This window comes from Apodemus sylvaticus, chromosome 6 (assembly GCF_947179515.1).
Source record: "Apodemus sylvaticus chromosome 6, mApoSyl1.1, whole genome shotgun sequence".
NCBI lineage: Eukaryota > Metazoa > Chordata > Mammalia > Rodentia > Muridae > Apodemus > Apodemus sylvaticus.
In genome coordinates this window covers 45,606,752-45,667,699 of record NC_067477.1, presented here as the reverse complement: position 1 = coordinate 45,667,699, position 60,948 = coordinate 45,606,752, and the positions used below count along the sequence as shown (strand labels likewise).

General features: G+C 47.4%; 3 protein-coding genes across 3 annotated transcripts; 1 reads left to right on the top strand and 2 right to left on the bottom strand.

Moving 5' to 3' along the window:
* The first annotated feature begins 880 nt into the window (after positions 1-880).
* On the top strand, positions 881-18,141 carry Churc1 (churchill domain containing 1). The gene is made up of 4 exons (XM_052185612.1): positions 881-994; positions 8,570-8,705; positions 11,715-11,785; positions 17,969-18,141. The coding sequence occupies exons 1-4, from the start codon at positions 956-958 to the stop codon at positions 18,059-18,061; spliced, it is 339 nt and encodes a 112-aa protein (XP_052041572.1). The 5' UTR covers positions 881-955; the 3' UTR covers positions 18,062-18,141.
* Positions 18,142-27,894: 9,753 nt separating this feature from the next.
* Gpx2 (glutathione peroxidase 2) lies at positions 27,895-30,952 on the bottom strand. The gene is made up of 2 exons (XM_052185611.1): positions 30,731-30,952; positions 27,895-28,245 (listed from the first exon to the last, which is right to left on the bottom strand). The coding sequence occupies exons 1-2, from the start codon at positions 30,950-30,952 to the stop codon at positions 27,895-27,897; spliced, it is 573 nt and encodes a 190-aa protein (XP_052041571.1).
* A 2,695-nt stretch (positions 30,953-33,647) lies between these two features.
* Rab15 (RAB15, member RAS oncogene family) lies at positions 33,648-57,024 on the bottom strand. The gene is made up of 7 exons (XM_052185610.1): positions 56,695-57,024; positions 39,924-39,984; positions 39,076-39,136; positions 38,586-38,663; positions 37,579-37,668; positions 36,227-36,292; positions 33,648-36,116 (listed from the first exon to the last, which is right to left on the bottom strand). Exons 1-7 carry the CDS (start codon positions 56,816-56,818, stop codon positions 35,958-35,960), a joined length of 639 nt encoding a protein of 212 aa, XP_052041570.1. The 5' UTR covers positions 56,819-57,024; the 3' UTR covers positions 33,648-35,957.
* Between the last annotated feature and the right edge of the window lie 3,924 nt (positions 57,025-60,948).

Genomic DNA, 60,948 nt, shown 5'->3' with positions numbered 1-60,948 from the left:
ATGTCTTCCCATGCTGTGGACTGTTCTGCTAATTGTTTCCTTTGCTGAATAGAAACCTTTTCATGATGTCTAGTCTGTTGATACTTACGGTTAGTTTCTGTTAGTGTTAGTCGGTGCGCTATTAAAAAAGTTCTTGTCCAAAGCAATGTCTTTTTTAAATTTACTTTTATTTTGTGCACATTGCCTGCATGTGCGTTTGTGTGAGGGTGTCAGATCTTGGAGTTACAGACAGTTGTGAGCTGCCATGTGAGTTCTGGCAAGTGAAATCGGGTCCTCTGGAAGAACATTTAGAGCTCCTAATGGTTGAGCCATCTCTCCAGCCCCTTCAACCCAATATCTTGACAACTATCCCCTATGTTTTCTTCTGGAAGTTTCAGTGTTTCTTGTTTTAGATAATGGGTTTTGATCCATTTTGAATTGATTTTTGTATAAGGCGAACGATAAGAATCTAATTTGAATAATTTAGTAGGTTCTCGACAGCACTCTGAGCCTCTCGTCCCAAACACCAGCTTACTTCTTCTCTGAAGTCTGATGTCTTATCTGTTATTATAGCACAAGATGGTATTTAAACTGTCTTTTCAGGTTTTTTTGAATCTGGTGTAAATGGATGCAAGAAAAACAATTCCATTTTTTTTGCTGTACGCCTTTTTTATCAGAATTCAAGAAGGCCCCTTCTTGAACTGTAAGTTCTCCCAGGCTCAAAGCCACTTCCTCTTTTCGACACAACTTTGAATCCTCGGATCTTTTCACTATCTGAAGATTTTTGAGTCCAGTCCTTGGCCCACCCTCGTTGCCGGGAGACCGCGGTGCGTCCCGCCTAACAACCGTTGTTATGGGCGGAGACGTCTAGCCAGCTGTGGAGTCCTTAGAACGCTTGCGGCAATCGAAATCTCAACTCTCGCGAGGTTTCGTCTTCCGGGAGTCGCTGGGGACGTTCTCGGTAAACTGCGTGACGATGTGTGGGGACTGTGTGGAGAAGGAGTATCCCAATAGGGTGAGCAAGTGGGCGCGGAGAGCCTCCCGCAGGCTCGGCGTTCGACCGATATTCCTAGACAGGCCCGGGCCCACTCTGCAGCCCTGTCACCCCAGTGACCCCGCTTACAGCCGCGGGTCTCCTCCCTGGTGGCTGACGTCAGCGGTCCTTCCGGTTCGTGTGTTGCTGGTGACAACGGGGAACCCTCTGGATTACCTACCCGCCTTAGTTGACAGCAGCCCCTCAGGGGTTCTGCTGCATTCCCGGCTTCATCCTCCATCTCGATTTGATGACATTCTTTTACCTAATTCTGTCGCTGGATGAACGTCTGAGGTCATTTTAGAATCCACGTTTTTGAGACAGGTGTTCTGTGCTGGCTTCAGACTCCCTGTGTAGCTGAGGAGGAATTCTTTAAGTTTCGATCCTCCTTCCACATTCCTCCTGAACGCTGGCTTTACAAGCGTGCGCCACTGGGCTCAATTTATAAAATGTTAGGGATAGAGCCGAGAGCTTGGTGCGTGGTAGGCCAGCTTTCCACCAGCTGAGCTCCACCCCCAGCCTCTTGTTCTAACCCAGGTTTGAGGATGGTAGATCTGGTACCCAAGAGGATACTGTCACTTGCCCAAGTATGAGAGCCAAGACTAGACTTTGATCTCCCTCTCCGTCCCGTCCGGTTCTCTTTCCCTTCCCTTCTTGGTACTGAGGATTGAACCCAGGCTGTGTACCTGCCAGGCAAACACTCTAGCAACAGAACTACCTCCGGCCCTTATCTTAAGTCTTTGCGCCTCTCAGGCCTAGGAGGGCTTGAGGCTTGACTCTTACTGTTCTTTTAGGAACTTGTTACTGTGCACTGATGTGTGTAGACAGATTGCTTTGCTGTCTGTGAAGGCGTGACTACCAAGGCTGTGGGCTGCTTATGAACTTGCAGTTTGGGGGAGTATGACTGACAGACTGCTATTTAAACTTAGTGCAAGGGAAGATTGATCCGGAAATGGGGCTGCGGTGTTTTCCATCCAGGTAAGGTGGTTTTGGATGATGATTTAGAGGAGGAAGAAACTGAAGGAAAATAGCAAGATGAAGGATCCTAGTGTTGGTTGGAAGGTAAAACATCTTCATGGTTCCCTCTCCTAATATTTTGTGAGTGATAGGGTGTGTGTGTGGGGGGGTGCCACATGCCTTTAATCCCAGCACTCGGGAGACAGAGGCAGGCAGCTCTCCAAGTTCAAGGCCAACTTCGTCTATAGAGCTAGTTTGAGGACTGCCAGGGCTACACTGAGAAACCCTGTCTTGAAAAACAACAAAAACCTCACAGAAATAAAGCTTATTTTGTGAGTGATATGTAAGTCTTTTGAGATTGTTAGGTTAGATGAATTTTCATTATGGTACAACTACTTTGGCTTATAAAATAATTGCCATTCATTATCAAATTTAAATGTCCCCTGGAGTGACACAGAAGTGCTTATTCTAGAAAAATGCACGTGCATATCTCCTGGCAGTGTGTATAAGAATGTAAGTTCAGTATTTGTGGGGCTAGAGAGATGGCTCAGAGGCTAAGAGCACTGACTGTTCTTCTGAAGGTCCTGAGTTCAAATCCCAGTAACCACATGGTGCCTCACAACCATAGTGGGCCAGAGCAGAACTCGCGTCCAAGGGAATGTTCTAAGGCAGGGTTGTGAGTGTGAGTTAGCATAGAGCAGGAGCTCTGAGTGGGAGGGGATTGCCTCCCAGGGGGTGTGTTGGATCCAGAGACACTTGATTGTCACAGTGAAGGCGTTCCTTGACATGGAATGGGTAGAGACCAAGTATCATGCTACAAAACACAGGACAGCCATCAAAACAAAGGACTGTATGCCCAATATCAGTAGGGCAGAGGTTAAGGAACCCAGAATTACAGCAGTGGGGGCACTAGAATCAGATACAGCAGTCTAACTTTAGTCTGACAATGTTGGTAAAAGAACACATAGCCCGGCAGTGGCGGTGCATGCCTGTAATCCCCGCACTCTGGGAGGCAGAGGCAGGTGGATTTCTGAGTTTGAGGCCAGCTTGGTCTACAGAGTGAGTTCCAGGGCAACCAGGGCTATACAGAGAAACCGTGTCTTGAAAAAACCAAATCCAAAAAACAAAACAAACAAACAAACAAAAGAACACATGAAGTGCAGCTTTAAGTCAAGCAAACTAAAATACAGTAAGACTTTCCTGGTTGGTGAAACAAGTTACTCTAAAGGCATTGTATTGATGGCTGCTAAACAGTATGATCAAGAGTGGTCATGTAAGGGGCCAGAGAGATTGCTCAGTGATTAGTGCTATTGCAAAGGACCTAGGTTCAGTTCCTAGCACCCACGTGGCAGCCAGCAACTGCCTATAACTCCAGTTCCAAGGGATCCAACTCCTCTGGCCTCCATAGGACCAGGCAGGCATTGATATACATGAGCTAACTATAAATCTTTCGACAACAAAAAGTGGGGGAGAAGCCTCTGGAATGTAAGAAGTGCTTTTTTTTTTACTTACCTGGTATTTCTGCTGTTATTTTGCATGTCTCTGCTTTTGTTATTTTTCTATATTGTGTTTTAGTTCATGCTTTTTTTTTTTTTATCTAGAAAGGGGTTTTATGAGTCTTAATGATGTCCATTGCACACTGGGAACCATGAGGGAAAAGTTAATAACCTCCGGTGGAGGTTATTAACAGAGTAGTTCGGGGCTAGAGAGGTGGCTCAGAAGTCTAGAGCATTTAGTGCTGCAGCACAGAATCCAAGCTCCGTTCCCACCGCTCTCCCAGGCGGCTCACAGCAGCCTCAGCTCTGCTCAGGAGACCCGGCTCTCTCCTCTGGGCTCCGCAGGCGCTGCACCCATCACTCATACAGACACAAAGACACAACACATTTTATCTTTAAAAAAGAGAGGCAGTCTGTTCATTCTTTTCTTCCCCCGCCCACAGAAGTAGCAAGAGAACTTTATTCCTTGATAAACTGATTAAAGGGAGATGCACGGGGCTGGCAAGATGGCCGCCGGGCAGGTCAAGGCACTTGCCCGCCGATCTGCGTTCCATCCCTAGGGCTCACACAGTGGAGGGAGGAACTAAGTCCTGCAAAGTGTCCTCTGACCTCCACATGTAAGTGTGCATCCTCAAAGAGCTGGAATAAGCAGAGAGATAGACTGTCGGCGCTGAAGAGAAAGGACAGAGAAGTGACTGGAAAGGCCGCAGCGTGCCATTCTGGAGCCTTCCCCCAGCTTCCATTCTGTTTTCAATAATTACAGGGCTGTCCTGAGAAAGAATTAAGTGCTTCTTTGGAATTGGAGAAGATATTCAGAAATAACTAGTGGGTAGACATTAAGAAAGTTCCCAATGCAACTTGAGACACAGAATGGAGAACTCTAAAGGAGAATTCAGTACAGTCTTGTTTATTAGAATAGAAGTGGGCATTTAGAATCCCTTGGTTAATTAAATTCAGAACTCTTTTTCCAGAACCAGGGATTCTTCTTTCAATTAACTGGGAATCATTAAAGCTATGGCATATATTTTTAAAGATTTATTTTGTTATTTTAAATTACAATTGTATGTTGTATTCACCATGGCATTTTTTAAAGAATAGAAGCCATCATCCACTAATTAAAAAAAAAAAAGAATGAAAGAAAGAAAGAAACAGAAACTTGGTGGGTGATGGCACATGCTTTATCCCAGAACTCAAGGCAGAGGTGGGTGGATCTCTTGAGTTCCAGGACAGCCAGGGCTACACTGAGAAACCCTGTCTTGGAGAAGGAGAAAAAAGCAAACAAAAAGGCAGGTTTCTCTACATGGCCCTGGCTGGCTTGGAACTGTCTGTACACCAGGCTGGTTTTGTTAGGAAGCTCTTCAGTAAACAAAAAGGGATATTTAGTTACTTGTCTTTCGGTAGATGTTTTTCACAGACTACAATGCACAGAACTAGGTTCCGTTATAACCTCTGACCTCTACATGTAGTGTAAGTGTTCACCCCCAAAATAAAGAAGCTAGGGCAGGTTCTAGCCTTCTGGCCTATACTACACTGAGAATTTGAATCATGCATGCATTTTCTTGAAAAGAGACCACCAATTTCCTGTACCCGATTTTTAAACGTGATTGTTACTTTGTGTGTGGGCGAGGGATGCACTTGCTGTGGTGAGCGTGTGGTAGTGTGGTAGTCAGGGCAGTTTTCAGGAGCCCCTCATCTTCCAGCTTGGCTTTCAGGGATGGAATTCAAGTCACAACCACTTTTACCTGGTGAGCATCTCACTACCCCCAACCAACTGTTTAAAAACTCAGTTGTGAAGCATTTTCTTTTTCCAGAAAAGCATTTTGAAAACCAATTGCACCTAAAACTATATTATATTTTCTAAGAATATAACAAAATATTTTCAACACAGTGTGAATGAAACTTGAGTTTCATATATTTCTCTTCAGCATTAGACTCTGTAGTGACACAATGGTATCATAAAAATGAACTGCTAATTGAATCAGAGGCAAAAATCTGTAATTAGTTATGTACTAATAACAATTGCATTTTATATACTTCATTTAAAACTTAGCTTCCCAAGTTCATGTACTCAAAAATGTCTTAATAGAATTAAATGGAATTTCAATGATTTCTGGGTTGAATATATAATCACTGAAACAGTTGTGTATGAGTAGGGTTTCTTAAAGGACACTATAGTTTAAAGATTTATGGTTGAAAATACCTATATAAAAAAGAACAATCTGGAACCAGCAGTCTAACATTCCAGTGGAAGACAAGAGCACACTAACCTTCAAGCCGGGAGAGGGGAGGAGGGAGGGAGGAGGAGGGAGGAGGAGGGAGGAAAGGAGAGGGCCTCAGGTATCTCAGCCAGCCTTGAACTCGCTGTGTAGCCAAGGATGACTCTATGTCTGCTCCTTATCTGAGTGCTGGAATCACAGCACAGACCGCATACCCCATTTCATGGTACTGGCTGTTGAACTCTGGGCCTTGTGTAAGTGCTCCCCGGTCAAGCTGAACCGCTGGCCTCCTCACCCCTGTTTTTAATGTAAACATCCCTGAAAGAACATACACAGTAGCAGACATAAACCTTATCGCTACATTGGCATGTGTAATCTGAAGTAATAATGTTTTATGTTGTAGTCCTTGTAGTTTCAGGTTTTTTTCAGACTTGTAAGTTTTTTGTTTGTTTGGTTTTGGTTTTTGAAGGCAGGATTTTTCTGTGCAGTCCTGACTGTCCTGTAACTATGTAGACCAGACTGGCCTCAGACTCAGAGATCTGCCTCTCTGCCTCTCAAGTGCTGGGATTAAAGGCATGCACCACCATGCCTGGCCCTCAGATTTATAAGATTTTATACTATACTATCAAACTAATAATCTTTACTGTCTAATTTTCATAGTTTTAGCCATTTCTTCTTGAATATATACCTTTACAAGTCTTTAGCAGAATTTTATGTAAATCACATTTTCTAAGTGTCCTTAACAGCCCAGGCCAGCCTGGGCTATATAGTGAGACTCTATGTAAAACAGAGTGGGACTAATAGACTTGATTGGACACTTCATAAACATATGAAATAGAATTTCAATAATTTCTGGGTTGGATATATACTCACTGAAACAGTTGCGTATATGGCTCCAGGAAGACTATTAATCATTGGAAGAAAGCAAACTAAAACGAGATAAGATTTCCATTTACATCACTAGAAAAGTATAAAAAAAAAGAAAAAAGAAAAAAAGAATATGTTCAATAACTAGGGTTGGAAAGATGTGGAGTGACTGGGAACAACACATTGCTGGCAGGGTGAAATGGAGAACCCCTTGTGTGGTGGCGGGGATGGGGTGTGTGATTGGGGGACCTGGAGAGATGGCTCAGGGGGAAAGGAGCATTTACTGCTTTTGTTTAATTCCCAGCAGCTGTATGTCAGGCAGCTCATAACTCCTGTAAGCCAGCTCCAAGGGAATCCAAGATCTCTGGCCTCCATGGACACCTGCATCCACTTTTTCCTTCAAAGGATCTTAAGTCAAGGTGTCTATGACATCATCGCTCCAAACTATATAGTCGTGTCTTTGTTCCTGCTCTAGAACTGTTCTCTCCCTTAGCACACAGCGGTAAGACACCCTCAGAAGGGAGAGATTAACTGTGGTGCCGGAACCAGGAGGGCTCCACTGTGGTGTTCAAGGCGGCTCTTCCTGAGCTATGTGTAGAAAAGCACATTTGGCTCGCCATCCCTCTAGTATGGCATTGGGTACACAGGTGCTTTGGAGAAATGATTTTTATATCACATTAACATTAAAATTGCTCACTTGGGCAGGAGAGATGGCTCAGTGGATAAAGGAGCTTGCTGTTCAAGCCTGATGACCTGAGTTCAATGCTCAGAACTAACAGAAAGGTGGGAGGACTCCACAGAGTTGTCCTCTTACCTACACATGACCTGTGGCACATGCACACTGCCCCACCCCCATAATAAAACACATATTTCTTAAAAATAAAAATATTCAGTTGCTTGCAGTTAGTTGGATTGGATAATCTGTAAAATAGTTTCACGTTAATAGAGTCTTTAGCAGAGATTTCTCTTTAAGCCAGGAATGTTTAGTTTCTCCATTCCAAAGCAAAAGGCTCGGTTCCTTGGCCATAACTGTTGGTCTGATCAGTTGAACCCATTACCCTTCTCTGCCTCAGTCACACACACACTCTTTGGTTTTTTGGATTTGGTTTTTTCGAGACCAGGTTTCTCTGTGTAGCCCTGGCTGTCCTGGAACTCACTCTGTAGACCAGGTTGGCCTTGAAATCAGAAATCTGCCTGCCTCTGCCTCCCAGAGTGCTGGGATTACAGGCGTGCGCCACCACCGCCTGGCAAACACACACACTCTTAAAGGCTGATGTCTGTGGACGGATTCTGGTTTGTGGTATTAACAAAGGCATGAGAAGAAGCCCTTTCAACAGTGTGTACACTTACCTTTAGTAGTGACTTATTGGTTTCTGTTTTGATTGACTTAATTCTAGTTTCTTTTTTAAAGATTTATTTATTGTTTATATGTTAAGTACACTGTACTGTAGCTGTCTTCAGATACACCAGAAGAGGGTGCCAGATCTCATATGGATGGTTGTAAACCACCATGTGGTTGCTGGGGTTTGAACTCAGGACCTTCAGAACTGCAGTCAGTGCTCTTAACCACCGAACCATCCCTCCAGCCCTTAATTCTAGTTTTTTTGGCGTATCATTTAAAAATACTAATACAAATTTCCGATTTACTTTTTGTATGGAATAATGTTTTTCCCTGTTGTTTGTAAGTATTTGGACTTAGTTCTCTTACATTTGTTTGCTCTGTGATACAGGGATCGCAGCTAAGGCTTCACAGGTCCTGAGCAAATGCTCTACCACTGAGCCACATCCCCAGCCCCACGCCACTCTGGCAAACACACTTGTCGTCCTTGGAAATTCATGGACTTAACATATGCATCAAGTATCCTTATAAGTAGTGATTCTGTAGGAAAGCTAGTTACTTAAAAAAGTACTTTGAGCAGGTGTGTTCTGGCTGTGTCTTTGACCTGTAGAGACTTTGAATCATTTGGTCAGCTTCACCAAAGGTTCCAAAGTGTAAGAGAATTCCTGTTCTCATCCTCTAGGGGAACACCTGTCTGGAGAATGGGTCATTCTTACTGAACTTCGCAGGCTGCGCCGTGTGCAGTAAGAGAGACTTTATGCTGATCACCAACAGATCCCTGAAAGAGGAAGATGGAGAAGAAATAGTTACCTATGACCGTAAGTAGAGTTTGTTTTGAAATTCAGATCTCTTAGCAGGCATCAGCTTTCAGAAGTTGGTGTGCTGTGTGGGTGTTCCGAGGGCACGTTCAGTGTTGTGTTACAATGCATAGTTACTGCTAAGTCACTGAGAGGAAAATACAGTTAGGACCTCCTTTACCCAGCATCTCCACGCTGTGATAACATGGTCTTCCTGCTTCTGCCTCTTCAGCACTGAGATTATAGATGTGTGCCACCATGCCCAGCCAGTTGTAAAGATCTCATTTGTAGCTCAGGTTAGTCCAGAATTCATTCTATAGCCCAAGCTTCCTGGAACTCATTCTATAGCCTCAGCTTCCCAAGTGCTAGAATTAAAGACCTGAGCCACTACTACTAGCCAGGGATTTTTTTTGTTTTGTTTTTTGTTTTTGTTTGTTTTTTATTTTTTTTATTTTTTTCGAGACAGGGTTTCTCTGTGTGACCCTGGCTGTCCTGGAACTCACTCTGTAGACCGGGCTGGCCTCAAACTCAGAAATCCGCCTGCCTCTGCCTCCCAAGTACTGGGATTACAGGCGTGCGCCACCACCGCCTGGCAGATTCATGGGTTTTTAATGGAATGGGGTCCATCCAGTAGGCGTAAAGGTCAGGTCAGCCTGGTGTAGTGTTTCACTTCTCTGACCCAGCACTCAGGTGGTAGAAGGAGGAGGATCAGAGGGCCAAAGGCAAGCAGGGCTGAAGAGAGGGGGACAGTGTCACAGGGTAGAAGGAGGAGGATCAGAGGGCCAAAGGCAAGCAGGGCTGAAGAGAGGGGGACAGTGTCACAGGGTAGCGCTGTTTTCCCTGGTGCTGAATGACCTGGCGTGCTTTGGTATTTCCAGCTTTGCTTCTGTGTTTTCACCTGCTCTGGCCTCCTGTCCCACTGTCCGTCTGTTGCTTCCTTCCCTTGCTCTTATCACTGGACGTTCCCATCCTCAACCCTAGGAAAAACATGCAGAGAAAGCACTCTGAGAACAGCACGGAGAAGTTCTTGTGAATGTGCATGGTATATGTACATGTCATAGGTACATGTTATATGTACTAACATGGTATGTGTACATGTCATATGTATTAACATGTTATGTGTATGTCACATGTACATGTTATGTGGACATGATAGCACCCAGACATTCTTGAGTCTCTTTTGTTTTTCTTCTGGTTCTTGGTATGTTCTGAATATGAATAAAGAACAAGTGTGCTGATAATATTTTTAAGACAAGTATGAAAAGCATCAAGCTCTTAGAATAGGCTCAGACAGTTAAAAATACTCCAAAAGGTGTTTTTGCCTCCCTTTTTAAGCCTGTGTCCCCTTTAAGATATATTTTTTTCAAGGTAGCAGGGTATAGTGAGTAAGAATCACATTCTTAGGTTAAAAATTCTGGCCCGAAACCTCCTATCTCTGTAGTTATCTGTTTACTTAACCACAGTGTGCCTTTATTTCCTGACAAAGTGGAAATAATATTATATCTCAGTGAATTTGAGATTACAGGAATAGCTAAAAAAAAATGTTCTTAAAGAGTATCTGTCCAGATCTCTCCAGGGACAGAAAGATCTGGACAGGATCGCTGGACAGGTGGCAGCTGCCAACAAGAAGCATTAGAACAAAGGATGCTGGGTTAATAAAATGTCTCAGTCATTTAAAAAAAAAAGAGTATCAGTATCTGGCACACAATAGCCACAGTTTATCAATTATTACATGGTTTTTGTTTTCAGTAGATCATTTTTTGTTACCTCAAATTCACTTTCATGACCACATTTGGTTTTCTTTTCTTTTTTTAAGATTTATTCATTATTATATGTGAGTACACTGTAGCTGTCTTCAGACACACCAGAAGAGGGTGTCATCTCATTACAGATGGTTGTGAGCCACCATGTGGTTGCTGGGATTTGAACTCAGGATCTTCGAAAGAGCAGTCAGTGCTTTTAACCGCTGAGCCATCTCTCCAGCCCCCACAGTTGGTTTTCTTCATCCCTGGTTATAACTGTACACTTACTGTCGTTCCTGAGAATAACAGCTTCTGCGTTGCTAGATGGGTTCACACTTTTAAAAACACACAGTCCTTGAGCCGGGCGGTGGTGACGCATGCCTTTAATCCCAGCACTTGGGAGGCAGAGGCAGGTGGATTTCTGAGTTCGAGGCCAGCCTGGTCTACAGAGTGAGTTCCAGGACAGTCAGGGCTGCACAGAGAAACCCTGTCTTGAAAAACCAAAAAAAGAAAGAAAGAAAGAAAGAAAGAAAGAAAGGAAGGAAGGAAGGAAGGAAGGAAGGAAGGAAGGAAGGAAGGAAGGAAGGAAAGAAAGAAAGACCACACAGTCCTAGACTTGGTGGCACAGGCCTTTTATCCTAGCTGCTTGGTGACAAGCACCTTTACTCAGTCTTGCCACCTTGGTCCCAGCTACTCAGAAGAGTGACGGGTCAAGGCCTGCTTGGGCTGCAGAGTGAGTTCAAAGTCAGCCTGGGCAGCTTAGTGAGACCCTGACTTGGGAATGACAAGAAGGTGGGGAGTGTAGGTCAGAGGTAGCGTGCCTGCTCTGCATTGGTCCCTGGTACCGCTCAAGTAAACAAGTCAGTAAACAGCACCTGAGTCCCCGCTTGCTGCTGTCTGTAGGGACCTTTCAGTGGGGATTTTGTTTTTGAGACAGAGTTTCTTTGTGTAGCCCTGGTTGTCCTGAGACTTACTCTGTAGACCAGGCTGGCCTTGAACTCAGAAATCTGCCTGCCTCTACCTCCCAAGTGCTGGGATTAAAGGCATGCGCCACCACTGCCCGGCTCAGTGGGGATTAATATGTGCACAGTGAACCCTTGAGTTCAGATCCTAATTATGTAAAGTTGTGATAGAGTCTGGATTTCTTGAGGTCAGTATTCTAATGGGTCTCCTGCTGTGTTAAATGCAACAGAGTTAAAATTCCTCTAAAAGTACTATTGCTGAGAATAGAAATTTCATTGTTTTAACAAACTTCTCCAGACTTCATTAAGTGTCTTTGTTTTGGCAGATCTGTGTAAGAATTGTCATCATGTGGTAGCCAGACACGAGTATACATTCAGCATCATGGACGAATTTCAGGTACATATGTGCATGGGTTTTGTTGAGGAAAGACGAAGACTAAAACTACTCTAAAGCATCTATACATAATTTTTGTAATGAAGTGTTAGCAGTTATTACTGGAGCCCACCCCTGTCTTTACCTGTGCATGCTGGGAAACTTTAAAGGTGGGTGGATCTGTGCATCTTCACAGGAGTCACAAATCAAAATGTGTGCTTTACAGTGACATTCCAGCCCTGTGCCTGTCATTTTATTTAATTAATCCATTGTGGGTTCTTAAGAGAAAAAAAGATGTGTGTGTGTGTGTGTGTGTGTGTGTGTGTATGTGTACAATGTGAGGTGTCCCCATAGAACAGATGGTTGTGAGTCACCTTGTGGGTGGCAGGATCTGAACCTGGGTCTTTGTAAGAGCAGCAAATGTTCCTCACTGCTGAGCCATCTCTCTAGTCTGCCATTACAAGTTTTTATGAGATTACTGTTGTGGAACCTTTTCTCCAAATGCTGTGGGAATTACACAGTTGGCTTACTTCAAGTGTTGGCTACTGGGTAGTACCAGCAGTAGCAGCACACACCTCTGAGCTGGAGGCCAGCCTGGTCTACAGAGTGAATTGGTGTGTTGTCCAATCCTCTTGGAGGGTATGAGTCTCGCAAGGAGGCTGTCTTTGTTTGCTCTTGTTGCTGTGCGGATTTGAGCAACTCTTTGGTTTCAAGTATAGTAAGTTGTTTTTTTTAATTTGTTAAGCCATCTAAATTTCAAGATGGCTATGTCAAGATTTGAGGATAAAAGCAGAACCACCAGAGAACGAGGGATTTGTTATATTTTCTTGTAGTCAGGAGAGCATGTGAAGAACTCTGGCCCCTGGTGTAGGCCCACAGTTGCTGAACATTCACAGGTCTGATGGTCAGGAAGAAAAACCGGACAGCAGTGGGCCTGGCTCTGGACACACTGGGGCCAAGGCTTCTCTCAGGACTTGTTTTCAAGCTTTCAGACTGGCCCTGTGTGAACTTCCTGTTAGGAATATCTGTTAGGACTTTCACCGTCAAGGGAAAGTTTATGAAGTCATTCAAATTTGGATAGTATTTACTTAGGAAGATAAAAGTTAATCAGTTGCAGTAAAACGATAAAATAACATAATACCTCCATGTGATATTTTTAAGTCTTTACTTAATTTTCTTTTTCTTTTTGGATTGGTTTTACTTTCGTGTGTGTGTGAGGGGGGGTGTTTTGCCTGCATGTATGTGTATGTACCATATGTGTGCAGTGCCCACAGAGGCCCCAAGAAGGTGTCAGGGAGTTACAGTTGCGAGCTGTCAGTGGGTGCTGGGAATTGGACCCAGGTCCTCTGGAAGAGCAGCCAGTGCTCTTAATCACTGAGCCACCTCTCCAGCCCCTAAGTTTTACTTATTTTATTATGTGTATGATTATTTTGCCTGCAGTATATTGTCTACCACATTTGTGCCTGGTACCCACGAAGGCCAGAAGAGGGCACTAGCCCCCCTGGCTCCATAAGGAATTGGAGCCACACGTGGCATGAACCGGCTGGTGTGGGTGCTGGACACTGAACCTAGGTCTCCCACAAGAGCAGCAGGGACAGCCAGTGAGAGCCTTTAACTGCTGAGCCGTCTCTAGTCCCACACTCATCATGTAAGTGGGAAAAAGGAACATAGTCACATGTGCCAGGGTGTGATCTAAACACTTTGACCATAACTCTTTAATGTCTGAATTTTAGAGGAAAACCATGGCTCAGGGAATAGTAGTGGCCAAAGAAAGTGACCATTTCATGGCTTAAAACCCTAGCTCTGTTCTTATGAGAGGAAGTGAGTGCTTGCAGCCTTCTTCCTGAGTGCACACGAGGTCTTTAGAACCCCTGACTGGATATTGAGATGGCCTGCCTATGTCCTGAGACAGCTGTACAAAGCACTTCTGTGAGACCAAAGTCCAGTCATTTTCTGTGACTGAGTGCAGTCACCTCCCAACGGCCCCCAAAATTGCTCTGGGTAAAAACAAGAAAAGGCAAAAGGAAGGTGGCTGTAGTCATAGTGACTAGGTCATTACCACTCCTCCTGGAAACGGAAGCTCTTAGGCTGTGCTCTGCCTGCAATCTTATTTTACCAACATCTGCACCTGCTCAACACACATCCGGTGTTCACCTGGTAGATGGTTTACAGTGTTCTTTAGGCTTCCTCGTGGGCCTTTCCTAGCATCCCTGCTACAGCAGAGTGATCCTTACCCCAGGGCTGGCGCTGGCCCAGCCTCTCTCCCTCCCCAGATTTCCCAGACAGACCCCATATGAAGTAGTGTTTCAACAGCAGCCTGGGGCTGGAGAGATGGCTCAGTGGTTAAGAGCACCGACTGTTCTTCCAGAGGTCCTGACTTCAAATCCTAGCATCCACATGGTGGCTCACAACCATCTGCTCCCTCCTGCCCCCTGCAGGAGGTTCCCCTTCCCTTCCTGAGAGCTGCTCTCCATCATTTCCTGGACGATCACTGGTACTGCCTCCAGCATCATTTCTAAATTGAAAATGTTATATTAAATTTATATTATATGTATTACGCAGTACCTTCTTTTGGCCTCTGCAGGCCCAGTCCTTACATATTCCCAACCAGAGCACACACACAAATACACATAATTTTTTAAAATGTTTTAAAATTATATTAAACATAGTTCTTTTTTTTTTAATAGGGCTAGGCCTTTTTTTTTTTTACTATTTGAAGATATTATTTATTTATAGATTTATTTATCATATGTAAGTACACTGTAGCTGTCTTCAGACACCAGAAGAAGGTGTCAGATCTCTTTATGGATGGTTGTGAGCCAACATATGGGTGCTTGGATTTGAACTCATGACCTTTGGAAGAGCAGTCAGTGCTTTTACCCGCTGAGCCATCTCTCCAGCCCCACATACTTAGTTCTTATTTGTTAAAAATAATTTAAACTTGTTCACTCAGCTTCTTCTGTGACCCATTATGGAAGCAACTTTTTACTTCTTTTTGCTTTTTCACCTGTATAGTTTTGTTTTGTTTTTCCTTTTATGAGAGTGTCTCATTGTGCAGCACTGGGAACCCTGCCTTATCCCAAGTGCTGAGAGAGTGGCCTGCTCCACAAGCTTGGTTTTGAATCTTTCCTTAGCCAGCCCTTCTTTCCCTGTTTCTCTGAACTCCCTGTAAAATGCCTTCATTTCCATTGATTAAAACTGCCCTGTCATAGGCTGTCTGCAGCCTGTCCCAGTCCTGTGCTTCCCCCTCTCCAGCTCGCTCAGTATCTTTTCCAGATCTGGGTTTAACCATCATCTTGTTAAGCATCTCTACTCTTGAAGTCCATACTGCTTGACTGTCTTTTCCCCTTTCTTTTAAAATAATCTCTGCTTGCTTCTTTGCTTTGTTTCTCTCATTCTCTTTTCTGTGTCTTGAGGGAAGACCACAGGGGCGCCAGAGAGTAAAGTAAGAGAACAGCAAAATATGCCACACAGGGTAGTAAACCTCTTGTGACAAAAGCCTTTCTGTGCTCGGTGTCGCCTCGGGGTGTTGGGGATGGGAGATAGTCTTCTGTCCCTCAGGAGGCCAGGAAAGAGGACAGGATCGAAAGAAGTAGGGTAGAGAGCAGGGCCTCTGAGTGAGCAGAAGATACAGGCGCACAGTGGGCAGATTCTGCCAGATCCAGCCTTCCTCCAGACCCTGACCCGTAGCATTTTGAGTCTCCTATGAGTACCTGGAGCCCGTGGGTCTCCCCACCTAGACAGCTTGGCAAAAGGTCCTCATCTCAGCACAGTCCTGTCCCTGGCATCTCAGCCTAGAATCTAGGCATCCTTTCCCACAGAAACACTCTAACATGTGGTTAGAGTCCACAGTCTTTGTATAGTGCAAATTTAAAAGACTTGGGCATTTTCCTGGGAATCTGACTGCCACATATATAATATTACTCCCATGGGAAACTGCTTTTGAATTCAAATCATTGACTTACAATGAAATTTGCATTTGAGGCTGCCTATAAATCAAAGGGTACAACGATGACCATTTTCACTAATTTAATATATTACCAGGTTGTATCATACATTGTATCAGCTTTTCCCCATATTATGTGTGTTGGTCTGGTAAAGGTCATGGTGTGTTCTTTCCTTGTTCATGACTGGCCACTGTGCAGAACATCTCGAAGCTTGGAAGCATTGACTAGAGACTTGGCAGACATTAGGCTAGGTGACAGTTCAGTCCCCTCCCTTTTTTAATTGAGCAAACATTTTTATTTTGTTGCTGTTTAGATTTTGTTTTGCGCCGTAGTGGGGATTAAACCTTAGTCTTGATGCTTTCAAGGCAAGCACACTTGCAACTGAACTGCGTTCTCACTCAGAACTCAGCCATGTGTGCAGCTTCACATGGTCTTCCCTTCTTCCTTCCCTCCCTCCCCACCCCAGCCCCCTCTCTCGACACAGGGCCTTGCTCTGTAGTCCAGGCTGACCTCAGCCTTATGATTCTCCTGCCTCAGCCTAGTATGTGATTGGAAATATTCTCCGTCATACTCTGTTACCTCATCTTCATTTCCAGTAAGAGACTGCATCCCAACAGTGATGTCTAGTGGGTTCAAGCAGTAACAGTGTTTGACAACAGTAAATGCCTTGTGGTGTAGATTATTGTTGTATTTTATGCTCCTGCGTGGTATCTATACTGTAAGCGTTAGCCTGCAGGTATTTCTGCTGGGCGCATAGAGGAGACTGTAAATCAGGAGTGCAGGGAGGTAGCCCAGTGGAAGATTGCCTGCCTAGTGTGTACAAAGTTCAGACTTAACCTCCAGCACTGAAAGCCAATCAGCTGGGCGATTGATTAATTCAAGAACAGTCTTTAAGAAGCATGCTGTCTGCTGTCTGCAGTCTGCTGCCTGTCTAGACTTGTCAGTTGAAATAGAAAGGAACTTGTCTCCTTTAGAGTCTTTTTGCCCTGTCTCTGTAGAGCTTGGCAGCCTTCTCTAGTGACTGTCCAGACCCAAGAGACTGATTGACTGATTCACTTCCAGACAGCTAGCAATAGCAACATCAAGTGTGCAGGGAGGCACCAGTACATTCAACAAAGATACTTGTTTTTGTAAACAAAATAAAAATATTTTAAATAAAAAAGTTTAAAGGAAATACATCTATGATAACTGTCAGAACAGGACTTTGCCCTAAGGAATTGTGCTTAAAATAAATTCCCTTCTGTTGGCAGTCTAGACACTTGTTACATACCAGATCCATGAAACTTCTTAGACCCTTAAATAGATGAAGTCTCATGCAATTAACTGTTCAAGTATGAGGCATGCATGCTAGTGAATTTAATGCACTTTTGTTTATTTCCTAGGGCTGATAAAGATAGTTTTTCAGTTTGAGAATTCTGTTTCTTTTTTCTCCTCCTGTTGCATAAATATGCTGGAAAGGAAAGGTCCTAAGAACAAGATTTTGTTCTTAGAAATACACGTCCAATCTGCTTTGTTATTTAACTTATTTTCTGTGTGTGTGTGTGTGTGTGTGTACACAATATATACATGTTTGCGTTGGGCCGTGTAGCGTTCAGAAGACCACTCTCAGAAGTAGATTCTCCCACCATGTAGGTTCCTGGGATCAGCTCAGGTTACCAAGCTTGCACAGCAAGGTCCCTTCACTCACTAAGCCACCTCACAGCCTTTATTCTGTTTTGGTTTGGTTTGGTGTTTGGTGGTGGTGGTGTGGTTTTGGTTTTGTTTTATTTTCTATTTCTTTGAAGCAAGGCCTCCTGGAGCCCAGACTGTCTTTGAACTCTTAATCCTCCTGCCTCCATCCCCCAAGTGCTGGGATACAGTTGTGTGCCATCATGCCCAGTTTGTACAGTGCTAGAGATTAAAATCAGGGCTTTGTGCATGCTAGGCAGGTACTTTACCAATTGAGCCACATGCAGTCCCAGCCCAGACATCTTCGCTAGTTTTAAAGAAGCACTAAGCTAAATATGTATACTTTCTTAAGCCAAGAATTAGCCATATCCTTCAGTGTGTAAGCCATTCTTGTATATGGGGTGAGAGTTTACATAAACAAAGGGCTCCAGGAGTATAGAGCACACCTAAAGCATTGCTGATAGGCTTTGAAGAATCTAATGTACAGGAGGATTATCAGTGGCAGTTTGAAGGGAAGCTTTACTGAGCAGTGGTTTATAGAACATCTTTCTCTCTGTCCCTTGAAGTAATTTTGCACTTTGTCTTGTTCTAGGAATATACCATGCTGTGTCTGTTGTGTGGCAAAGCTGAAGATACTATCAGTATTCTCCCTGATGATCCCCGACAAATGGCTCTGTTATTCTAAGCCTCCTGTGGTTCTGTTGTAACTATGTTGGGTTGGTTTAAAATATAGCAATAAACGTAATGGTTTATCTAATAATGAAAGTTGTTTGTATGTTTTATGTTTCTTCCCTATTTGGATGAAAAAGTAACTTGGGGTACTGTTGTTTCCTGGAGTTGAGTTGCTCTGCTAGAGTCCCCTGTATGCGTTAACACAGCCGGAGTGAGACGTCTTTGCTAGTGGTTATTTGACTAGAACACAACTAGAACCAAAGCACTTCTGCACTCAGATCTTAGTTTCCTGTCAAAGGAACCCAGGACTCCTTGAAAAGTAAATGACAGAATGGGGCAGAAATGCCACACAGTGAACTTAGAGCATTTTGTAGAGGGAAGTATTGATTCCCTAATTGTTCTTGATTGTGTTGATAAAAAAGGTGGAAGCCAATTGTTGGACAAAAGGGAAAAGATGGGACTTCCAGGTCCCAGGAGGCGGAGGAAGGGACATGCACGGAGAGAGGAAGAGGTTTTTTGGTGGACTTTGGAACAAGAGGATGCAACAGCCATGTAAGATCTTGGGGCTTGGAAATGGCCGCCTCTGTCACCTGCAGATGGCTGGAATAAGCTAGCTGATAGGATTAGGGCAGGAAATTCTTTGCCCAGCCATAGAGTTATCTGGCTAGTTTTAAAATTATAAAACTGTCTAGTATTTTCTATCTGAGGAGCTAAGGCAGAAGGAGAAAGAGGGTGTCCAGGTGGTTGGTGGCTGCTTGGCAAAGCTAGCCAGGAGGGGCTAGGGGGAGTGATGGAAGCGCCCAGGAAAGATAGCCAGCTGGCCCTTGGCGGAGCTGAGTGAGAGCTGAGTGAGAGCTGAGTGAGAGCTGAGTGAGACCTCCACGGCTGATCTTGGAGCCTAGCCAGGAGCGCAGGCGGAGCTCCTGGGAAGGTGGGAGCGTGATTTTTTAAAAATTACACGTGTGCCACAAAACCCAACACACACACACACACACACACACACACACACACACACACACGAACAAAAGCCACAGTGATGAAGGCTGTTGTTCTCAACCTTCCCAATGCTGTGACCCTTTAATACGGTTCCTCATGTTGTGGTAACCCCCTCCCAACCGTAAAATTATTTTCAATATTACTTTCTACTCTAATTTTGCTAGTTAAAAATTTTAATGCAAATATCTGATAGGCAGGTTATCTGATATATGACCCCTGTGAAAGGGTTGTGCACCCCAAAGGGATCTAGAACCCCAGATTGAGAGCCACTGGACTAGGGGTGGTCAGATGAGCTCCTAGTGGACACAGCTTTAATCATTTGAAAATGAGGAAGTTTCTATTTTGGATTATAGCCCAGAGTGTGCAGGTGATAGCCGTGATGGGGTAACTGGATGGATGGATGGATGGATGGATGGATGGATGGATGGATGGACGGACAGACAAATAAGGAAGAGAAGAAGGCAGGAGCAGGGGTAGGAAGGGATTTCTGATGGTCCTACTTTGTCAGTGTGGGTTGTATACGTAGTGACTTCCCTCCAAAAAGTAGCATGGAAAGAGAGGGCTAGGAGTGGCTTTATGGCAGAGAAACCTAACAAGCCCTGGCTCAGTCAGGCGATGTCAGGCGTCCTTGATGTGATGCAGTGTGAAGATCTCTATGCTTTTCTTCCCGGTGAACCATAATCTGTCTAATCATAAGATCAAATTGAGTTCAGCAGACTACCTGCCAGTGTCTCTCAAAACTACCAAGGTCTTCCAAAATAAGGGAGATCTGAGAGCCCATTAAGAAGCCTGGGAGGGAGGCGGGTGACCGAAGGCGCTGTGGCCTACATGGAAGTCTGTCCCAGAAGGGCACAGGGTGGAAGACAGAAATTCAAGTAAAGGATGCGGCATACGTGAGTAGAGCTCTTCCATTTCCTCCAGAGGGATCTTAGAATGTGCTGTGTGCGTAACTGAGAGGCTGAGCGCTGGCCTGGAGGTCATAACCCTGGCATTTAGGTCGCGCTGTCCCTGGCAGTCAGACAGCCACTGAACAGAGCATACTCTGGAGTTCAGGATCCTGTTTCTGTAAAACCAGGATTCTGTAAAACAGAACGTGATAGTGTACTCCTTTTGCAGTTCTGTTAGGAGATCCAAATGAATTCATGAATATGAAATACTTTGGAAAGCCTATAAAGTTCTAGATACAATGGTGTGCCTTTAGTTTTTAGTCTAGCACCCAAACTTAAAGGGAACAGGTATTAGAAATAAAGCTATTTCCTCCTTCTATCTAAGAGTTCCCTACCAAGGCGTGCAGAAAGTGAGCAGTTGTGTAGTGTGGATGCCTGGGAACCCTTTTTATGTTGTAGCAGTTTGAGTGCCGCTCTGCACCACAGCCATTGAGAGCACTTACACTGCCGAGGAAGTGCTACTGCAGTTCCAGCTTTGAGTCAGGAAGAACTTAAAGTCGGCAGCTCAGAGTCCCTCAGCTAGCACAGGGACCCCTCCCAGCAGGGGCTGGGTGATTGCGAGCTATAAAGCTCAAGCAAGGTTAGGAAGAGGTTGGTGCAGGGTGTAGTGATGGGCCCGCCACAGAACCCAGGCATGTCAGACGAGGACTTATTATTCAGGTTGAGTCAGGTGGTTAATTCCTGGAAAATGCTTTCCATTTTGCTATAAATGTATATCTGACCCGTTGAGGAAAACAATTGGTAAAAATGGACCCAAAGGGCAGAGAACTGCTTTATTTCTGCAAATAGCAGCAGTGAGTGATTACCGCTCAAAGGTCTCTTTTGTAGTCTGAAGGTGGTTCAGGCCTAGTCATCTGAAGCTGACGAGTGTGATTCTGTCTGCCCCAGACACTTCATCTGTCACAGAGTATTACAGAAGTATCCGTCTATTCTGGATAGAGATTACAACATTTCAAAACACAAGATCCTTTCTATTTCACTATTATCCAACCAACCTGGTGCTGTACTTTGTGATATGCTATTGTGTTGGGGACTCTTCTGGGACTCTAATGGAATAAAGATGTCTTAAATCCAGTCCTGCTGATTTCTCCTTTTTCTGTTCAAATGAAGGAAATCCAGACAAACTCATTAGTCTTTACTAATGAAAGGAGGTCTCTGTGGATATTCCAATGTCTGCTGTCCTGACATCTTTCTCTTTACTTAACTGTGCTGACCAATCGGGAGTCTACCTGATGGTCTTCTGTTTTTACATGTGCTTTGTTGGCAGTTAGTTGTATTGTTTTCCATGTTTTTATTTACTTTTTGAAAGTTTCATATGCTGTATTGACAAATGCTTATCCCTCCTCCAACTCCTCCCATATCCTCTTCCAACTCCTGATACTCCCGACTTCATGTTCTTTCTCTCTCTAAAACAAACAAACAAAGAAACAGGAAAACCCAAGCCCAAACAACCAGCAGCAGCTACAACAGCCCCGTGGAGTCTGAGGTATTGACAGCTACTGGGCATGGGCCTGCCCTAGCATGGGGTTAGTATCCCCAGTGTTATGCCATTGAAGACTGGTTTTCCCTCTCCCAGCAGCTACCAGTTGAAATAGCCTCTTGGCTAGGGATGGGACATTGTGCCAAGCTCCCCTTCTGTGATGGAATTCTGTCTGACTTGAGCTGTGTGGTTTTTATATGTGCATGCATGTGTGCATGTGTGCGTGTTTTAAGACAGGATCTCATTATGCAGCCCTGGCTGCTGGTGTGGAATTTACTAGATAAACCAGTCTTGCTTCACAGTCACAGATATCCTCCAACCTGTGCCTCCTTCCTAGTGCTGATATTAAAAGTGAGCATCACCATGTCTGCCAACATTATTGATTTGTTACTTTTGGTTTTTTTAGGACAGGGTTTCTCTGTATAGCCTTGGCCATCCTGGAACTGGCTCTGTAGTCCAGGCTGGCCTTGAACTCAGATATCTGTCTGCCTCTGCCTCCCAAATGCTGGGATAAAAGGTAAGTGCCATCATACACAACCTTAAAAACTTATTTTTATGTTTGTATTTGTGTGTGTTTGCCTCATGTATGTTAGTACATGACCAGAAGAACATGGCAGATCCCATGGATCTAGAGTCACAGCATCTGTGACGCACCTGCCCAGTGTGCTGACTGGGAACCAAACGTGAGTACTCTGGAAGAGCAACAAGTGCTCTTGGGCAATCTCCCAGTCTCCATAAATGTATATATTATACATATTTATATATTATATATTAATTATATCATAATTTGTTATATAAAATATAAATTATAAAATACATAAATGTATTCGTAAAATCATATACTTACATTTGTAATTAAAATACAATTATATCATTTTCCCTTTTTGATCTCTTATATTTGCCTCTCCCCTTGCTTCCAAATTCATGTCGTTTTTCCCTTGTCATTACACATACATACATACATACATACACACACACATATGTGTGTATGTGTGTATTATTATATTCCTAATAGAAATAAAACCTGCTCAGTATGTATAGTGTTACCTGTATGTATACGATTTCAGGGCTGACCACTTGGTACCGGATAACCAATCTGGGCTCTCTTCTCTAACTAGGGAAGATGATCTCTCCCACTCAGCATTCCTTAGTTGCCTGTAGCTCTTTGCCTGTGGTTGAGGCCTCTCCTCCTTCCATGTTAGCATGTCCATTAGTAGTGCCCTTGTTTTGGTCTTGTTTTAGACAACCTTGACAACTGTATTGATAAGAGTTTATGGGTGTTTCCTCATTGACATTTCTAGGACACAGAAATCTAAGCAACCTTCCTGTTCCTCTGGCTTTTTTAAAGATTGGTTTTATATATGTGAGTACACTGTAGCTGTCTTCAGACACACCAGAAGAGGGCATCAGATCCCATTACAGATGGTTGTGAGTCACCATGTGGTTTCTTGGAACTGAACTCAGGATGTCTGGAAAAACAGCCAGTGCTCTTAACCATTTCTCCTGAACACACACACACACACACACACACACACACACACACATACACACACACACATATATGTATATTACTCTGGGGTTGGAAAGATGGCTTGGAGGTTAAGAGCACTGTCTACTCCCCCAAAGATCCTGAGTTCAATTCCCAGCAGCCACAAGGTGGCTCATAACATCTATAATGAGATCTGGTGCCCTCTTCTGGCCTGTAGGCATACATGCAGTCAGAACACTGTATACATAATAAATAAATAAATAATGAATCTTAAAAAAAAAAAATCCTCCCACCCGGTTTGGTTAGGAACTCATTATGCTGAAACTTTCAACTCTTAATTCTGCTATTTACCAGCTCTTTATCCTTGTAGATGTCTTACCCAGGCTTCTCTAGAGAAATAACCTAAAGAGTCTGACTGTAGACAAACTATCGAGAGAGAGAGAGAGAGAGAGAGAGAGAGAGAGAGAGAGAGACAGTAAGAAAGAGAGAGAACAATTTATTTAGTGGCTTATAGGCTGTAGTCCAGCTATTCCGTCTACAAATGGAAGGTCAAAAATTCCAATAATTGTTCAGTCCACAAGGCTGTATATCTCAGCTGGTCATCCGTGTATGCCACAATCCCCAAGAAGCAGGCCCTAATGCCAGGGAAGAAATGAACGTCTAGGGAGAGCAAGCAGACACGAGCAAGCTTCCTTCTTCCATGTCCTTTTATAGGCTGCCAGCAGAAGGTATGGCCAGGGTAAATATGTATCTGCCCATCTCAAAGAGCTGGGACAGAAGTGGGTCTTCCTACTTCAAAGGTTTAATTAAGAAAAATAAATCAGCCAGGCAGTGATGGTGCATGCCTTTAATCCCAGCACTTGAGAGGCAGAGGCAGGCGGATTTCTGAGTTCGAGGCCAGCCTGGTCTACTGAGTTCCATGACAGCCAGTGCTACACAGAGAAACCCTGTTTGGAAAAACCAAAAAAAAAAAAAAAAAAAAAAAAAAAAAAAAAAAAAAAAAGGAAAAAGAAAAAGAAAGAAAGAAAAGAAAAGAAAATCTCTCACAGGTGTGCTCAGTCATTTGGATTTCACTTCATTCCAGATGTAGTCAAGTTGACAACTAAGAACAGCCATCACAAGCCCACCCTTGCCAGTTTGACACACAATCATATCTCCTCATGTTATACTTAATTACAAGCGAAAACAATAACCAGGTCATAATAATGCCTAAACATGATATAACTATCCCAAGTACAACTGCAAACACAATATATATTTAATGATATTTTAATTGTGCCAAACATGATATCACTATTCCCCATAAAGCTGAAAATTAATTGTAAATTTAGAATAGGTGGGGCTGTCACTTGAAGGGCATTCTTTTAGCATCTCAAACATAGCCACTGATAACTACCTTCCTCTACTCTCCATTCTGGATTTCCTCCACCTCGCAGGTCTTGGCTCTTTTCCTGGAGGAATGATCCACACCTTCATTCCTAAAGGGTGTGTGCCCTTTGTCATCCTGTCTGGATCAGGCTTTTATATTTTCCTAGTGACTTTAATCACAGGACATGGTAGCACCAACAGACGCGCTAAAGCCATGACTCTCAACCTTCCTAATGCTGGGACTCTTCAATACAGTTCCTCATGTTGTGGCCACCCCAATCGTGAAATTATTTCATTGCTACTTTATAACTGTAATTTTGCTACTGTTATGAATAGTAATGTAAATATTTGGTATGCAGAGTATCTGATACGCAATCCCTGTGAGAGTGTTCAATGCCCTCTAAGGGGTTGCGGGCTACAGGTTGAGGGTAACTGCCCTAGAGGATCTCCTATGCTCCCGACATAAGCTTTCTTACTCCACTGTGGGGAAGTAATCCACTTTCCCTCCCCGTAATCTGGATCCATCACCCCTCCTAACACTGTTATTCCTGTCTTAGCCTGTTGCCTCAAGGGCACCAGAAGCCCCAAGTGGCCACCGGGAGGTCTGAACTTCCAGTTCGATGGAATTGGAATGTTTGTTGTGACTCTGGGCAAGAGTCCTCCTACCTCTGGAACCAAAACTTCTATTCAAGTAGAACTTAAAGTCACTGGAACAGGAAGCAAACATTTTTTTACTGGGTCACTAGGGATGATAGTGAATGGGACTATTCTCTTTTCCACCCCTTGATTCCTGGACCTGTGGATCCTGGTTTCGGGAGAAACTGTATCATATATTGGACACCGATCCAAAGCACATGCTGCCTTTTGGAGATCCCCGGCCCAGCCCATCAGGCTGCTGCTGTGTACCTGGTACTCTGTGTCCTCAAACTCCTTTGGGGTTCTCTAGATAAATAGAACTTATAGAATGGATCCGTGAGGGGGGGGAGGCAGGATTTATTAGAATGGCTTAAGACTGTGGTCCAGGTAGTCCACCCAGATACCTTCTCTTTAGAGACAGACTTCTTCATGGAGTCAGTGTAAATAATGCATATAAATTACTCAATGCAGTGTGTGAATATAGTCTATTTCAGTAACTGGTATTTTGGATTATAGTGGTTAATGGTGTTTGCAAGAAAGTTCTAGAGTTTGGCTCAGTATTTCTTAAGGTGAGATGTAGCTATGGCACATAGATTATACTTTTTTTTTTTTTACTTATTTTACTATATTATACCCATTTTAGTCTGTATACCTCGGTCCTCTAAAATCCCTCCCGAGCTTGTCTGTGCAGAGCCCTCAGTGCAGTCCGGGCACCCCGTGCACAGCAGCATCTCAGCATGTCTGCCAGAGCTGCCTACAGAGACCTCATCCTGCTCCTCAGCGTGCCTGGGAAGTCTGATGAGAAGATTTTGTTTATTCAGGAAAGTGGGGGATTCTACTCAGTCTACACCTGAGGACAAAGGGTGGGAAAATGAGATGGAGAACGAAGGGGAACAACCCTTACTCCTCACTACAAAAATAGCATCATAAAAGGTCATCCTGCCTCCTAAGAAAAACTGGGCAGGTTCTGTCTGAAGCAAACGGCATTACCCCGTCTAAGCAAGGAGCCCACTTTCTACCATTCTTTTGCCCTTTCTGAGTCTGCCTAAGATCATACTGAAATTCTAGTTCTCCTTTGTGCCACATGGAAAAATCCAACACACCGCGCTGGCATATCACAGCCTAAGTTGCCGGTGGCATAATGCAAACATCCAGGCTAGCTGGACATCCAGGATAACTGTCTCAGTTATCAGATACAGTGACAGGCGCCATCAAGATGACGGAAAGCAAGACAAACAAAAACACAGCACCCAGCACAAATCCCTTTCCCATTTTACCACAGAGTTTGTCTCTATCGTTACTACTCTAAAATTAGTGCATGGTCCTTCTGCAGAAGAATCCATACACCAGCTGCTGGCTTTACGATAAGCAACCCAAATGGGCTGCATTTTCAGGAGTCAAGCCAAGGGCAGCCTTAATAGAAGATGCGTCCGAAGGTGCCCAGACTCCCTGCTGTACCACTCAGGTTACCCCTTTGACATGAAGCCCCGTCAGGGACAGCTGGAGCTGAAGGTCAGACAGTAGGTAGGCATCATCAACCTCAGTCCCGTGCTCAGTAAGACAGACCCTGGCTTTGGTAGTATTGGTACCTTTTCAATGTGCTTGCACTGGATGAGGAATCTGGGGTGTCCCGACAAAGCCGTTTCTCACACCTGTTCTTACACTGAGTACCAATCGTGGGAAAATTATAAGCTCTAAAGGGGTCGCTCTGTCCCCTCATGGAGGAAGTGAATGCAATCATGCCTCTGTCCTCTTCCATCCCTACCTTCATACAAGACATTAACTCAGTCATTCATTCATGCCTCCATTTGCCTTGTGCCTGGATTTATGAGCGTGAAAAGAACAAAGGTAGACCACAAACAAACAAAGATGTCCGTTTATAAGCCCGATGACCTGATTTCAATCCCTGACATTCACGTGGCAGAGGGAGGCTTTACATGATGTCCTCTGACCTCCACATACCACATCCCATATACATACATGTGTGAGAACATGCACATGTGTGCACACACTATAATTTTAGAAATTTAAATTGAAAGGAACCAAGAGAAGGATAAAGTGCGTCTGTGTTCCTGGTGACTGTGCACTTTCTACACCCTTGCTTTCGGTAAATTTGTCAGTTAATGTTTAATTAATTTAGGACCCACAATGATGTCATGTCTTCCCGACTGCAGACTGTAGTCTAACTGCCTCCTAATACACTCAGCCAAAGGGTTCTGCTGTCCTTTCCTTCTCTAGATTTCACTTTATCACCACCTTTTTTTTTTTTTGCTTGGCTCTAAAAGAGCCGTGAAATACTTCACATTTACTACAACTGTCTCTGCAGACCCTGACCACAGCCTCATCCGCACAGTAACTGGAGTATCCCCTTGACCAGAGCCACGCCCTCCCGAAGCTCAGGGTGTTTCCAGCCTCTCCATCCCACCACAGTTGTCACCACCCCTCCACCTCTGTCCAGAAAGAAGACACGGGGCCAGCAGGATGGTTCAGTGAGACAAGCCTAGTGACCTGCGTGCTGTCCCTAGAAGCAGCTCCCCAAAGCTGTCCTCTGATCCTCCGCCCATGCGCTCTGTTCATACACAGAGTGAACTACTTGACAGTTTGAGAAAGGAAGACACAGAGAGCCAGGCCTTCGCCACGCCTACCCTTTATTGGCTCTAAAGCAGGTTGGCTCTGGGACATTCACAACTTCTCAGACATCTCCCAGAAGGGTTTAGGAAGGTGCCATCATTCTGCGAAGGCCCAGAACCTACCCCAGACTTAGAGCCCCAAGTGGACTCCCCAAGAGCCTTGAGGGAGCTAAAGGAAATGGCCGGCAGGGAAGGCAAAGGGACGATATTAAGGGGATGCTTCAGTCTCCCAGTGTCTCCTGAGGAAGACTACTTGGGGGAGCAGTGGGAGATTCCCAGGCTGAGCCGCTCTCCTCTCATCTAGATGGCGACTTTGAGGAGACGTTTGATGTCAGGCTCGATGTTGATGGTTTGGAAGGTGCGGCTGTAGCGACGGAAGGGCTCCCCTTCTGGCCCTATGAGGAACTTCTCAAAGTTCCAGGACACATCTGAGCGGCGCACCGGACTCCATATGATGAGCTTGGGATCGGTCATGAGGGAGAACGGGTCGTCATAAGGGTAGGGCAGCTTGTCTTTCAGGTAGGCAAAGACAGGATGCTCGTTCTGCCCGTTGACGTCACACTTTTGGGTTAGACTGAAGATGGGCTGGTACCCACCCCCAGGGCGGACATACTTGAGGCTGTTCAGGATCTCCTCATTCTGACAGTTCTCCTGGATGAGAAGACAAAGGACATGAAGAAAGGAAGAGGGAACCTTCTTCCACACCCCTACCACAAACAAACCTCTCTTTCCTTTGTATGTACATGTGTGTGTTGCGCATGCGTGTGTTGCACATGCGTGTTTCTTCTCCATTTGCTCTGCCTTCTCAGCCCTTGTGTTGTGGGTCTTTGTATTTTTTACATTTATTTTATACTGAGTGCCACCATTGGGTCAGAGAACAGCTGTGAATTCACTTCTTTCCTTCCACCACATGGGTTCTGAGGCCTGCATTCAGGTCACCAGGCTGTGCCAGTGCCTTTGCCCATTGAACCGTCTCACCGGCCATGGCCTTTGGTGGGATGGTAGGCTACATCCAAAACTTTGGAAGCCATGGAGTGCCACGTGATTTAAGGAGAGTCCACTTTCACAAATTGTGCTCTAATCTCTACCTCTGCACTGTGGTGTGTGCACACCTTCACACACATTAAAATAAATAAATACAAATAAATAAATACATGCAATTAGAGACTCAGCAGTTTTTAACAGTTGCTTCAGACCCTAATCCACCCTGTGCAATTAACATAATGGTATTTGGTGCTTTAAGGAACCTTGAGATCAGACACAAGAAGAAAAGGAGGCACTTCTACCTGCCTGTACACACACACACACACCATTTTTCCTTTCCTCTGCTCTCATTGTGCTCCCTTCTGGCTCTAGGGGTGCTGAGTTATGACTCCTTCCAGCAGCTAGCCAGCCACAAGTGAGGGGTAAGGCTGGATCTCTGGTTTATCTCGGTCATCCTTCCCGTGTATATCCCAGATATCCTTCCTTTGTATATCTCAGATATCCTTCCTTCTTATATCCCAGATATCCTTCCCGTGTATATCCCAGACATCCTTCCTGTGTATATCCTAGATATCCTTCCCGTGTATATCTCAGCCATCCTTCCTGTGTATATCCCAGACATTCTTCCTGTGTATATCTCAGATATCCTTCCCATGTATATCTCAGACATCCTTCCCGTGTATATTCCAGACATCCTTCCTTTTTATATCCCAGACATCCTTCCTGTGTATATCTCAGACATCCTTCCTGTGTATATCCCAGACATCCTTCCTGTGTATATCTCAGACATCCTTCCCATGTATATCCCAGACATCCTTCCCATGTATATCCCAGACATCCTTCCCGTGTATATCCCAGACATCCTTCCTGTGTATATCCCAGACATCCTTCCCATGTATATCCCAGACATCCTTCCCGTGTATATCCCAGACATCCTTCCTGTGTATATCCCAGACATCCTTCCTGTGTATATCCCAGACATCCTTCCCGTGTATATCTCAGGCAACCCTTCTGTGTACCTTCCTGGCACTGTGAACTATGGTGACTCTATTTAGAAACTTAGGAACACCTGGCTTTCTTGTACCATTAAATCATAAGTAGAAACAGAATCCCTAAAAGATAGCTTGAGGCATACATGCTGAAGCTCTGTAATAATTTGACCCATTATCCAGAGTCAGAAGGTGCACATGATGTCCAGAGGAGGTGTGTGCATACTGCAGACCTTTCCCTTCTCCCATAGTCCTTTTCCAATTTGCTGATTAGAAACAAGCCTTTAAATAATAAAATTGTTTATATTCGCACACTATTTCCACATCTCTCTCCTTACTTTTCATGTATCTTATTCCATGAGCCTCACAATTAACTTATGAGCTAAGTCAACTTATATTAAACCAACACATGCGGAAACTCAAACAGAAAACTAAGCATCTCTTTCAGTGGTCTCAGATCCAGTAAAGCGTAGAACCAAGGCAGTAGGAGTTAAGGACTCCCAAGTAACTGACAGCTTAATCCCAATTGTCTGTTTGTCTGAGACGATTCTTCAGGCCAGACTGGCTTCAAACTTGCTGTAGTCAGTGGATCACCTTGAATGTCTGACCTTCCTGTCTCCGTCTCCCAAGTGCTGGGATTATAGGCAAGCTATCACAAACGGCTTATGTGGTGCTTGGGATCAAACCCACGGTTTCATGTAGGCTAGGCAAGTGATCTACCAACCAAGCTATATTCACAGGCTTATTTTTGAGACCTTGCTGGTAAGCCCAGGTTAGCCCCAAATTCACATCAATCTCCAGCCTCCACCTCACACCATCATCCTAGGATTACAGGAATGTTTCACCATGCCAACTTAGTGATTCTTAATCTTCTATTTTCTCCACTCATTCATTCAATAAGTAATTAATGAAGTACCCAAAGACACAATGGAGAAATCCTGAAGCAACCCTCATGGACTATTCTGGAAAGACAGTAATAAAAGTCACACCCTCAATATTTAATCTCAGACCATATCTACTTCCCTGTGATGTTTCGCATTCACCTAGACCTAGATGAAGCATGCCCTTCAAGTTCAGCTATCCCAAGACACACTCGACCCTTTCTTTATCTCATTCAGGCTCTGCCAATCAACTCCTTGGGCAGAACCCAAGGGACTCCTCACCTGATGTCCGAACTGGTTGCAAGGGAAGCCGAGAACTACCAGACGCCTGGGAAAGCGACTTTGCAACTCATTGAGCTGGGTGTAGTCCCGGGTAGTTGTTCCTCAGAGTGATGCCACATTCTCAATCAGCACGGCCCTGCCTCGGAACGTGTTGAAGTCTATCTTCTCCCCATCCAGGCTGATGGCACTGAGGTCGTAGAAAGACTTGGCAATGTAAGCCATGGTGAAGTTCAGTGAACAGAGCCCAGCTGTCCCCTGCTGTGCGAGCTTCCTTAAGACCGTCGAATGGGTGGGAAGAAGGAGGAGCCGGGAAGGACAGTGAGGATTTCACAAAGGGCCTTTGAGCATTTCCAGGATGACTTAGCAAAAACAGGTACCCACCTGCGAACTGTTTGAACAGGCTGTGGCTCCTCCTATTTACAGTCGCAGAACAAAGCCGCCTGCTGCCCCACCCTACTGGCAACCTGAAAAGGGCCAATTTGATATCTATGAGCAGATGTGAATAATTCACTCCTTGCTGGAAACCAGAGCCTTAAAGGTCAAGTGGGGAGGAAAAGAAGGGAGGGAGCATGCAAGATTGACTTCTGCTTGCCCCTGGCCGCAAGTCGATTTTACCTGGCACAGATGTTTGTTTCAGGAGCTGTGGGAGGTCAGAAGTGCTTGGATCTGAATTGAGTCAGGTAGATTCTCAAACAGAATCAAAGGGACTCTTAGGAGGAGAGTATGTCATTTTCCAATACCTCCGATTGCGCCAGGCAGAGGGACAAGGTTGTGTTTGTCTGTGAAGGTTTTTTGGTGAGTGATGTTTCTTGTCCTGGAGAACACTGAGGTCTTTGTCCCTGTACTGTAGCGTGTCCTACATTAGGACCTCCACCTCTGTTCCACGTTCCCAAGCCAGACACAAGAATGGAGTGGAGTCCTTGCAGGCTTAGTGATCAGGAGTCTCAGAATGGATGGTAAATTCTGTGTAGACAACTGTACCTATCTCCCTCTCAGACGAAGGTTCAGTCTCTGAGACTTTCTGGAGAAGGCTTGTGTGAATGTGTGAGCAGCTCCTCATAGGAGGCAATGCACATGAAGGCAAAGTAACTGTAGTTCCAGGTGGGCCACTAAGACATCTTCAAAGCAGGTCGTGTATGATGGGGTATCTTTGGCCTGCTGAGGGTTGTCTTTGGGGCCCACTCTTGGGAGCTCAGCAGCTGGAAAGACTATTATAATGCCGCTCCATTATCCAAGCATTGGCTAACCAAATAAGGAACTTGTCAGAAACACTTGATTTCTCCATCAGTAAAACTAACCCTTGGGTTTATCCTGGCTCTTTTAATAAAGCCAATGTTCCCAGAGAGCATTTTCACAGGTACATATCCAATGGAAGTTGTCTCCTAGTTCAGAGTCAACAAGTGTGGCAACTGGTCTTCTGAATCTGATTTGTTGGGAGACAAAGAAACTACTTACCAGGGAGTTTCAGTCTCTGAGACTTTCTGAGGAGGCTTGTGTGAGGTGAGCAGGGAGTGCTGGTCACTTCTGCTGCATAGCTTGTTTAAGGGTGCCGGGCTCACTGTCTTAGCTGACAGCTCCCTAAAAACAAGCTTCCTTTATCAAGTGGGAATGGAGTCTTTTGGTGCCATAAATGGTGGCAAGAAGTCTCCTGGGGCAGGACAGAGTCCTTGGACACAGCCAGTGAATATTTCTACCAAGCTACAGAGTCAGAGGGACTTGGCAGTGGTCTATATAAGAACTTGATAGTAGTCTGCCAGGTTTCTCTGCCCTCTGGAGCTTTCTCCAGCACTGGGGCTTCCAAGGAGAAGGATGGATGCCTTTTCTTTGCTGCCCCTTTGCAAGCCCTCTTCAGGCAAGTCATGAGTCTTGGCATGGCTTTGTACTTCTTCTTCAAGAAGACCCATGCCCTCACCGGTCTCCGGGATGTGCGCTTCTCACCGCTGAGTTAAACTGTTGAGGTATTCCTAAAATATCTGTCCACAGGTATACACACTGCCGCTGCTTTCCTTATAGATTTGGGCATGCACCAAGTGTGTTCCCTGTGGCTTTCTGCAACAGAATGATCGTCCTTTGCCTTAATAGGCAGAAAAGCCTAGGTGGGCCGTCCTCAGTTCTGATTGTAAAAGAGAGTCGCTTGCAGAGATTTTTCTAGATAGATATTTCAAAGCTTTTCCATCTACACTCTAGATTCTAGGAAGTCCAAGGGACAGATTTTCAGTTATAACTCCGCTATTTCCTTGGAAGCCTTGGTCGAGTCATTAAACCTCTGAGAATCTGTTTCCTTATCTGTTGGACTCATAGATAACCACTCCCTCCCACACAGCAAGTGTTCAGAGTCCAGCAAGTGCTCTCTAAAGTGCAGTGGAAATTTAGGACTGCCACTGTCCTGCTGTTTCACCTCTTCCTTCATCCTCCTACCCACCTCGGCTAACTCCAGCATCTCTGTACTGCCAACACCTCACCTTTCTAGGTTCCAATCCAACCTAGGCTCCCATGGGGTATTTCATGGAATATGGAGAATGCCTGTGCTTGCTCTATTCTAGCAAATCTGAAAGATTACCTAATCCTTCCTAAAGCCTCCAGGAAGGACTTTCCTGATCTAGCCATAACAGATGGCCACCATCTTGGCTTTAAAGACCCCCATGATGTCCAACCTCCTCCTAGTCCTCCCCCTGCTTCTGTGAGCTCACAGGTGGGCATTGGGGGGGGCGGGGGTTGCTTTGGGCTCTTCTGCAGATGTCACTAGGGAAGACAGACAAAACTCACCAGGTCCACTATGATTCCGCAGGAGCTTTAGGATGCTGGGACCTCTTCTATCAGTTGCACTGCCTCACTATCAAGGTCCCGATAACACCATCTCCCTCACAGAGATTCATGCAGGCCTGCACACCTATGGTTTGAAATATTCTTTATTTTGTAAACATTTGTGTTTAAAATAGATGAACCCTGCTCACAATTCATATAATGGACCCAAGACACAGTACACAAAGGCCACCCATCACAGGGAGAGAGTGGGACTCAGGTGGTGTACCAGGGTGAGCTGATCTCGGGCAATGGGCAGACAGGCCAGGAAAGCCTGCTGAACAGTCAAGGCCAATGACACAGCCCAAGCCACCTCCCAGACTGGCAGTTAGGGTGAGGCGTTCTCCAGAAGAGAGCGAGCACAGGTGCTCTTCATATCCCAGCTTCCTTCTGTTGCACTTCTGAGGCAGGCGTGACCATGGTACAGAGTCCTCAGAATCCTAGCCCCAGATTCCCTCCCGGAATCCTCAAGGGAGTGAAAATCAAGTCCTTTCTCGAGGGGCTGGGACAAGAAGACAGTGACACTTGCAACAGGTTAGGGCCTGTGCCCTCTAGAAGCTCTCCTCAGGTCCCTGGCTGAAGGCAGGTCTGCTCACTGTTGTGTGAGTCTACCTAGGGCTCGCTACTACCCAGGAGTCAGTCCCCAAGGAAGCCACCTCAGCCAGTCATGGTCCAGTCTTCGAGCTGACGCTGTTTCTCTTTAGTGAACAATGCACTACTGTTCCTGCTCTCCTTTTCCCTCCTCCAGAAATCCTGAGCTGTTCTCTCCTGCTTGCTTCCTGCTTTGCTAAGTCAGGGAGAAATTCCCATTGGTTTCGCCCCCATCTCCCTTTTTAGAGGACTACAGAGGTGTGGGCTGTCTGTCATGGCAGCTGTACCCTGCATTTGGAAGGAACTTGGTCAGCGAATGCTCAGTGCCCAGCTCTTCCTCGGCTTTGGCTCCAGCCCCAGGCATGAAGTGCATCTTGGGACAATTCCCTTACCTGAGCTCCTCCCACCTTGGGAATGTAAGGACGAACCCTACCAGGCTTGGGGTGTTTGTTTGTTTGAGGGGCCTCCTTCAATCTACTCTTGAACCACTGGGTTAAAGAAACTTCCTGAGCATAGAACTCTGGAGGAGGGTGTCTCTTTCCCTCCCTTGGTAGCCACACAGCAGTTGGCAAAGCTACAAGCAGACTTAGAAGTAAGGGAACAAGGGGGAGGGGGCCCTGGAAGGCAGAGCAGCACCACATATTTCCACCCACACCCGCCCTTCTCTTAGGAGTCCTAAGGCCTGCTGTCCACAGACTCTGGGGGAAACCTTTAACTTCCAAAGGCTGGGTTCAGTGGAGTGATTGATTACTTGTCACCTCTGCTGGGGCACACAGGATGCCCTGCACTCACTGTTCTGTGAGGCTCCCTCTACTCTTGTTCTAACCCTTGTTCTAGGAGCCAGCCCCTCACAATCCCTCTCGCCTCTCTCTGGAGCTCACAGCTGACTACACAGTATCTGAGCCCAGGGCGTCCCTGCCCTTTGTTGCCCTCAGACTTTCATCCCCATCTTTAGCTTCACGAGGCCAGGTGAAGAGGCTGTACACTCGCTGTACCTCGTAGGAGGTAGAGAGCAGAGGTGACTTAACCCCCCTGCCACCCCACCTTTTCGTCTTTCTTCTCCGCTGTGCCCGCCTCTGGATTCATTTCCTCACAGAGGCACATGGGCAGTCAGGCAAGGCCAAAACTCCAGCAGAAGGCAAAGGCAGAAGAGGCCAGTCCAGGCTCAAGGACCACCTGGTAGTATTCCCTTCCTACCTCAGTGTTCTACCTTCCCAGACCATTGGAGAGGCAGCCCATGGAAGGAGGGGCAGTGGGGAGGGGAGGAAGAAGCACCCTTGGCCTTCAGGCCACCCCAGAGCAGGGTGAGCCGTCCTCCCTGGGGGGCAGAGCCTGGGTCCATTCCCTTAGGCAGAATCAGGAAGGAAAGAAGGAAGGAACTGCATTAGCAGCAAGACACACAGGCAAGGGAGGAGAGCGGGATGACAGAGGATGCAGAATATGTGGGAGGGAAGGGAGTGGAGAAAGAGAAGAAAGAAGAGAAAAAGCAGAGCCCACAAGATGCACTAAGGAGTCTTTAAGTGGCCTTGACTCCAGCCATGACCGTTGTCCCAGGAGCCTGGGCTGGTGAGATGGTCACAGCACATTCTAGGGTCACAGCAGGCCTGTGGCTGGGAAACAGGCTGAAAGGTTACCACTCCAGGATAGAGGGGCTGGGGGCAGAGGCTCTGAGGCCACAGCAGAGCTGCCCGAAGGGCCAGGCAGGGGAGTAGCAGCTACTGGTTCTCAACAGGATCGTCAAATGAAAGGACAGTGGTGGGCAGAGCCCAGACTCCCTGCCTTGGCGGGCCTCCTGAGGGAAGGGGTTTGGGGAGGGGGGTTCCACACAGGACCCTCAGCACCAGCAGGTCTTTGAAGAGTTTGCTGGGCCCTCAGGTTTGCCTTCGTCTTCCTCCAGCTCGGCCAGGGCCAGCTCATTGCTGGCACATGTTCGGAGACCATCCAGCTCTTTCCTGTGGGCCTGCAGCACCAGCTCCGTCAGACGAGTGAAGGACTGGGAAGCCAAGGGACACAAGTTAGGCCAGCGTATCCATCTCTGCTTCTGGTGACCCTGCAATGCCCACGTGGGAGGGGCCTCCCATCTTATCTTGGCTCCTGTCTCACCTCCTTAATGTTAAGGTTGGTGCAGGCACTTGTTTCGTAGAAGTCCATGCCGTACTCCTTAGCCAGCTGCAAGACAAGCGGGTTTGTGAAAGAGTTGGTGAAGGAGGGGCGGCCCGCGCCTCCTGGTGTGTGCTTCTCAGGAAACTGGGGGCTTTTTAGGACAGAGGCTGGCAGAGAATGGGACAATGTGTCTCACCAATACACCCATTTAATCCAAGTCTACACAGACACACACTCACATGAACCCATTTCATCCAAGCACACACACACACACACACACACACACACAGAGGCATGAGTGAGTGCACCCATTTCATCCAAGTATGCACAGAACACATACAAACACACACAGAGGCAAACACATGTACCATTTCATCCAAGTACATACACACGCAGAGAGAGACACACAGACACATGCATGCACACATATACACACATGCACCACTACATCAGGATACAAAGATAAAAACACGAGGCGTATAAATGAGAAATGGGCTGTGAGCATAACAGACCCAGTCAGTCTAGGTCCATGCTGTCAATCCAGAACTGTAAAAGCTGGAATTAGTTACTATTAATTCTCCCCAAGGCCCAGCTCCATCCTCTGGTAAAGGAGAATGATGTGTCTCCATGCAGGTCTCTAGGATGATTACATGGGGTCACAGAGCTAAGAGCATTTACCACGGTGCCACGTGTATAGCACTCAATAAGAACCATCACTCTTGCTGGGTATGTCTCTATTTTCACATTTTAATGACCTTGTGTTATTTTTTATGTCCCCCCCCAAATCAATTTTATTTTAAGGACTAATGGAATGCTATTGACTGCAGAGGAAATGGAAAACTCCTGAGGCGCTCGGGGTTAAGAGGATGACTCTTGCCTCAGAATATTAACCTCTCTGTTGTGTGGGAGTATGGTCTCCCCGCATGTGCTTGTGTGCTTGGACCCTCTCTGCCCCCTGGCTTGGCCACCTGGGCACCCTTCATTCCCACACTTTCCAGGCATGTGGAGTCAGGGTGTTGGAGGGATGGAATGGGAGACGGTCCCCTGACTACAAAAGGTCAGTTGTGCACAGATACTGTTTAAAATGTCACCAACTCCTTCCTCATTGTCGCAGAGGTGGTCTTCCAAGCACAGCGCCATCCTGTTTAGGGCATCTTGGACCTTGTTTAAGAGCTCTTATTTTTTCCCTCATGTGGACCCCTGAGAACCAGAAAGCAAGCTCTGATCCTCTGATCTCTCAAGAATGTCGATTCCCCAGTGTTGCTGGTTGTGAGTGCACTCCTGGGTCCCTGCTCTAGACAGACCCTGCAAATACTCGAGAAGGCCTGGGGCGGGGGCGGGGCTTCACCTACCTGCTGCCCCTGCTCCCTTCCCACCTGCCGCTTCTGCTCTTCATCAGCCTTGTTCCCTATGAGGATCTTCTGGACTCCTTCTGGAGCATACTAGGGACAAAACGGAGGCAAGCCTGAGTAAGTGCTTCATTTCCAGATCCCTAGACTGTCTCCACAGCCTCCACCAAGTTCAAGAACCCTAGAGATAGAGTAGGCTCCCAGAGTACAGGAACCCCTATCTCCTTTATCTGCAGTGTGGTTTCCCACAATTTCAATTACCACCAGTCAGCCTTGATCTAAAAATATTAAATGCAAAATTCCAGAAATAAACAGTTCATAAGTAACTTTTATTATAGCACATTGCAGTCTTGCTATTATTGTTGTTGATTTTTTTTTTTTTTTGCTGTGTCTAATTTATATATTCTTGTCACAGGTATTGAGGACTAGGGAAAGCCAGCACATAAAGGGCTTGGTACAATCTGAGTGCTCATCCATTGTGAACCTGGGAATGGAGTGTCATGGGGACCACAATACCATGGCTGACCCTGAGTGTCACAGGGACATCTTAGGGCAGAAGATACCACAACAGAAGCCTCTGTGGGCTGGGTGAATAGTGTCTGAACTACACCGGGCTTCATTTAGCCTTTACTTGACAGATGAGGGATTGGGGACCCAAGGAGTCAACATGGCTTTGCCAAGGCTCCACCAGGTGCACAAGCAGGGTCTAGAAGGCCAGACTCGCAATTCCACCTGGCCCTGAGCTTTTGGGAAGGAGGCTTCTCATGAGGCAGTCCTGGGACTAGTGCATCTCCAGAAAAGACATGGCTTCAGAAGCCTCGCAGGGTACAACGCATAAAGACGTGGAAGCGTTGGCTTTTCCCGCCCGACTTTCCCGAAGGTCTCTATGTCAAGTTGGAAAGGGCAAGATTGTTTGACTGACCCTTAGAGCTTGTTTTTGTCCCGTGACCCTTGTTTTCTTTTCCCTATGCTCCCTTCCCCTGTCCCATCAGAGAGGCGGTATCTCCTACCTCATCCACGTCGCTGACCCACTTCATGATATGTTGATAAGAGCGCTCACTGCTAATGTCGTAGACTAAAAATATTCCCTGAGAAAGAGAGAGAGAGACAAAGATGGAAGACATACATAGATGAATGTAGAGTCGTGTACAGACTGGGGGTCCTTGCGTGTCCAGCCCACTCCCCGCCTCTCCCTGCCTACAGTGAGGATGCCCCCATGTCTAGACATGCTTGCTTTTCCCTCAGATGTTCTTAGATGGAGGGCAGTGCATGAGGTGCAGGAAGCAGAAGAGAGGTCGCGTGCGAGAGTGAAGAAGGTTCACTAGGCGGCCTGAGAATAGCTGAAGAACGAGCGACTAGTGGGAAAGAACGCGGTCCGCCAGCAGGCAGTCTGAGGACTCCACACCAGGGCTCAGTGTGGCATCTCCAGCACCACCACCATCTTCCAGTGCTGGAAGTGTGAGTCGTAGCCTCCGGTCTAACCCTGGAATGGTGGCTTACCTGGGCTCGCCGATAGTACTGCTTCGTGATGGTCTGGTACCTCTCCTGCCCTGCTGTGTCCCTGCAAGAAAAAGCCAGTACCTCAGAGAGGCCGTGGGGATAGAAGATGAATAAGAAGCAGGAGCTAGAAGCCCCCGTCCCCTAGGAGGAAATGCTTCAGAATTTCAGGACGAACACTTAGTAGTGCTCTAATCCCCAAGAGTATCCAAACACACCCTAGTACACAGTGAGAGGCCTAGCTAGTCCTTGACATCCGCACGGGCAAAGCCCCAGGGCGTCTTCTCAGGACCTACGACCTAACAGAGCCTTAGACAGCTCTCCAGAACTCAGCCACTGTGGCCGTGATTGAGCGGATGGGAGGATCTGTCACACACCCAGTGCCCAAGACATCTCTAAAGGCAGTTCCCACGGCTTTCTAGGATTGGGAGGTGTTGTCAAATGAGTGGTAAGGGCTTCCAAGACCTTTAGGTCAGAGAGACACAGCAGCCCCTGGTGGCCAATAGTGGAAACTGCACCATGTACTAAAGCAATCTCAAAAAACAGAGTGGTGCTTTCAACCCTCCTGTCTTAACTGCCGTGGTACAGCTCCAGAGTAAAGCCAAATTCTGAGATAAGCCCACAGCGCTGTTCTACGAACTCTCCCGACCTCCTTCCCGTTGGTGAACTCGCATTACTCCCATGGTTTGTGGAGAGTAAGGTTCACATAGCAGGGCTGGGCTCACTCTTCACAGAGGCATCCAGTTTTTCTCAGATGAAGCACATAGACTTAGAAACGACAGGGGTGCTCAGGGGCGGCTCAGAGCCCTCCCTCCTTTTCCTGCCTCCTCCTACTGCCCGGCCCGACTCACCAGATTTGTATCCTCACTTTGATGCCGTCTACTTCGATGGTCTTCATCTTAAAGTCAACACCTGGAGAAGGCAAGCACGTCAGCAAGGGCTCCCTCAAAGAAGACACTCAAAAAGCACGGAAGGGGCTCCGCTTTGGTTGAACGTGACAAGGAGGTGACCAGAAGCAAGCGCCTTCACTAACGTTTTAACTCTGAACGGATCCTAAAGAGCCACTGAGAGTTTTGGGTGGGGGTGTCCACTCAATTCCCCCAGCTCCCACTTCCTTGGCAGTAAAAAGTGGGAGCAGTCAGGCGGGGGCAGCACGCACCTTTAATCCCAGCACTGGGAGGCAGGGGCAGGCAGATTGTTTTTGAGTTTGAGGCCATCCTGATCTACAGAGTGAGTTCCAGGACAGCCAGAGCTACAGAGAGAGGGGAAATAAAAAGCGGGAACATTACAAATTATGTTCTGGTTGCTAAGAAGCCCCTGAGAGACAGTGCCGACCTGCACACTCCGCTGCAGTGATCACTGACCCAGTACAGTGCCTGGCATGCAGCAGGTGCACAAACACCATCATCTGATAGGGCAAGCAGGAAGGCACAGGAAACCCAGAGTTCTCCGCGTCCTTTGTCCCAGGCCCTGAAGAGCTAAACTGCCAGTCCTACCATAATGGAGGACCCAGAGCAGAAACGTTTGAGGAAATCTACAAGAGAAGAAAGCACCATCTGGCAGGGTCAGGAGAGATGCCTGGATCACCATGCCCTTCCCAGCCCCATCTGTGCCCAGGCACTGTGCCCAGGGATTCTAGAGCTAGGTCTAATGGGTAAGCGGAAAGGTTCGTGTATTGTCCACAAGCAACGCACAGGGCATCACAACCCACAGTCTTCAGCTGGGGAACGTGGGAAAGGTACCGCTGTGGACTGTCGGTCCGCAGCTGTCCACCCGGCACAGAAGGTCGCCAGGGTGCTAGCGTTCCCAACTCTGTCGCCATTTTCCCTCCACATCTGGGCTTTGCCAAGCATTGTTCTCGTCATCTCTCCTGTGCCCAGGTTTCCACCAATACAGACATTAAAGTGAGCCTCTTCCCTCCCACCACCACCATCTTTTAATTAGAAGGGAGAAGAAGCTTCGGAATAGAAGACCCAAACTAAACCAAGCTGGTCAGACATGACTCATGTGCCGCCTTCCCCGGGCTGATTCATAGCTGAGTGACTGTGCTTTTCCAAATGGCTTTCTTCCCTGTGTAAAGAGAAAGGACGACGACGAAGAGGAAGAGGGTGGACGGAGAGGACACCTGGCACTCCCTGTGGGAGGCAGCAGCCTCCCCCCTCCCTCCTTGGACAAACAGTTACAAGGAACTGGCTTCTCCTCAGAACCTGACATAGGAGGTGATCAAGAATCAAGAAGTTCCTGTTTCAAAGAAAGGTACCTTCGTCCAAGAAGGAACAGGAATTCCCCATATAATAAACCGAGCTCACGCTCATAACCTGGTCAGGAGCATTCCGTGCTCAAAGTACTCACAGGAGAGAAGGAATAGACAGTTTTACTGCCTCTACTCATGAACACCCGTGAAATTTTCCACGGTGCCCTGCACAGGTCTCAGTCTCAGAGTGGGTGCGGCAGCAGAGCCGCATGGTCCCCTCCCTTACAGGGGATAGTAGGAAGAAAGGAAAGGCCCGTATGCAAATGACCTGCCTGAGGTTGGCACAGTGTGGATCAGAGTTTCAAACAAAGGCTTGCTCGATGCTGGAATGCATGCTTCCCCCTGGACCGCTTCTGGGTGGGGGAAGGGAGAGTTGTGTGTTAGCATGTTAACTCCACACGGAAGTGGTTAATATCATCAACTCAACAGGAAGTTAGACTCACAAGCTTTTTGGACCATCTGAGAGGGAGTCTCTAAATTGTATCAAGCGAGGTGGGAAGATTCACCCTAAATGTGGCTAGTGCCATTTCAAGATTTGGGATCCTAAGCTGAATAAAAGCGGGAAGGCAAGCAGGGCAGGAGCGTTCAGTTCCTCCTGCTTCCTCACTGCAGATGCATGCACTAGCTCCTGCAAGCATCTGCCATGGCCCTCAAACTGTGGGCCACAGCAAACTCCACCTTCCTTAGTTCACTTTTGTCTGATACTTTGTCACAGGGACACACACACACACACACACACACACACAAACCAAAAAAGAAGTCTTCCCTGTTTGGTTCCCTGGTTTCCTGTGGGTCCTTGAGCAGGAAGGGCTGTGCTGTGAGGGGGAGCTGCCAATCCTAAGGAGACCTTCCTTCTGAGAGGATGCTGTTAGGAGGGGCAGAAGGGATGGGCAGATGTGCAATTCAGACTCAGTGCTGGAGCCTGATTCCGGTTCGGTCCACCCTCACCTTGGACCTGCATGGACAGGAGTCAAGCCTGGGAAATTCTGAGAGGCCAGCAACCTCCGCTTTTACAGGCCGTACTGCAACCTAGCCATTCCATGTTTGTTTTAATATGTCTGAGGAATAAAGGCCTTCCCCTTGGCTTTTCGTATGTATTAACCTATGTAGGAAGGAATGTGCCCTATCTTCTGAAGGATTTCCTCCATCTTTTTCTTTAACTATAAAAGATGTAATAACCCAGGGATCTCCATGTACTCCTTCTCTGTCCATCCCCTCCCCTGAACTTCCCATTCTATCCATCCTGCCAGTGGGACCCTGGTTGCCAGTACCACGTCCTCACCCTGGACCCCGCTCTATGCTGCATGGCTGTTGGCTTTTTTGTTTGTTTGTTTTTTCTGGTTTTGTTTTGTTTTGGTTTGGTTTTTCGAGACAGGGTTTCTCTGTATAGCCCTGGCTGTCCTGGAACTCACTCTGTAGACCAGGCTGGCCTTGAACTCAGAAATCCTCCTGCTTCTGCCTCCCAAGTGCTAGGATTAAAGGTGTGCACCACCACTGCCCGGCTTGTTTTTGTTTTCTATTGCAAGACAGAATCAAAACACTAGCCTGACAGTGTAGACTCAAACTTTCCCACCTCAGCCTGCTGGCTGCTCAGCAAGTTAATTATTCAAATGTGTTCACCTGTCACATCCTCATGTGACTGTCCTTCAGCCCCTGTGTGCCCTCTCCTCAGGCCAGCCATCAACAGAGTGACTTTCCACAGCATCTCCTCTCAGACCCACCTCTCTCCCTTCCTCACAGGGCAGTCCTCTCTCCTTCTGGAATCCATCTCTCAGCCGTGCTCCCTACTGCTCATCCTAACACGAAGCTCCTCCTCATTGCTGCTTTTGTCTTTACTAGGAAAGAGAGACATTCTCCATCTTCCTCCACCCCAGGGTTAGTTCACATCTTGCCTCTCTGAGGCAGAATTAAGACGCACACAGATTTGGATTCAGGAAGTGTGACCTGAAGCCTGAGGAGTTGTATTTTGCTTCAGGGTCCGTGGATTGTACCTCAGTCAGTGAGATCTCAAAGGGAATACCCAGACTTGCAGCCATATAGCATCATCTTGGACTTAGAAAGCCTGGATCCGACTTCAGCCTTGGAGACTCAGAACTCCAGCGCTCCCAGGAGAGTCCCATACTTCTTAAGTTTGCCAGCCACGTGGTTCAAAAGCTTTGCACCTGAACTGTCAAGGCAGGCAGCGTGGGCAGCCTCTTTCAGAGTGTACTTTGCAAAACCTTGGCTAAATTTAGAATTACCCAGGAGGATTTTTTTCTTTTCTTTCTTTTTTTTTTTTCATTTTAATGCAGCTACCTTAAAACATAAATAATAAAAAAATAAAGAAAAAAGAAAAAGAAAAATAGCTACCTTAACTTGCCTAAATCTACTAAGTCATAATTTGAGCAAGACCCAGAAACTATATTTTTTTGTTTTTGTTTGTTTTGGGGGGTTTTGTTTATTTGTTTGAGACAGGGTTTCTCTTTGTGGCTCTGGCTGCTCTGGAACTCACTCTTGTAGACCAGGCTGGCCTCGAACTCAGAAATCCACTTGCCTCTGCCTCCCAAGTGCTGGGATTAAAGGCGTGCACTACCACTGCCCAGCCAGAAAGTATATTTTAACAGACTGTGTAAAGCAGTGGTTTTCAAACTTCCTAATGCTATACAATCCTATAATACAGTTCCTAATGTTGTAGTGACCTCCAACCATAAAATTATTTTCACTGCTACTTCATAATGTAATTTTGCTATTATGAATTATAATGTAAATATCTGTATCTTCTGTTGGTCTTAGGTGACCCCTTTGAAAGGGCCATTTGACCCCCAGAAGGGTCGAGGCCCATGGATTGAGTATCACTGGTACAGAATATGGCAGGGAGTTAGCTAGAGGACATCTGAGAACATGATGTAGGGGAGAGACACTGGTTAGCCCTGGAATCAGAAGGACCTGGGTTTGGATTGGACCCTTAGTATATTACTACAGGCAAATATAATTTTTTCCAGTTTCCATTTTCTTACCTGTAAAATAAGAGTACCACTTGCCTCCTAAGGACCACTGTGTATTATTAAATAGCAAGTATGCAACACCAAACTCCTTGCAGTGTCTATTCCTACCACGATAGTTTAAATGAGAATGCTCCTCGGAGGCTCAGGTATCTTCTGAACACTTAGTCCCCAGTTGGTGGCCCTGTTTGGGTAGTCTTAGGAAGTGCAGCATGGTTGAAGGAGATGTGTCATTGGGTGTAGGCTTTGAGATTTCGAGGCCTGGAGCTGTTACCAGTGAGCCCCACCCTGCTCCCCTCTGCTTCCTGCTTGGAGTTCAAGATGTGAGAGCCCTTAGCTTCTGATCCAGCCACTGTTCATCTGCTTCTTACCATGATGAACTCTCCTTCCCCTGGAAACGAAAGCTAAATAAACCCTTCCTTCTCTAAGATGCATTGGTCCTGGTGTTTTATCACAGCAATAAGTTTTGTATAAAAGTCACTGATATGTCTACTTTCTGTGTCCTGACTAAGGCTCCTGAGAGTGCGGGAACCGTAAAGCCCGAGGACCCAAATACAAAATGGATTTCACCATCGAGATCCTCACCGCTCTGCATTTCTTGGTAGGAACAGCACGAGGGAGCTTGAGATGCAAACTCGCAGCTCCCAGACCCATCAAATCTAATGGGTGCTGAACCTCCAGCCAATCCCCAGGCAGAGCCACACCCAAGGCACATAATAATATCTGTCTTTATAAAAAAGATGCCTCTTAGCTATAGAATCCCAGTGACGCTCATAGGCGTAGATATGGCTATTGCCAAGCATGTAGACACCAGTTTGTTCATGTGCCCATAGCCCATAGCTGAGTCAGAACTGGAAAAACCAGTCCCTTAACACCTACAGGGATGCTCTTGACTCCGCCAGTGGTTTCCAACCCTTTGAGGCTGAGGAATCATCAGATGGGGTCTCTTCCAACCCAGTGCCCAAACCCCAGCAAGCCACCGCGTCCAGCATGGAGCCAGTCCCTTTCTGGCTAAAAGTACAGAGCCAAATCCTCTGCTCAGGGAGTTAGGTTTGGGTGCAGTGTGCTCTTTGAGGATAGGCAGCTCAGTGGTGATTCCCAAGGTGACCTCGCCAACATGGGCAAGGAGAGTTAGCCAACTAACTTCAGACAGACTTCCTCCAAACCAGCACCGTGGCACACACGTGTAGTCCCAGCTCCTTAGGAAGCTGAGGCAAGAGACTTGCTTGAGGCCAGGAGTTCAAGAACAGGGTAGACAACATAACTCTTGAGAAATCTCTTTGAGTCAGCTTCATCCAGTAGAAGTGAAAGGTGTGTCCAGGTCCTATCAGGAGGAACACAGGCAAAAGGATGCTGGTGCCAGAGGCATGCATAATGGACATGCTGCCTGGAGCCAGGGATGGGGCTGCTACCCCATGGTATCCGAGTGAGTTTAGCCAGGCTCCAAGTCCAGCCTCTGAGTCTGCATAGCCATGACACTTGGATTATTGATACCTGAAAGTGTCTTAGGACTTCCAAAGGAGCCTCAGCCTATGACTGTCCCCTGCTGCCTAATGGCTTCCCACATTGGTAGGCAATACTTCAACCGTGGGGTTTGGGAGAAGAGTTGAGTACAATGTTTCCTATCTTTACTGTCTCTTATTCTTGTCTTATTCTTGTCCTATCTAAAAATTAAAGTTCCTAAGGACCAGAGGACATACTTTGGGTTTAAGACTTTTGTTGTTGACTATTTTGCTTTGATTTTAAAGTCTTACCTCTGTATAAGCACAGTACTAGGAATAAAGCTCTTGTCCCAGAGAGCATAACAAAAGACAGGTATGCACCCGTGACTTAAGAACAGAGGGGCACGTGCTATGCTATCTGAGCCCCTCACAGCTGCCGACACCTTAGGTAAGTGCCAACACCAGGCACTGGGCGTTGTGAACGGTGCTGCCCTCTCCATGTAGCTGTGGGCTAGGGCAGGTCTCTCCTCTTCCTGCTGGCTTCTGACTGTGCGGCCTCTACCCTGGAGCATCAGTCTCCCACAGCACCAGCCAGAGACTGCCAAGACCAAGCACAGTACCAGCCTCAGTGACTGGAGAGATGGTCAAGGCTCTTCTCTGGGCACAGACATCTGGGGCGGCATAACGACAGGGCCAGAGATGAAACCTGGTGCTGACTTGGGTCCAAAAATATCCCAAAGGCTTGCCAGCTCTCCTGTCTAGCAGTGAAGGTGAAGGCTATGGAAAGAAAGCAACAGGACTTGCCTGGGACTCTTCCTGCCCACTGCTGAAGGTGACAAGGGCAGCCCTCAGAATGCACGCAGGGACTACATTAAGAACACCACAGGGGCCCATGGGTGGTGGCGCAGGCCTTTAGTCCCAGGGAGGCAGAGGTGGGTGGGTAGATCTCTGTGATTTCCAAGGCCAGCCGGGTTTACAGAGTGAGTTCCAGGACAGTCAGGGCTACACAGAGAAACCCTGTCTCAACAAAACAAACAAAACAAAACAAAACAAAACGAAACAAAACAAAACCAACAATAAAAACAAACAAAAAATCCCAAAACAAAAATAAAACAACAGCCGGGCGGTGGTGGCGCACGCCTGTAATCCCAGCACTTGGGAGGCAGAGGCAGGCGGATTTCTGGGTTCGAGGCCAGCCTGGTCTACAGAGTGAGTTCCAGGATAACCAGGGCTATACAGAGAAACCCTGTCTTGAAAAAATAAAAAATAAAAAATAAAAAATAAAATAAAACAACAACAAAAAGAACACAATGGGTGGCCAGAATTCACTTTCCATTCTTCCATTACCACTAGTCACCCGAGTGGTTATGGGAATGCTGGTTAATCACTTTGGGCCTCCAGTTCTTCACCTGTTCAATGGAAGAGGGCAATCCCAAGGTCCGAAGATTCTTGTGAGGAGCATGAGAAAAATGTATAAAGCCCCTAACAAAATCTGGCATGTGTCTTTATGAAATGCTACCTTATCAATCTCCCCTAGGGAAGGAGAGTAGAGAGTCCTGGTTGGTCTGTTTTGTTTGCTTGTTTTTTAGTTTGACACAACCTAGAGTCACCTGGGCGAAAGAAACCTCGGTTGAAGATTTCTTGTTTACAGACATGACTGTGATCATGTCTATAAAAGACTGTCTTGATTGGTGCTAGATATATCACCAACACACAGGAGGGCCTAGCCCACCGTGGACACCACCATCCCTGGGCAAGCAAGCTTGGACTGTGAAAGAAAGCTAACTACCTGGGCACGAGCCAGTGAGCCAGCCAGCAAGCTTGTTTCTCTATCAATTCCTGCTTGAGTTCTTGCTCTGATTCCCTCAGTGATCGATCATAACCAGAAAGTGTAAGCCAAGCAAACCTTTTCCTCCCCCAAACTGCTTTTAGAGTGTTTTTTTCACAGTATAGAAGGCAAACCGGAACATAAACCAAAAGTCACAGCCTGGGCCATGGAAAGAACTCTTGGGAGTAAAGAGTGCTTCCTGCTGGAGAGAAGAAGAGACGAGCAGAGCTCTAGGCAAAGCAAAAAGCACAATCTACCACCCGTGGACCCCAGAGGGTCTCCAGAGGAGGACAAACCGGAGCTGTCCCTGTGGGTATCAACAGCTGCCTCCCTCCAGCCAGCACCTCAGGGGTTAAGGCCAGGTACCAGCTTGCCAGTCCACCAACTTGAGTGCCACGAGCTTGAGTGGAAACAGGGCTGTCTCTGGATGCCAAGTGTTATCAGCATGATCAACCGTAGCCCCAGGGACCAGCATCGTGACCTGAGCTTTTCATTAGCAATGAGACGCCACATAAGGAACAATTTAATACAGCTGAAACCTGAGGCAGACACCCGATCTCGGGGGCCATGCTGGCTCCCGTTACCAAGCGTCAGTCCATGAATGCTCTCATTCTCCACCCTGGCACGAAACTGGCATGTACTGGGCATGTGCAGTTTCTATGGGTTATGGCTGGAGGGCACGTCTAAGCAGGTCACCCTGATCGTGGGGAGGTGGCTGGCTGACTCCAAAACTCCCTCCCAGATGGACAGTGGTGGTGCAGACCTTTAATCCCAGCACTTAGGAGGCAGAGGTAGGCAGCTCTCTGAGTTTAAGCCAGTCTGGTCTGTAGGATGAGTTCCAGGACAGTCAGGGCTACACAGAGAAACTCTGTCTTAAAACAAAACAAAACAAAACTCCCAAACCTCCCACTCTGCAGATAACTCCTCATGAGACTAACAATGCCACCCCCATACCTGAGGGACACGTGAGGGCAAGCGCAGATCCAGACAAAGGCATACACACAGTGCTTCCAGGAAAAGGAAGAGAACCTTGTGTCCGCCTGTCGCTTGCATCCTTCCGCTTTCTGTCTGGTGACTCTTACCTCACTCTTCCCTGGACCACACGCTGACTGACTTTCTCCTCTGTGGAACAGCAGACTGTCCCTCACTCAGGCTTTGTTCTGAGGAAAAGGCACACACAGACCTCAAGGCAAACACATGAGTCACCATCACACTGTCTTGCTCTAGAAGTGTCGGGAAGCAGAGACATAAGAAGGTACCCTGGTCTAGACGGAATCCTGATCCTCTAACTTACTCCACGGTGCGCCTTAACCGCCAGAATACTGGGCTCACAGGCTCTGATTCCCATGTCTGCCCACTGGAAAGTCTGATGAGTACCATTTCACCCTGGGAACCTTGGCTAATAAGCAACATTTGTCCTTACTCTAAAATACTAACCTATCATCCTCGTGAGTCCCAGGGAACTCCACTCATGTCCATCACAGGAGTCGCTGCCTCCTTCCCTGCTATGTCTGATTTCTGCTATGCAACGCATCTGAGCAAAAGAGCTAGCTGGCGGAAACAGCTCACCCCTTGCAGAAGTCTTCCTCCCTTCCTCTCACAGTCCTACGTGTGCCTGACATACTGAGTTTCTCATTGTCTTATGAGTCCCCAAAACCCAATAGTACCCCTTGACTGTCCTAAGGAAGCATGAAAGTCCTCTAGGGAAGGGCACTCATTCCTTTGTTCAAATAAACCGCCGGCTCATAAATGCTTACCTCGTGCCTGGGACTAAGCGAGGCACTCTGAAACAAGCAGCAAACACAGCCTGTGCTCTGAGCTCACTCATTCTAGCAGAGCAGACAGACACTGAGGGAAGAAACCAACGCAGCACTTCAGAGATGGGTCAGGAAGCCAGAGCAGGGTAGAGGGAGAAGGTACTAAAATTGGGATGTTCAGAGAAGACTTCTCACCGTAGGTGGCACCTGGGTTGAGGTCTCAGTGTCAAGGGCAGACAACAGAGAGTGCTGAAGGATCAGGGCTCTAGGCAGAGGAAGTGACAAGCATCTGTCAATACATATCTAGCTAGTAGAGGCTAGCATTATCTTGCATGTGAAATTAATATAACTCTTACAAAGTGAGAAAACATGCAAGACCCTTGCATCTTGTTGAGATTCTCACACATGCATGCAGGCACACACACACACACACACACACACACACACGAGTGACTATCTTAGGCTCTGACCCTAACAAATCCAGCTGTAGCGGAAAGGGCAGGACCTCCAGACACAGCCAAGGAAAGCTATGGTGTGTCCCTGCTGATCCCAGCAAACTGAGAAACAGCCTCCGAATGCTTTCTCTGCAGCATCTTCCCTTGACCTCTGTCCCATGAGGAACTGATTTAGCTTTCAAGATCCTACTCAAATGTCATGTCTGTGAAGCCTTATCCACCTGCCCAGGAGGGACTCCTCACTCTGTGAGTTCAAAGCATTAGAGCACGCCACCCCAGTTACATGGCAATATCCTGGTTGTCTCCCAGTAACCCTTCGAGCTCTGGGAAGGCAAAGCATCATCTTATTCATTTTTATCTTCTCTGTCTAGCAGGAGGGCAGATCATTAAATAATATTTAATGAAGTTGAATACATGCAAGGAAAAAATGAATGAGAAAGCGGTGAATGAGTGAATGAATGAATGAACGAGCAGATGGATGCACTATAAGCCAGGAGAGAAGAGTGATGAAGAGACAGTTTTACTCAAGGGAGAGCAGTCTGGGATTAGTCCACATTTCAAAGCCAACTGCTGGCCCTCTCCCTAGATCATGGCGCCCCATCCCAGAGTTCTCAGTAAATCTACATCAAACCAGTAATGCAAGGGTAGCACTCAGATCATCCTGCTGGTCCTCTTCTGGTCCTGCTGGTCCTCAGTCCTCCCTCCCAGGCTCCCCTCAGGGGATGTGCAGAGGTAGCAGAACCCTCTGTTGGGCCGGAGAGGTGTATATTCTCTGCTTTTTGACTTGCAAGACAGAGATTCCTTTTGGCAGCCTCTGAAGGGATTTCGGGCCTGTCATCCCCGAAAAGCCAGTTTGGAAGAGGTGAAAGGGAATAGTTCAAGTACAGGTCGCCTGTGTGGGAGGCGGCAGTCACTAAGTTGTCCTGAATATTTTTTGAATTAGGGTGGATGATTAGCTCCTTCCTCTCCAGCAGAAGGAATTAAATGTGCAGGAAACCCTGGACCCTCTTTGACTGAGTTCACCAGCTAAGCAGAAGAAACCAAGGAGAAGCCAGATGCCTATTCAGACAAGTAACAGTTTTACCAGGGAAAAGGCCCAAGTATTAGATTACAAAAGCAGCCGCTCTGAGAAAAGCTGGTAATCAGGGAAGAAGGGTAATGGTCAATTATTGACTGTCACGTTATAAACCTCATTTCCAAACTGTCTGTGCAGGAGGAGAGGAAGGAGAGGAGGAAGAGGAAGGACCGGCCAGCACAAGGAGGCAGGAGAGAAACAGGGTACTCAAAGCTAGATCTGTGAGTGTGGTGCAGATGGGCAGATCAGCAAGACCTGCAGCCTTCAGCTGTTCTCTTCCAGGGATAGCATCCTTGGGGAAAGGGTGGGAGGCTGGATCTGTGCCTGTGTCAAAAGGAGGAAGGAATGAGGTGGAGAGATAGATGGCTGAGAGAGAGGGACACCTGGTAGGGCCTGACCACCTTCACCCTCCTGGGCTATCCAACTCTGTTGTACTTCCTTACTAACACTCTTCCTTCAAAGACACTGCCAGCACCAGGGCTGGGTGATGTGGAACAGAGGTTAAACAAAACAAAACAAAACAAAACAAAACAAAACAAAGCAAAACAAAAAACTGGTCCCACGCCCTCGGCATGTCAGACAGCTTCCTGATTTCTTTCTGTTCATTTAGCACTGGATCCCCAGCCCTAGCTTAATGCCTGACACATACTGGCTTCATGTTGTTCAATAAACGTTGCCCAGATGGGGCCAGGGAGATAGCTCAGTTGGTAAAGCTCGTGCCACACAAGCATGTGGACCTGAGTCTCCAGCATCCGGGCAAAAGGCCAGGTGAGGCAGTAGGCAGGGCAGGGCCAGACCGAGCTCCCTGAGCTCCCTGGCAAGCAAGCCTACCTGAGTCGGTCGGTGAGCCCCAGACCCCAGTGAGAGCGTTGTCTCAGAAACCATGGTAGGCCTGGCAGCTCTGAGGACTGACACCCAAGGTTGACCTTTGGCCTGCGTGGGTAGCAGCACGAACATCCCACACGCAAATCAGCATCCAAGTGATGAGTCTTCAGGTGATGGGCAGGATGACGTCATGAGTCTTCAGGTGATGGGCAGGATGACGTCACAGCACATCACTGACCATTTACTCATCTCCATAACATGCTTACGAGCTAAGAACAATGAGAGCGGCAGCAGCTGCAGTTTCATGGAGGACTCTCCCAAGTGCGCTGCATCTATTGACCTCAGTAATCTTCCTAGCAACCATTAAGAACGGCTCTGTCGCTGTCTTTTATTTGGAACTGGAGAACTAAGCACAGAGATCAAGTGCGTGTTTGAAGGATTCAGGGATGGAATCTGCAGGCCATTGGCTGGGCTCTTTCCAGTCTACTCAGGGCTTTTTATCTTCCTTTCCTTTCTACGAGGCCTGGAGGAACAGAGTAGGGGGGGAAATGGGTCTCATGCTGCCCTAGATCTGCAAACGTCTGATAAAGCCACACAACATAAAGACTGAACCCTAAGCCTCACTGTGTCTCGTATTGTATTTATATCTAGCTCCTTGGTCTAGAAACCTGGGGGGGGGAGGGGAGGGAAAACCTGTGGACACAGACCCTGGGGTGACAGTATGCAAACATTTGCCCAGTATCTGCCTCATCACTTAAGGGCAGGCTCAGATAGATCTCTCCCGGTTACTTCCTTCCCTCTGACACGCCCCTTTCCCTGCCCCAAGTCACCACAAAGGCCTGCTTTAGGCAGTCAGCTCCAGTTCCAGTTGAACTTCTTAAGGCAGGTAGCTGCAGTGGCCACAAGAGAAAACAGCCACAGCCTAAGCTACAGCAGTCAGACCAGTCTAGCCAGAAAGAAGCCACACAGCCCCTCCTCACTCAGAAGGAGAGCAGCCTGAGGGAGGCTTTTCAAACAGCCGGCCCAGGGAATCAGGCGAGCCTACTCAGGGAGGGCCAAGGATGAGCAGGCAGAAACCAACCCCTGGGAAAGCCCCTCGAGCTAGCATTACACCCCAGTCTGCCCACTGTAAAGTAAAGAAGATGCCCGATCACAAATATCCACAGAAGTCTCCTGTCTGCCCGACCAGACCGCACTGGTCACATGATACTCTTCACTTTTTCAGAAGTGTGGGCCTGATGGTTTGAGTCACTTCCCATGTCAAGAGGGGAAACCAAATCATAAAGGTGACAGTGCAGGCAGCTGCTTGGTCCCAGAGGAGTGGAAATGCACTGAGGGGGGGTTCCTCCTAAGGCGGGCATGCCTTGGATGGGCCTTCAAAGGCTTCACCTCCCTCTCTGGCTAACATCTTCTGTACCTCACCTTTTAAAAACAGTGCCTTCCTCCTATCGCTAGGCCCAAGCCATAGCCAGGCCCATGATGGTCTCTGCTAACAGAGCTTTAATTTATTATCTCGCAGGCGGTGAGATGGTGCCTGCCCTTGCACTACAACCCATAAAAACTAAGAGGCATATGACTAGGCCTCATGCTCAAATTAGAGTTTAGGAGACATCGCCAAACAGAGGGATGTTCTCTGTCCTAAAACCTTCCTTCTGCTGCACCCAGACTGCCCGGAGTGCCGTGGGCTCCCACTCACTTCTCACCTCTGTTCTTTGTGCTCTCCTTCTCCATCTGCTCCCTTCCACTGCGGGAACCCACCCACGGGCAACCCACGCAGCAGCGCCCAGCTTCAGCCCTTCCCCGCCTGCTGGAATCCACAGGGACCGCTCTCCCTTTCTAACCCCCATTAGCAACATCACCTCCCGTTGGCTGCCTCAGGTCCATAGAAGACTGTGAGACCTTTACTGGGAGCAGTGGCACGGCTATAGCCAATCCTTTCTTATCCACAGGGTGCTTTACCAAGCACTTGCACATACATTATCTCATTTTGGCAATAACTCTGCATTGCCTGTATCTTGCTTCAACTAGATCAGAGACTTCTGTGGGCAGGAAAGGGTGCATTTAATGTCACCAGAATGCCTAGCGTGGTCCTTTCTGGGAATACTCCATTACATTAACAGGTAAGACAGTCTTATTGGGAAACTGCAGGAACATTAAGGTTCTGGCTGCTCTACCCCCTGCCAGCCCTCACCTGGCAGTTGAGTTGTGTGGAGAGGGGAGTGGGCACCAGTAGTACCAGCTTCAGGGTGGACAGGTGGGGAGGACATGCGTGACTCGGTCTCCCTGGCTGGCTTTTTTATGGAATGTTTGGGCTCTTACGTAGAATAGACAGTCAATTATAAAAGGAGCAGCCAAAGGTGACCTCAGTGAGAGCCAAGACTCTGAACTTTCGCCTTGGCAGTAATTAGTGAATGGCCTCGTTTTCTCCATTCATAAGTAAAACAAAACAAATGAGGGAAGACGTCTAGATCAGTCTAACATGGACTCTCCCAAGCACACACATTTTCTTAATGGATAAATTATCAATCTGACCTGGCAGCCCCCATTTCCCTGGCTTTTTGATTCGTCTCCTGGCTGCCCTTTCCTTGGGAAACTTTCCAAATCCCAGGAGAAAGCCTCTCTGGGCCATCCAGCTCTTTCCCTCCCTTTGTAGTTAATGTTGGAAAACATGGCCAAGATGGGGAGAACCTCAGGGCTTCCATACGCTTTAAATAAGAAAGCACTTAAGAAACCCAAGGGGGCAGATTTGAAGGGCTGGAGTGAAGAGCGACATGTTTCTTTGTCTTCCGTGGAATCCTGAGGAATCAGTGCACCGCGTGGAAAGGGGTGTGCATGGCCACCTTCTGAGGGCAGAGAACAAACTTCAGGCATAGGTTTTAGCCTGGTATGCCAAAGCTGCCTGGGGGATACAATAGCGGACCACGCAGCTCTTCACCACCTGACACGGTGAGCTCCAGAGGGCTTCCAGGGAAGACCTTGCACTCTAGCTAGCAGTCTACCGGCTGGAAGAAGATGGCAGAAAGACAAGGGTTAGTGGTTGGAGGCGTGGGGTGAGGGATGGTTATCTTTCAAGGAAATCACAGCCTCTGCGGGGTCATTTGGGATTTCAGAAGCAGAGGTTCCTTGCCCTCATTATTTCTATGGAAGAGGGGGAGGGCATATGTCTCCTGAGGGGAGGCTGACTCCTCACACAGGAGGCAGGAGTCTTGAGGTTTTCCGAAGTGATGGGAACCAGTAAAATCCTCAAAGGGAGGCAACCAGGTCACTCCTAGGTCTTGAACCCATGGCTCCAGGGTGCAAACTACTGCTCTTCAGGCAAAATCCAGGCACATACCGTCTCCCTGCCCCAAACACCTTGACTCACTGCAGAGAGCTCAACAGCTCCAGCCTCAGACCCTTGTCAAGGATAATCAAGACAAGTTTCCATAATAGTAACCTGTTGCCCTTTGTCCCCAAGCCTGCAAACTCTCCCATGTCCCATATGGCTCCTCAGCCCCTCCCTGCTCACTCCCATGACTTTCCCTAACACCTGTCTCATCTCTTGGGCTCTGGAGAGGCAGGCAGCCCTCTCAGGCAAGGCTCAGTATCTGTTCCTTTCTAATCTCTCCACAATGGTTCTTAGTCAAACAGTGGCCCAACCCTAGCTCCTGGATCTCTTAGGAGCTTGGCCTTAGCGCGTTCCAGAGAAATATGGACAAGTTTTGTTCTCTGGCTCTGACTTGAGGAGAGCAAAGCACATTAGGAGACCTTACGAGCTCAGGGAGAGGAACCACCAGCACTCAGCCAGCGCCACATACATGCCAAATACTGTACACGCGTTCGTTCATTCAATCATACCTCAGGAAGGTCTCACTATTAGATCCATTCAAACAGACGGAGACACTAAAGCTCAGGAGTTTGTCACAGTCAAGGCCACGCAGTCCTAAAGGCAGGACTCCAGGTTTGCCTGTCAATGCCTGCCTCAAGTACACGGCTCTTCTTCTCCAGATTGCAACTACCCTCTCCTTCTTCTCTCTTGGAGAGTGTGTGTTTAGGGAAGAGTGTGAAGGGGGAAGAAGAAAACCTTAAGAGGGAGCTGGAACCCTCCAGAGGGCAGCAGGGCCTTCTAGGAGAGGATTCCTACTGGATGACCAGGCAGCCAGCAGGATGTTTCCGTCAGGAGCCATGAGAAGGGTTCTCCACAGTGGACCCAGGCTGGTACCCTAGTGTCAGATATGGGTGGAATTCCCTCAAATCAGACTTCCTGGAAGAGAGGACCTTCCCTTGCCCATGGAGGAGAGGCAACTGAGTCACTCTCAGAATGACCCTCAATGGCCTTGCCAGGGTACCACCAGGCCTTTGTCCCGGTCTAATGTGGGGCCTGCCTACCTGCTGACCCCCTGCTCGGCCCGACCATTTCCGATCTTCCCGCCCTCCTTCAAACAGTCACTGCCACCCCTATCCTCCTCCTTGCACTATGGTGTCCCTGTCCTCCTCCAGGCGTCCCACCTTGTGGTTTTACCTTCACTACTGCCCTGGAAACTCGGTTTCTTTGACCAGTGTCTGCCTCTGTCCACTCCTATTCTGGCTCCACATCCACGCACCCTAAAACTAAGGGTACCCCAGTGACTTACTGACTGGTCCTCACTTCTATTCCGTTCTCCTCCCTTCATCTGGAGCTGTGGGTGTATCACTTCACTGGCTGTGAATCTCACTGCCCCGGCTCAGGGCACTCTGGCCTACACCCGCCTGTTTTCTCATCTTGGATCGCAAGCCTCTCCTGCCAGAAGGCAGAACTCCTACCGCTAGACCATGACTGTAGGCAATATATACCCCTCACCTGTAGGAACCTAGGCTCAGGGCCCCAGTCGGGGGACCTCTCACCCCCAGGTGTATGGACTCCCTATCCCTGGCCTTCCGGGCCATCGCCTCTACCTTGAGGGGCGCACAATCCCTTCCGGGCTGGGGATGAAGAAGCAAACACCGGGAGGGGATAATAGCCCGCCCCCGGGCCACCGCCCCTTACCGATGGTGGAGATATGCGAGGAGTGGAACTCGTTGTCGGTGAAGCGGCACAGCAGGCATGTCTTGCCCACTCCGGAGTCCCCGATCAGCAGGAGCCGGAACAGCACATCGTACTGTTTCGCCATGGCAGGGACTCAAGGGGGCCCGAGGGCTGCAGGCGGCTGCGGGCTCAGCCCCGCTCAGCCTCTGCCATCGCGGCCGGAGCCCGCCCCAGGACGCCGCGGTGGCGAGAAGGAAGCGGCCCGGCCCCCGCGCTGGCCTCGCCCGCTCGCTCGCTCGCTGGCTGGCTCGCTGGCGCGGGGAAGCGCGGCTGCGGCGGGAGCGCGGCGCGGGGAAGCTCGCGCTGGCGGGAGGTGGGAGGGGACAGCTGCGGCTGCCGCCCCTGCCCGGCCCTCCGCCAGTCCCCTGCGCTGCCGCTGCAGCGGGAGCGGGGGAGGGGAGCGGCGGGGACCCCGAGGCCGTCCGGGGCGGGGTCCCAGCTCCGCTCTCAGGCCCTGGGGTGCCCGGACCCGGGCAGGATTGGGAAGGGATACGTCTGCATCATTCCGCAAACAATCTGAGAGGCGGAGTTGGAATGAGCGCCCACCCAGCCCACATCCCCAACCTTGACTTTCCCGGTCCCATCGCTTCTCCTCGAATCCCATCCCAAGCCCGATCAATCTGACTTAATCAACCCTACCTAGGTTGCCCCTTCAGCGGCCTGGCCCAGCTTATGAGCGGCAGGTTCTCACCCGGGCTCACCCCTAGTTGGAAGGCCTTCGTCAGGGTCTGGATAGGAACGCCCTTTCCTTTACCAACGCTCCGGTGTGTTGCTGAATTAACTGTCATTGCCATTTGGCCTCCCCACAACAGTGACTTAATGTCACACCCTCCCACCTCTTAAACCGGGGAAACACCCGCTGACCCATTCATTCATTGTTCAGTTCTTCAGTAAAAAAGAAATCCAAGTGCAAAAAGGTTCCTGTAAAGTTTTCTTTGGGTTTAAATTGCTAGGGTGGGTTCTCAGATTACTAAATATTTCTGTGTACAAATGGTAACCAAGAATGAATTGTTCTCTCTAGAGACCCAGTTTACTACTGCCAAATGTGTTAGCTCCAAAGAGAAAAATCAATCCTCTTTGGGGTTCAGAAAATTGCCTACTCTTAAGAACTAGTATTAGGGGACAGTAAGTCTAGTCTATAGGGTCTTTAAAAAGCAATGACTCGGGCAGGGCGGTGGTGGCGCACGCCTGTAATCCCAGCACTTGGGAGGCAGGCAGGCGGATTTCTGAGTTCGAGGCCAGCCTGGTCTACAGAGTGAGTTCCAGGGCTACACAGAGAAACCCTGTCTCGAAAAAACAAACAAACAAACAAACAAACAAAAAACAAAAAAACCCCAAAAAACAACAAAAAAAGAAAAAAAAACAAAAAAAGCAATGACTCTGTGTGTGTGTGTGTGTGTGTGTGTGTGTTCAGGCTAAATATTAGATGGAAAATGGGTTTTTTCAGTAGGAGAAATGGATCAAGGAAAATGGTAAGCCTTGAAATGAACTGAACCAACAAGTGCACCAACCAACAAGTGCACCCAGAGCTCCTGGGGACTAAACCACCAACCAGAGAGTACACATGGAGGGACCCATGGCTCCATCCGCATATGTAGCAGAGGGTGGCCTTGTCGGACATCAATGAGAGGAGAGGCCTTGGTCCTGAGAAGGCTCGATACCCCAGCATAGGGGAATGCCAGGACAGGGAAGCAAGAGTGGGTGGGTTGGTGAACAGGGGGTGGGGGGATGGGATGGAGGTTCTGAGGGGAAATGAGGAAAGGGGATTATATTTGAAATGTAAATAAAGAAAATATCTAATAAAAAAAGAAATGAACTATGTTTCAAGCAATGTGTCTAAAAAGGGAAAAACCCGAAACATGATTGCTACTTTGATTTAAGGGACAGATCCTAGACTGGCAATTAAGATTCACAGGTGTGGGAACAGGGCTGCTCTCCCAAAGGTTCAGTTCTCAGCACAGCGCACACACAGCAGCTCAGCTCGGGTTCTAGGGGTTCCGACGCCCACTTCTAGTCTCTGCAGGTGCCAGGCACGCATGCAATGCACAGATAGGCATGTATAAATGTGATAATTACAAAAATATATATTCACAGGTGTGTTTCTCTGCATTTGGTTTTTGCTGGACTTCAAAGGCACGTTAGGGACTCTTGGGTGAGACACACAAGTTCTCCCAGGTGCCCTGCTCAACAGTTGCGAAATCTTGCCTCTCACTTTCCTCATGAAAATAAGGGTTTTTAGGGTAGCAATCTTCTTATAGGATTGTAAAAAATAAGGTGCTACATAGAAAGGACATTGTTTAGCATAGTACTTTGACTTAATAAATCCTGAGTTATAGAACATACCATTGATGGGGTTTTTTACCTGCTTCCCTGGGCTATAAAAATAGCCCTCAGATGATGGCTAGAGATAGTTTTGCTAAACTGAGGCCTAATTTGCTGTAATCCCCTCCCTACCCCTATCAGTGCAAAGAACATAGAGCATGTGTCCTCGGCAGCCCAGATGTTAGGTTCCTTAGCTGCTTTCCCACTGAGCCACTGTAAATACTCTCCCTGGTCTCTCCTTTTGGGATGATACTGGCTGTCTGTGGCTCTGTAAGAAAAAGTAAGGGAGACATGCAAGATGAAGCAGATCTCTCAACCCAAAGGGGAACTTTACATTTAAAGAAATCGCTTTTTCTAGGAAAGACAGGCAAGTGAAGCTTTGCTTTGTTTTTTAAAGGGGGAGAGGAGTTACTAAAAAAAAAAAAAAAAAAAAAAAAAGTCTATTTTATCACACAGGGCAGATTTCAAATTCAGTAGCTTCTACTGTTTGTTTAAATGCATTTGGGTGGTAGGTAGTGCCGAAGAGATTTGACTCAGTGATTAAGAGAACTTGTTGTCTGCTCTGGCAGAGGCCTGGAATTAGGTTCTCACCGGATGGCTCCCTGCCGCCTATAACTTCAGCTCCAGAAGATCTGAAGCTCTTCTCTGTCCTCCACAGTTGCACACACGAAGATGTGTGTGTGCGCGCACATGTGTGCCTGTGTTTGCACGTGCGCGCGTGTGGAAAGAATGAGGCAGGAATATTTTGAGTTCAAGATCAGCTTGGGGTGCATTGTGAGACCCTTTCTCAAAAAAGACAAAACTAGAGAGGTGGGAGAGCTTCCCTAGAGCAGCCAGCGAGAGGTGTGCAGGGTCGCATGGGTGGGAGTTTGTATGGGAGTGACAAGGTGAGAGTATGATCCCCCAGGGCCCCACAGCAGTCCTGATAGCCTGAGATTCCCGCCTCTGGGCTAGAGCTGTGAATACTGCTGCATGGAGGTGCTGAGAGGTTGAGACAATGTTAGGGGGGAAAGATCACATAGATCAATGGAGGCAACAAAGTTGACTTGAACCATGCTGTAACCCAGGCACACAGTGGTGCGTTTTGACATCTTCTCCAGTTGTAGCCAGCTTGGACTGAGGACGGTTCAGTGTAGCTGAGAGACATCATAAGAGAGAGGGCTGAATGTCTCTCCCACGAGCCTTCTAGAATCTGTCACTCAATGATACTCATTCTTTCACCAGGAAGACAAGTCACTCCACACCAGCCACACTGAGCATGCTCCCAAGGGCACCATGTGGGTTCTGCCACAGTGACAGCAGAACAGCTGCGGAGATGGAGATGCTCGGTAGGCAGCCCGCCTACCACTGAGACGGCACAGCTGGTCCACAGGCTCCTCATTAGCTTCATTCTCAATGTCTCTCTCATCTTCATCCTCATGCATCCAACCCTGTGTGACAGTGAGTGATGTGCACACCTTGTAGGAGTCCCCACCTAGCTCAGAATTAGAAGAAATATGATAGACACTCCCAACCCCCCAGTCCTGCCATTGTGTCAGTACCATCCTCCTACTTCTCACTGTTTTCTTTTTTTCAGGTGGGTAGGAGAAAGGGGGGGAGGGCAGGGTGTCACATTGTAGCTCAGGCTAGACCAGAAATTATAATGTAGTAACCTAGGCTGACCCAAATCTTCCTGCCTTGTTCTCCCTATGTTGGAATTAACAGGTCTGATCCTGTAATGAAATAATGTGATTCTGAAATGGCAGAAGACAAATTCTTAGAACTGTGGGCATCTTAGGTCTGGTAAGCAAAGGAAACAATTGTGGCCATGATTTGTGTTAATTCAAAACGATGTTTCTGGGAGGCAAAGGCAGGCAGATCTCTGTGAGTTCAAGGCCAGCCTGGTCTACAGAG

Excerpts from the sequence above, each read along its gene's own strand:
- Rab15 (XM_052185610.1), bottom strand. The coding sequence starts at position 56,818 with ATGGCGAAACAGTACGATGTGCTGTTCCGGCTCCTGCTGATCGGGGAC. Across the intron at positions 38,664-39,075 it reads AGTACTATCGGCGAGCCCAG|GGAATATTTTTAGTCTACGA; the intron begins GTAAGCCACCAT and ends TCTCTTTCTCAG. Across the intron at positions 36,117-36,226 it reads CCAACCTTAACATTAAGGAG|TCCTTCACTCGTCTGACGGA; the intron begins GTGAGACAGGAG and ends TTGGCTTCCCAG.
- Churc1 (XM_052185612.1), top strand. The coding sequence starts at position 956 with ATGTGTGGGGACTGTGTGGAGAAGGAGTATCCCAATAGG. Across the intron at positions 995-8,569 it reads AGAAGGAGTATCCCAATAGG|GGGAACACCTGTCTGGAGAA; the intron begins GTGAGCAAGTGG and ends CTCATCCTCTAG. Across the intron at positions 8,706-11,714 it reads AGAAATAGTTACCTATGACC|ATCTGTGTAAGAATTGTCAT; the intron begins GTAAGTAGAGTT and ends TTGTTTTGGCAG.